Below are 60948 nucleotides of genomic sequence, written 5' to 3'. Positions count from 1 at the left end.
CTCCGCAGTCCGGACACACAGGACCTTCAGCAAGTTAGTGGCTTTTTGATTACTTTGCATTCTGTAGCGTAGGAATAATTCTTACTTAGGGGAAGAAGCAGGATTTGCAAGATCAGCCAAACCTATAAGAAAAAATAATTATGTAGAAACAGATTTTTTTCATAGCCAGCACAGAATTGCAGTGGTAAAAGAGGAGCACGTGCTGCAGTGTTGGGTGGGTTCTTTCTCTTTATTCATCTCAGTAGTTCCTATAGGACATGAGTAACGTAACAAATGCTCATTACATGAGTAATGTAACATGTCCTATAGGACATGAGTAATGCACAAAGACATGTAACAAGGCTGGCTGTCTACTGAAGATGATGTAACTACATGAAACTGCAGTTTTCACACTGTCAAATGTGAAAGCTTAATGAAATTGTACAGCCATACCAAAGGCTCAGGACTGGGCCCCGCAAAAAAGGTAAACCCAGTTCAGTGGAATGAGAATTCCTGTGTTTGGTGCTGCAGGTCAGACACTCGCCCTCCCCGCCTGCGATGTTTCGGTGGGTTAGGACAGATCTCAGGGAAGACAGTCTGTTCTACATGCACATGGGGTAACTTTATCTTTTGTATGCCTGGAATACCTGTTTTCCCACTGAAAGCCTAGTGGAGTTAATGGAAAATATCCTGTTGGCAGTCTTGGGCCAAGACCCAAATTTCTGCCTTTTGTTCATCTCCCTCCTCCCTCCCTGGTCTCTGGATGAAGGATTCCACCAAAGGGAGAAAACATTACCCAGAGTAATCCCAGCCCTTCCTGTAGTCTATTATCTAAACTTACACCAGAAATACTTCTAGTTTAATACATGCAAGCATTTGCAGAAATAGCCCACGCTAAGACAAAGGCAGTACCTCTCAGCAGCTAAGGAAGTGTAAACCTTCAGCTGTTCTACACACTGTCTTAAAACACCGCAAGGGGAATGAAAATACTCATGAACTGAGAAACTGAAAATCAAAATGCAGTTTGAAGGATAAGCATGCTTGGCTTGCTCCTCTCTCACTGGGCAATGCCCCTAGACTTCTCACTGACAATAGTTGCTATAATTCACTGGAAAACTAACGACCACACCGGCACAAAGGAAGCTCGATCTTCAGAGGTGTGAACCGAGACAGATATTAAATATCTCCGTTCGCTTCCTTTGCATGGCAACCTGTAATTCGTGTTTCTGAGATTTCAGCAGTGGCTCTTCCATGGATGGCAGCGTATGCCCCATGACCTGTGTGAGTCCGTGAGTCCGACTAACAAGAACCGGGTTTGCAGCATGCCAACGCCACCCAACCACGCCGACCGTGAAGCACTCGCGTGCCACTGCAGCCTGGTCACATCCCCGCAGAGCCCGGAAAACTGCAGGGAACAACCTGAACAAGAAAAAAAGGTGTAGCCTCGTCAAACGACTGATGTGTCAGAAGCAACAGCCCTGTCCTGGGGGATACCCCAGCGCCAGACACAGCGTCAGGAAGGATGAGAGCAACTTGCACGCAATTCCTGACACTCTCCTCTCCCGCTGCTTTATCTGGGAGAGGTGGGAGGGGAGGAGATAGTGAAAAGAAATCCTTGTGCATCTGTAGGTTTTCCCCCATCTAGTCTGTGTCTTGGTGGTGTCTTGCTGCCAGGGTCAGCAAAACCAGCACATAGCATAGTTCAGGTCTTCAGGTAAAACAGGTCTTAGACCTCTTGGCCAAAAAGCAGACTATTAACTGGTATGCTGTGTTTTGAAAAGGAAGAAGGGAAATAAAATGAATAAATCCAGCCTCTGAAGCGCTATCAATACCATTAGCCACAGCGGAGAAACTGCCGTTAATTCCCTATTATAGGGAATATAGGAAGGAAGCAGTCTGTGCCTTGAACTAGAACAAACTAGAAAAAAAAAAGAAAAAAAACCCTAGAAAAACTAAACTAATTAACTAGGAAAAAAAAAAGTGTGCTATGAACAATTAGCTGAAGCTTAAACCTTTATGGTCATTAAAACCGAGCAGGAGCATATATATGGTTTTATTTTCTGTAATGTTTATTTTTTACAATAAGCATTTAGCATTTTTAAAAGGAATGAATACCGCCCACTAACACACTGGAAAGGTTCAACCAGAACATACCTTCCTATCTTTTAAAAATTGATAACCTGTGAGAATACCAGGCTTATTTTGGAATAAGAAAATATTCAAATGCACCAAAGGTCCCTATAGCTTAATTAGCTTTACTGCTTTCCATGCAAACAGAGTAAGTGAACATTTAGAGAGCGAACAATTAGTGCCTCTGGGTTAGGAGGGGAAGATGAAAAGCAAGAAAGTAACCAGAACACTCACCTTTAATGAAGTACGGCTTCTCCCAAAAGGTCACCCCATGTACCTTGCATATTCTTGCCCTTTCCACTTACCTTCTTCTCAGTTTCTCCTCCGTCCCTCTCTCTCTCCAGACTCAATTCCAGATGTTTCAAGGCTCCTCTGCTCTACCCATGTCAGTAGAAAAGAAATGCCACGCAGTCACCTGAATCAGTTTGGGACCCTCCCACCCCATAAGGCACAAACCCAACTTTGTGCTATCACTGAAGAGCCAGTGGAGGTGGGGTATGAAGGAACAGTAACTAGGAGTCTGGCCAGTGATTTTGTATTCAATTATATTAAAATAGCTGTAGTTATTTTACTGCAAGTTGTAGAAAAACAAATTTTATCCTACCTGGCTTAGGACCACAGGACACAAGCTCAACTCACATCTTCGTCTTTGAGCGAGAGATGCTGTTTTCCATATACTCTCTCTGGACAAGACACCAGGCTCTCCATTAATTTTGGCACAGTTTCCCTACAGATAGATATCGCAATACTTACATGCCTGGTTAGCAGACATTATTTAAGAGCTTAAAAACTCCAATTTGGAACCATGTAACAACTGTACTCAAAACACAACATTAGGTAGATGAAATGCAGCAAGCAAAGGCCCTAGAATGATTTTACGATTGAGGACCAAGTAGGTAATTTTCATTCCAATCATGATAGTTGGATCTATAAACCTAATTATTTAATTGGCATGGATGTTACCTAACCAACTGCTGCCACTGGAAAAGGTTCCTTCCTGGGCCTGAATTCCCACAAATACTCTTAAGAATAATTCTACACGCCCTGCTTTCTGGATGGCACTCTCAAATTATGTTTGCTCTCTCTGTGCACATGAAGCCTGTGTTACCCGCACCATCTAGTGGCAAGACTGCAAATGTGATGGTGGGAATTAACAGCTCACCCGTGAGACAGAACCAAAAAGAAATCATTGCTGAAGTCTGGAATGGACTCATCACTCTGTTGGGGCCTTACAGCTGCTTCAAGACAGCAAATTTTAAAACTACAAGCAAGCTGAACGCTCTGGGGCTTGTATTCATGGAAGCAGTGAACTAGACCATTTATTTCAAAGTAAAGCAGTGCCAACATACTAAACGTGAGTTCTGAAGAGAGGCAGGGGTGCCAGTGCGATGTCTTGTGTGCTTCAGTGCTTTTACACAGCAAGAGTGCTCAAACGTTTTGTTTTCTGCTGCTAGTGCGGGGAACATCATACAAAACATAAGACTCTGCATTGTTACGCGTACACTCTGATACAGAACCCCCCCAAGAAAGAAGGTGGTATTAAAATGAACTAAGTATAAGAGTTAGCTGAATCTCATTTCTGAAGGGGAAAAAAAAAAAAAAAGATGCAAGAAATCTTCACTTTGTTCCCTTTCTACGATAAATTAATGGCATCTTTGAATCCCTTCCCACTGCCAGACTCTAAGCCTACTTTGGGCTTTTTCGGGTGGGAAGAGGAAGGAAGGAGAGGGGTCTACTGGACACAGAGAGAACCTGTGGACCCTACACTGCACAACTGACCTCAGTGACCAACTTGGGGAGGTCAGAAGATGGCCAGGTAGGAAGACATGGGGTTGAGATCTGAGTAGGTTTGGACACAGGTTTTCCACAAACTCTGGAGGCATTACTAACCAGGTCTTCACTTCGCAATCCAAACCCAAGTAGCTTTCCGGTCTGCAGTTCTAGAAAGTTACAGAAAGTACAGGAAAGTCTTTCCAGGATTATGAAGTTTCTTACATGCTTCCATTTTACCCTTAACACGCTTCACTCACTCTGGCTGTATGTGCAACTCTTCAGGAAAAGCTTTAGGAATTAAGTTAAAATATGAATTAGACTTCAAGAAGGTTTGAAACAGATATTGGATTTATTGGTCAGCTATGAGTAGGAAAATACATTGGTAAAGAAAAAGAAGACCCTGTATATAAATATAATACTACCTAGTTAAAATTTGACCAAGAAGAAAGTTCCACTGAAGAGAACAGTAAAAGCCCTTGTTTACCATCAGACCATATTCAGTTTCCCATTTATCTTATTGAAGAGCTGCCTATAGACAAATGCAACATTCTTTGAGCTTAGTGCAGATAATGTGCTGGTTTTTGTTACATGAATGGTAAACAAGAGTTAGTCCAGTGCATTACACATTATACAGAAGTACTGTGAATAAAGACTAAGATATTCTATTTTAGACACTACTTAAACATACCAAGACACTTAAGTATTACAAATTTATGCAACCAAAAGAAAAGAATAGCAGTTAACATACTAAAAAATACTGTGTCTGGCTGGATGAAAAAGGCTTGCTACTTAAGCGGTTAACTGAATTTTTAAGTTTTACAGTGTAATTAGGTTTTTTTTTTTCCCCCCAATGGTGGTGTAATTACTTTGTCTTTCATACAGGTTTTGTGTGGTTGAAAAAGCAAACCATAAGCTATTTTCTAAGTCTGCTCCAAAAAAAAAAGCTTGAGAGATTTGCTGAAGTCACATCAAAGATGCATAGATACAATATTTTAAAGTCAGTTTTGTCAAATGCTAGCCAAATTTACCTTTTTTTTTTTCTTTTTAGAGCTGTTAAAAGGACAAAATAATTACAACACACACCAACTTATATGCTCTTTTCCCCCCTACTTGTGTTATGTTAAAAGCAGTAACTTGTGGTATTAGTCTTGTACTCTAATCAATTCTTTCAGTTAAAGGTGTATTTCAATTTACACTTTGACACCCAGAATTCTTGGTAAATGTAAATGAAACTAGACAAGATATGGCTGACTGTACTGGAAGTGGAAAAAAGCCTGGTCTAACCTAAATAAATCCTTTCAACCCCAAGGATGTTCTGTGACTTTTGCTATATGTGCTTTTACAACAAGAACACTGAAGGTACGTTATGGCAACACCCAAAACCACCTTGAATAAAAGTATTGCAAATAACCATTTTTATGTTAAAAACTGTGAAGCAAACATTCTGATTTTGTGAAGACACGGTTTATTGCCTTATTCTATGTTATAGCTGGAAATTGAGCCTTTTGAGTTAGATTTGTTTGACACACGAATATATTTTCTTCGAAAGATTGTTTGACAAAGTTTCTCTCAGTTCTGTTTTGGTACCATCTGGCCTTTCCCTATATTCAAAGTATTTCTCCTTCCTTCAGCCCCCGAGTCACAGCTGCAGTCCAGTTAAAACCCAGTGAAGTCAAAGGAGTGTCTTCAAGGTCTTCAGTGGGTTTTCGATTGGGACCTGATGGATTAGTATAAAAGCTGGAGGAAACAGTTATTTCAATGGACCCTTAGACTGTAAGGTGACTAAGCAGTAACAGTTGTGTCTCCAAAAGCACAAGGGGCCGTATTTTAACATGCTGTCATAAATTCAAATGTTTTTTAAGACTAAGCAATACAGGAGAACACATATTGGATAAAGCTCAAACCTTTAGAATCTAACAAGTGCACTCAAGCTCCAGCATCTATTAAAGTAAATTATCCCCCCTCAAAGAAATACAAAATGAGTAAGTGCTTCCCTTCCCCTTCTGTAAAGCTTTCTGGACTCATTACACAATCCAGATAATCAGAAAAGAAAAATAGTTTGCTCAGTTTGACAAGCTAAATTGGCTCATCATCACTAGAAATTGTCATGATGTACATTACCAAGACATCATTAAGGAAACATGAGTAAAACACCTTTTATTCACACTTTACAAAAAAACCCAAAAAAACAAACAGAAAAAAAATAACACTACGCATTAAATCTACTACAGCAATACTACCAGCATTTCAATGTACTGATTATAAACTGGACATGTTTGGTGTTTTCACAACTAAAACCAAAACAAAATAACCCCAAGAGATCAGGTCCCAGACAAGGATTCAAGATCCAAATTTCTCCTATTGAAATTTTAAAAGGTACATTTTACATATCCGAACTGTTTGTAGTTTTTACTTTCAGCTTAAAACAGAACGGTTTGAGCACACTTATGTGCTGACTACTTTTCAATAAAATTTTGAATCATTATTACCAATCCACTCTCTTATATATAAAAATTCACAATATTTAGAAAGTTTTCTCTTAATGCTCAGTGTCCTTTTGCTTCCCTGCCCGCAGCTGAAACAAAAGCTGTTTAAGACCAAGCTCTCTATCTCCTTTTTTAAAATTTTTTTTTTAAACATTGATTATTCAAGTTGTATTAGTTTAAGGAGATGATAAATTGATAAATTCTCCCTTTTAGGATACAAATAGACAAGTTAAATTTGTAAGCTGTTATATACTTGGCTTCATGACACAAATGGCACTGAGGGTACACTATAACTTTAGTCTTGCTTGACACTTTAAAATAAGACTTGGTCACTTAAAAAAAAAAAAAAATGATCTGAAGAATTGTCTTTGGGACCTGTATTGAAAATGCGTTTATCTTACACTGCTTCAACAATAGGTAATGTAGGGTTGGGGTTTTTTCTTCAAGGAATTATACTTTCTGAAACTGAGGAACACACTTAAACGAAAGAGAATTCACATGAGAGTAATTCTTAGTGGGAAAAACGGCACTGTGCAATGACACTGAAAGAAGCAGTGCATGGGTATTAGAAGCTAGAAACTGTGTACCCATAACCTGAACATGTTCAAAAAGTGTGATATTCAATGCTTCACAAAGGAAAAAAGATGCCACAGCTTATACAAAAGTATCTTCATAAAATTTTCACAAGTGTTAACATTATTTAAAAAAATAAAAGAGGATGCACAGGATCTCTCTGCATGCACAGGCAGTGCTAGTTGAGAACAAATTTAAGCAGGCACAGTGGAGATAGGACAAGTATTTAAAACAGAAATGAAGAAGCTGTACACAAGTATCCCTAAATTTCACTTCAAAAGTTAGAGATGAGAAAAGTATCTGAGTGTATACACATCAGCAAAAACTTTCAATCCATACAGGTCTACTTATATTCACTGCTTAGCTTATCTGTTCTGTGAGAACTCTATGCTTTTCTCTCTTTTTTTTTTTAAATCAGAAATAGACAGAATGTATTTAGTTATCTCTGTAAGATATTAAGATTTTACAGGTTTGGATTTTAAAAGCAACGTTCTCAATTGAACATAAAAAGTAGTACAAAAGGGCTAACGAAACCCTAACAGTGCAAATCATTAGCAGAGAAAACCTGTGACAACCTCTTTTACAAGCTGGCCTTTATAACACATGAAAACAGATAAAAATTTAGCCTTAGTTTACAATACAATCATTTTCCAAATCTGATTTTTCTTTTTTTAAAGTACAAAATCTCATAAATCAGGTTTTCTGTTGTTCATATACAATCAATAAAGGCTAAATTCAAATTCTATATTTTACAAACAATTCTGAAAAAGGAGGGAGTGAAGTATGGAAGAATGTTCTGTGGATGTTCCTACTGGCCTCAAAAAGTAGTGCTACAGATAACTGTGCAAAGAGAATATACTGTATAACAATTCCCTATTTCAAGGCATGAAAATGTCACGTTGGATAAAAGAAACAGGAAGGTTAATTGTAACGTATTAAAGAAAGGTGCAAATGCACCAATCACTGTCTAACAGTATACAAAGTATATTGGGCTCAGAATTGTGTCTGTTGATAGCACCTGGCTTTTACTATGTCTTTAGCAAATAATTAGATTTAAGATTAAGATTATTAAGAAAAAAAATCCCTGTTGGCCATACCTCACTCCTCTATATTCAGATTTTACAATTGTACAAGTTAAGATTGAGGTTGCCCTCTAAAATGTACTTGACTACCTCCTGCCAGGGAGATGGATTCCATTTACAGGAGGCAGGAAAGGCAGCAAAAGCTCCAGTTGTGCAAAAAGTGAGAAGTGGTCAGAAGGGATGAGTGGATGTGGACAACCACTTATATTGTTCTCTATTAACCAATGATGATCCAAAGGTCCAAGAATGCCAAGTATGTTTAGCTGAGGTTTAGAGTAGAAGATGTAGTCAATAATACCCTAAAACAAGACAAGAAATACAATCGATTATTAGTACATATTCTTGACTCAAGGTATTGTTCCAAACAAAAGGGGAGCTCAGTATTACAAGTAACTGAAATGCTATTCCTTCTCCACAGCACATCACCGACTTAGGAGGCTTCTGCTTCCTATAACCCATGGGTTGCTCAATATAGATTAGGAAAACAAAAGAAGTATCTGCTCTGCTTCTGTGGGTTGTACTTTCCAACCTCCTACAAAGCTTCAAATCACATTCCTATGGGGAGGAAGAGAGCCATCTTTGCTTCCCCTGGGCAACGGAGCACTAAGAGTTTTCCAGTAGCAACATGCATTCTTCCTTGCAGCTGACAGCTTAAGTGCCCCTGTTGTACTATTTCATTTAGCTTGGAGTATTGAAATACAGAATCTTCCTATTTACAGGGAAGGTTAACAGCACCCAAACTCCTGTAAATCTATTACAAGTTACTAACAAGAAAAAGGAAAATTCAGTTTCTAGGAGACCGAAGTGTTGGGCGCTCTAGTTCGCTAACTTCTTTGTTAAACAATTTCATACAGCAAATCACATCAGTTAAACTTCAAAATGGAAAACTTTTCCAAAATATCAGCCTAGCCCTTACCTTGAAATCAAATGTGTAATTTGTGTAAGGCATTAGACCGTTCTCATAGGCACTCTTCAACTTGAAACCATGTGTAATTCTTCCATTTGTTGTTCCATTTTTCCCATTACAGCTGAAGTTAGTAAGACTTTCATTGTATCTCAGTTCCTTAAAATCTTTGTGGTTTGTTTCCACTCCACCAGTGCTCAAGTACTCAACAACACCTATTAGGAGAGACACATACACACAAGAAGGTATTAACAAGCATTCAGCAAATAAGCATGTGTAGATTACTTTAAGTCATACCTTACGCATTATAAAAGCAAAACCTTAATACAATACAGTCAGCAGTAGTTCTTATAAAATATGTCAAGAGCAGATGTCACCTAAACCAAAGAGACACATGCTTTGAGTAGAAAAAACTAGAAGGTTAATTAGGAACAGACTGACTTGGGAGGGGGGGGGGGGGGGGGGGAGGTGTCAAGATGAAAAAAAAAAAGTGCAAGTAATATTCTGTAGGTGCTAGGTAGGCAGCTTCCTCCTCTCCTCATCTCTATGCTCAAGTCTTGGCTTTCATTGTTCTTCAGCTAAAATGTTGCAAAAAAAACAACTTTGTAACACTACTTCAGATAAAGTTAACTTTAAAGAGACTGCAAAGCCAAACCGCCAAGTTATTTTTGAAAGATATTTTCTTCCTTTCCATGCCTGTATTGTAAGATACTAATGGAAATGCTTCTGAAAGACCAGATATAGCTATAACACTGCATAGGCAATAAGGTCACTCACAGAAGAAGCAGTTCTATCTTTTCTCTCTTCCTTCTATTTTCTTAGTACCTTTAGAGCTTATGTTACCAAACAAAATATTCGGTAAGTTGAAAACTGCTTTAAAAAAGTGAGACCTTAAATTGTTACATACTTGAAACAGTCAAAAAAAAAAAAAAAAAAAAGAACTCTTACCAGAGTCTGGTAGAGAATTGAGATCTGCACACAGTACAAGTGGAATGGTTCCAAGTTCTCCCGAAACACCAGGTTTGAGACTACGAGAAGCTTTATCAATAATGTTCTTTACCTCGGACAGGAACATCATAGTCTGAACCAGCTTCACATCAGAATAATCTGGGTCCCAATGCATATGTGCATTAGCTACAAGAACTAGCTGCTTTTCCATCCCAAGATGTGGCTTTCCAGCTAAAATTTAAAATCAATTATTTACCTTACATGGTCAGCAACAAAAAACAGTGTGATTGAATTTTAAACAAGATGGTTGAGGGGAGGAAAAAATAGAATAAAATACCAGTATAACTTGAAGAGGGTTAATATACTATTTAGTTTAAAAGGGTCATACAACTCCTCTTACATCTACTAAGTGTTTTAGTTGATATAAAGCATTAGGAATAATTGTGTTTCACATTCAAGACCATTAACAGACAGACCTTATCCTATTCCAGGTAACGCTTACATATTTAAGAATACTGTGAATTACCATAAATAACAGATAATCCTAACGACAGGCAAATAGTGTAGCTCTAAAAAATTAGAACAGTTTTCCTCAGGTTGTGATGGTAAACACGCATTGCTCCTATCTTCTTGGGCAATGAGCTCTGAATTTTAAGTTATCCACTTTGTAAGTTACCCCTCTTGCTAGAAGTGCTTCTTAAAAGGCTTGTTTGTTAGAATCTGAATTAATAAAAATATCATTTGAATAAACATAACACAGGTTGAGTAGGTACCCACTGTGATACTTATAAAGCCAATTTACATTTCCTAAATTAAGAATGACAGGGCAGAACAAGCAGGTTGTGTAAGCATGACAGTGAAGAAAATAACAAGCTAAAATGATGCAGATACACAACCCAGAAACACGCGACTAACACCAACTAACTCTTTGATACCTGTCCATAACTCCAAGAAAAAAAAAACCAAACCCACACACCACTCAAACTCAAGTTTTTGTATTTTTTAAGCAAAAAGGTATAAGCAGGGAAAAAACCCCAAACCATCATTTAAGCAACATGACTTTTCCCCAAATCTTCTTTGGAAATGAATTTGTCTGAGCATACAATGTGTAAAGTTATACTCATCTGTAGAACCTAGTTTCTCTGGTTTACTATAACAAAAGTCAATTTTTTCCACTTACAAAATACAATCTATTACAAAATTAAACTAAATAGGACTTACATGACATTTCTATCAATTCCTTTCGCAGTTCTAATAATACAGCAACTCCAATGTTATCTTTTGTCATAACTCTGTTCAGCATAGCTTCCGAACCTTCCGAGTTTGCCATAGCTAGTTGATTGAACTCAACAGTATGTTTTTGAACCAAAGTAAATCTGAAAGAGAAACATTATATATGTTTTTTTCAGCAGCCAGATACAAAAGTAAATGTTATAGCTAACTCTCCTTTTAATTAAAGCTCAAACACATTCATGATGTGAAAATCTCAGCCAATCACATAATTTCATAAAATCCTAAGCTGAACTCAAAGGATAATTTTCCTAGCAATTTTTAGATATTTTATACTAACTTAGTTTCAGTTAAAAAGAGAAGGGGGAAGAGGAGAGGGAGAAACACACGCTATAGAAAAGGAGTGTTTGTTTCTAATTCTGTACCAGTTTCTAGTTCCAAGATGCAGGTTTAATAGAGAGAAACTAAAGTTTTCCCAAGGCAAATGGTATCAAACCTGGCATCTACCTTTACTTGTGGACACAAAGGAATGGAAGCAGGAAGAGGAAGGGAAATTATTACCCTCATATCCAAACAGTTGTACAATATGACACAATCAGTAAGTGCTGCAGCTCTTAAATAATGGCTTTTTTCCAGAAGCGAACAGTGCTATTAAGTGCCTTGTCTTTTGCTTTACCAGAAGGCTAATGTATCAAAAAGTCAATGCCACCTGAGGTCTTATTTCAGCAATTTTGGGGATTATCAATTCCTTTACTCAAAAAAGCAAGAAAATAAGACATTTCCTTCATTTTTCATTATTAACAACTAATGGTTGGGCACACACACTCAACAATTGAAGTATAATTTAGTGAACTCCTAACCTGCATTGCTCTAACAGAATGAAATTTCAACTTAAACAAGACTTCAGGGTAAAATTTTCTATTGCTAGTTACGCACAGAATGATTTATCTTGTACGGACCACTCTTTCTAATGATAGGAATGCTCTCTAAGAAACACTGAACGGCTACAAAGAGGGCGACTAATACCAAACTGTTCGAGCTCGAGACTGACCTGAGAAATTATGTGAAAGAGAGCAAGACACAACAGAAGGCTTTGCAAAACACATCACTTACTTTTCTGTTTTGAAAAATATTGCACAACCATCAACATGTTTTCTTTCCTGTTCTGACATTGTCCTAGCTCTAGATTTTGGACTGAAGAATCCATTGTAGCCACGTTCTTTCAATTCTACCAGGAAAAAACTGTAGTACTGTTCCGTTTCAACCTCCTATAAAGTTATAAAACAGCACAGCATGAATGTATTATTATCAAAATACAGAAGACTGATATTATTTAGACTCTTCAGAAGTGTAAATCACTTTCAAATTAGATTTAAGGGAAAAAAATTCTAAGAATTAAGTACATCAGAGAATGCAAATTTGAGAGCAATATCCCTATTTTAAGAAAATATAAATGAATTTCTATAATCCCCAGAGTTATGATTATCTCAAGCCTTTTATTTCAAAATGTGTCAATTATGGCCCCACATACACACGCAGGCACAAAGACACCCCCACGTACATTTCTTTGATCAGCAGCTGCTGGTTCACATTCCAACTGCGTGGGCTGAAAAGCATTCTTTTGATGTCAAGCAACAAATAATGTTCTAAACACCACTTCTTTTTTTTCTTTTGTTTTCAGACAGTTTTGAAAACAGACCGTTTACTGTAAATACATTTAATATAGAGAAACCAGCACACGGGACTAGAAAAGGAAAAGAAATAATAGTATATCTTTTACCTGAAGACTTATGATGTCAGCATTGCAGCTCAGGATTTCCTGCATAATGGCTTTTTTTCTGTATTCCCAGTTCAATGCCCAAGAAGGACAATAGCCATAGAGCTGCCGGGTAGCATATTTATCACAGAGTACGTTGTAACACATGACAGAAAACAAGGCTGCAGAACAATAATTTTACTTACACACCGATATATTTAACAATAAAACAAATACGTATATACAATTATGTTCTTCGCTTCTGTCTTGGGCAAATTTATCAATTCATGCTTCACTTGCTTCAACCAAAACACAGCACATCTATCTATAGTAAAAAAAAATTGTCAGTCCGTCTAAGAAGATAAATTAAGTTTGGACTTATGGCAGCTGTCTTCTAGCATTTACTAGAAAACAAAACCCAAACCCCCTCTTTCTATGGTTAATGCAGTAAATAGCAGACAAATGTACTTTATGCTAAGTGGTGCTCTACTGTGACAAGCCTAAAACAAGGTTAGTGTATTTGAACACTTACATTTGCTAGCTATACAAAGATTTGCAATCTTCAAATAGATTATTTAAAATCTACCTTAATTATTACCATCACAAACTGTAACAGATCCATAGGCAGGGTAAGGATCCCTTTGCACAATGAAAAAGTATAGGCAAAATAAAACCCCAAATGTTTCCACCTCAAAAAGCTTACAATTCCAGTGTAAAGACAAGAAACATCTGCTCTCTGTATTCATTTGGAACAGGAGTGATAGTGAGACAGTTTGGGGCAACATGGCAGGTAATCCAGCAGCATGGATTTCTGGTTTTGTTTTGTAGGGGTTTTTTGTTTGTTTTTAAAAAGCACTAAGGAATTTGCAGTACAATAATGAGATACTTGGAAGCTTATTGGGGGCTCCTCTCAAATGTGGAGTACAACTCAGGAAAAAAACCCCCAAGAGAGCTGTTTGAAGATCAGCAAATTGAGGCAACAATCTCGGGCTGATTGGGGGTCAAAGCCCAGCATTCGGAAAATAAATAGGGGACAGCAAAAGACAAGCTGCATTAACATAATGATCTTTGAAGCAACTGCCTTAATAAAATAGGGGAAAGTAATGTCCATCAGTCCTGAAAGAGAGGACACCACAATAATTGAGAAATACACTAAGATTTTTGGTGCACAGGTAAACAGAAAAGGCTATATTTTAGACAATTCATGCAGAAAAAAATTAGTAATGACTTGAATCCCAACAGCAAGAAAAGTGCTCAAAGATGATACATTGGTTACTTAAAAGAAAAAAATTCTACATTTTTGAGAAATCGTGCTCATGTTCTTCCATTTTATTATTCTTCAGCAAATGTTGTATTAAGCCTGTAATAATTCAACTATTTAACCAATTTTGGACAACAGTTTCAATTCCTGTGAGGAAGATGTTAATTAAAAAGAAATTACTTTATAGTAAAAGATGGGCAAATCTGGAACATGTGTTCCAATTGAGATAGAACTACTTCAGCTGGCTGGCCAGCACTGCACAGATGATCGGTTAATTTAAGCACCAAAAAATTTTAAACAGATAGTAAAGATCCACAGCTTTCATAACTGGGGGGGGGGGTGGGGTGGGGTGGTGTTGGGAAAAGGAGAAGTGTTACAGTACCTGTTGGTCTAGTACGGTCTGGTTCTTGCAACATGATCCAAGATCTTGGAGGTGGTTGTTCTGTTGAAACTATGGGAACATTTTAGAAATACAACAAGTGATAATCCCATTTATTTTACACAGCAGAAAGAAATGTTTTAAGAATGATCACTTACTTCTTTTTGCAGTACCTGCCAAATTATCAAGCAAATAGTTCAGTAGCCTTCGCGTCCCATCTGGTTCCTGATAAAGGTTCAGAATATCCTGTGTAAGTGGATTTCCTGCAAACACATTTACAGAAATACTGAATAAAATAAAACCATTATGGACTTATGTATCAGTGTTGAAAGCTGGCACCTCTGAGAAAAGATACTGCATCTACTACGAACTACTCAGAGGTTTCAAGTCTCAGGTCTTCAGTCCCACCAAACACTAGATGTGCGAATAGCTCCAGTGAAGCCAACCACATTCCCCCCTGCGTCCGCCTTCCGACTGACCACCCCAGGGGCGGCTGTCAGATGGGACAGCAGTGAAGAACTGGCGTGGTACAACATGCAGGCAGAGCTGATGAGGCCAAACACAGGAGCCACCTCTGCTCGCTTCGCTCGACGTGAGCGAAACATCCACCATCAGTTTATTTGCCAGTCATGTCTCAGTAGAGAGTCTACCATCTGCCAAACGCATAAGCGGATTGTAAAAGTTTTCACGGACAATGCACACTGCAATTATCCAGGTTTAAGGGGGAGAAAACCAGACTTCTGAGACTTAATAGTGTTTAGAGGTATTGCATCACTCGGTGCTCCTGATTTTGTGATACAAGTTCCCCCGAGGTCAGCAATTTTACAGCTAGAATCCATACAGTTCAGAAAAAAAAAAGTTGGAAAAAGGTTTAAATTGCTGCTTGCATAAACAGTACAGTACCCTACAGCAGTACAAAGCATGTTCCCTTTTTGGTCGGAGTTGAACACCTACAGTTAACTGCAGACTATTTCTTAGTTAAAGCAGCACTGTATTCAACCCCTATGCAAGCAACAGAAAGCTTCCACTCACTCTGCAGAAAGAGAAGCAAACCTCTTTATATGTGGAGTGCTTTGCCAAACTTGTTCTTTTCCTTTTTTAAAATAATCCCTAAATAACAATATTATAAATGTGGAGTAAGTAACTACATCTGGGATTGCTATTCAGTAACACTTTATGAACTAGCAGTCTACAGCCATTACATCTCAGAAGCGATATCATTAAACAAAGCACGGATACCAAGAAAAAGTAGTAATACCTTTCAGACCCAAAGTCTGTAACTGGAACAGTTTTCCCAGCTCAAAAGGTAAAACTCGTAACAGGTTGTTATTTAAATGTAGTTCCCTGTAGACAGAGCAAGAATCATATAGGGCCGAAAACAGACCAACATTTGTCTTCAGCAGTATAGTACAAGAAGTTTAACTAAAAGAGAAACCATATACCAGCAAACCACAATACTGAAAAACTCCAAGACTTAAACAGCAATAGTTAGGGAAATCCTGCCGTACTCAAATACACACACATAGACAAAATACGTATTATGCTGAAGTACAGAGGAAAGTAGCTGTTTGGTGAGTTCATCTTAACAAGTCAGAGATTTTGTAAACATTAACAATAATTAAATACTTTAATAACTACAAAGTGATGAAGCAGTAACAGCTCTGACAAACCAGACCATGAAACAGTTTGGCTATGATTAAAGGCCAAATAAAGGGAAATTATATCCCAGAAAACAAATAAGCAAAAAATCTATGATCATGGCAGTACAATTAGAGCTATGACATTACCGTGTAATAGTAATTTACAATAGTAATTTTCTGCTGGTTTGAGTTTTTTTCCCATAATTTCAGTGTTAAGGCAAAATACATGCTTTTTAACTTACAAAAGCAATATGCAGACAGGAACAGAACTCATGTCCCGAATTCTGATATCCCAACAAACTGGGCAGTGAATAGGGACTTTTTAAAAGCTTTTCACTTTCTTAAATGCATTCCCATCTAAGCAGTGAAGACTTTCCTCTCCATATTCAATATAAAGTGGCTACTTCAAAGTATTTACAACTTGGTGCCTAGAGACTTGAAAAGTATTTTGGGGCAACAAAAAAGGGAAAAAGAAAAAAAGGGAAAAAAAGGAAGGAAACCTAACTCTGGATGCCAAGAGTTACCTTAGCTCTTCTAGATTTCTACAAGACAGCAGTTGAAGCAAAGGGACACAACTCTTCTTTTAGCCTTGCATTTCAAGAGTAAACTCTGCCTGGTCCTTCCCTAACAAAGACTTCTGAGAAATTCTCTCCATTTCACTGCGTATTTAGAAACCTTGGTAAAAACGAAGTGGCTTGTTTTAGAGACACTCGGGGGTGTGGAGTAGTGGAAGTAGATACGGGAGGGGACTTTCTTTTTATTTCACTAGAAATATCTAGAAATTTATCTAGAAATGTCAAGTCATTACTCAACTGATTCCCAGACAGTAACACACCTAGCCAACTGTTTTGTTTTTTCAATATAAAATCCCATAAACAAAAGCACATATTTTAGAGAGAAACTCGGAAGCCCACTGTGTCATTCTAGGGTTTCTAAGTATGAACGAACTAAATAAGTTCTACATGGCAGGTAGAAAAGAGGATGGGGGGAGGTTAAAAAAAAAACAAAACAAACCAAACCAACAACATCTCCACTGGTTCTCAGCACTTCCATAGACATTTGAGATGTAAATGGCTATTATTTTTAGGGATGATATTCCATATGACATTACAAAGCTTCTAGTTTATTCTCTAGGAAGCTACTTTCCCTCTAAGAGTTTTTCAAAGCACTGCTGAAGTCTAAAAAAAGTTATGTATGAATTACAAAAGATGTACTACATTCTTCTAGAGGAAAAGCACCGAGCTGGAAGAATGGCACAGTAGTAGGTATCATTACACTTTCTCTCTTGAATTTTTCTCTAATGATCCTTGCCTCCGCAGAACCCGCCCCCTCTACACAGCAAAGAGGATCATAGCAATCCCACTAGTTCTTTCAAGCATATCAAGAGAATCTGTTTTACAGCTGAGCTTTCCAAGATAACATCTTACAGTGTTTATTTTTTCTCCTCTTTCCGCAAAGATCAGAAATCTTACTGCTCTCTCTGACACCTCTTTCTTCACGAACCTGCAGCAAAAAGGGAGATGCAAGGAGCCTTAGGAGAGCTTTGCCATACAGACCAAACCCAGAGCTCTAGATGCGGGAGCTGGAAGACCTGGTATCAATTCTCAAGTGTGAGAGCACAAATGATTCCTGTGGCTCAGGATATCAGCAATGCCCAGTGTCGAACTGCCGTTAGTTTGAACGACTTCCCAGAAGCTATGGGAAGTGTCTGCTGCAAGAGCCAGCCTGAAACATGAAATTCCAGCACAGCCGAGACCTGCAGAGTGCCATCGTGTAGGATGCACTTCTAGGTTTTTCTTCACTTTCACCCCAGTGAAAAGAAATCACGGATCAGCTGCAGTTACTGAGGACAGAGAGCGCAGTGGATTAATGCACTAGCTTTTCACGTCTAGAGATCTGGATTCAAGTGTTATGTTTAGGTCACAAATAGAAAACTAGTGTGATCCTAGACCTCAGCTACACATTTCACATTCACAAGATTTAGCCTTGTCTACTCGGAAGAGACTTAGGGCTTGGAAGAGCTGAAGCTTCATAGAATCAGCCAGAATAAATTGGGAAAAGTGTTGGCAAGAAGGCATAATATCTTTTGACACTACTGATAACTACAGTGCTAAGCTAACTCCATGTCACGAGTATTATGTATACAGCAATGTTTTTAAAAGGAAAAGGACTGATGAAAATAAAAGGATGCTAATGAAGTACAAAGACGAATTTGAGAATACTCCAGTCAATTTAGGATTGCTAGATCATAATACCTGAGGAGGGGATAAAGGAGGGAAGAACCCTGTTAATAATAACAACTGCTTTTAATTGAAATAGTAATGCAAAGCTTTCTTTAGAACAGACTGCTTCACAGCTGAAAACAACTATACAACAACTACGAAACAGAGCTGCCAATTATGCTCTAAAAAGCAATGCCGCTTTGCTCAGCCTCCAAGGTTGAGACTTTAACTGCTTTGGAATTTGAGCTTTTAGTACCAATTTAATCAGCTAGTTTAATCCTCCCCAACAGCGTGGACTTTTCTAATGCAGAAGAAAACGCAATGACTGATATTTCTATGCGCAAACTTGCTTTGCTTCCAGTTTCATTAAAGCTGTGCTGGCAGTCCATTTCTCTATTGTCTCCTTCTTTACTTCTAATAACATTCTCATTACTTTTAGACTCAGCGTTGAGATTCTCGATTTGAGAAAGCTGTCCATAAATGTCTTCAAAATTAAAAGCAATGAAGGCAATTACTGGTGAATGTCTAATAAACCTATGATAAGGCTCTTCCTTTGGGTCAAGGGCAAAAGAACACTGCCTGTAAATAGTTACTCTTACATAAATCATTTATATATTTACATAACAGTGTTTTTACAACATGACATGCTGCAGCCTTAATCATAATCTGAATAGGCATCACTATTCACGTTTCACTTCCAAAAGGAGATATCATGCCATGCAAACTTTGCACAGCTTGGCACTGCAAAATTGAGGGGTGGGGAGGTGGGGGAGGAAGGTGTGTTTAGAACATTTTTCTTCTCCTCCCCAGTTTGCACAGGAATGAAATTACAAAGAAGCGAGGAAGGGGGAATTTATGTATGCTTTTCACTTACTAGAATGTAAAAATTATGCTGAAATGTAAACTGTTGCTACAAAGATAAGAAGAGAACAATTTTAACTCCTGTTAAAATTTACATACCTGAGTGACACCATGTTTCCGAGCTCTGCTGGTAAACTGCGAATTTTATTAGAGGACAGGTCCAGATATACCAGATTGTGAAGCTTGGCAATGTCTGAAGGAATACGGGATAAGGAATTGTCACTGAGATGCAAAGCTGTCAAATGGGTCAGCGTCCACAATGACGAACTTAAGCTTCTCACTTTCCCTGCGGAAGGAAGGTACAAAAGAAAATAGAATATATAAAATATATACGTTTAGCAATAATTACACCTTTTGCAAGTATGTATGGGGCGGGGGGGGGGGGGGAAGATGAGGGGGAGTTTTGTTTGGGGTTTTGTTGTGGTTTTTGTTATTATTACTTTATTTTATTCAATGAAAATTCCATTAATCGCTGCTTCTATAGATCAATAAAACTAAGCAATGCATAACAGAATGTAAGGTGTTGCCAGGGATACTTAGATTGTTTTTCTCTAATCCATATGTAAGGCTTAAATACCTGTCTTTCTCAAGTTCCATACAAAACAAGACATATTTACTAACTGACCATGAATTCAATAATTAACATAGGTGTAAGAAACAGATTTTTTTCAATTACAGTTTGTATTTGGGATGGAAGAAGCTTCTTCAGTTTGCCTCTTATTTCTGAGCAACATCTTTCAAACCAAAAATCTATATTCTGTGGCATTAATCCAGCCAAGAACAGATAGAAGCACTATATTTAGGGTGACTAAAATGCTTAGTTGAGAACATGGATTTCCATCTGGCATTGCACTAAAAGCTACATAAAGTATTGCCAGATATTTAAAAAAACGGTATGATTTTTTGTATAAACTGAAGGGTGGAAACATAGATTTGTGTGACAGAATCAAGATTTTTATATTGCCGCATGCGAAGAATGCGAGATATCATCAGAATTTCTTCTCTCCAAGTTTTTTTTTCCCCCCAGGATCAGATCCTTTTTCATTTACAGAAGTCATCTCACTGCACCAAAAGCATTAGAAGAAGAGTACCAGCACCAGCTTGTCCAAGGCAAAAAGGTACTTGTGACAGCCTTTAAAAACCCCACCATGACTCACCAATATTAAGAACGGTCTGATTAATATTATACCAATTATACCAATACACACATTGCAATTCCTTTCCTTAAATGATTTTCTTCAAAATAAAAGAAGTCATATTTAGTGCCTGGGGAAAGCTACACTGATACATGTCTACCTGGAACTCAGTCCCTGATAACAAAATGTTTAATACAGGTATCATTTCCAGTGAACTGTAAGAAAGTGAGTGGCATAAAAAAGCCTGCAGTGAAAAAGCTCAGTGATTTAAATGAGAGCAGTTAAAACATCTGTGGCTTTCTGTATTAGATGACCAATTATTTCACAAGAAAAAGACACTGTGAATAGTAATAAAAGAAAAACATTGTCACATTTTGTTTTGCAAGGGAAATGCATACAGTTCTGAAAGGATTCATGCTACTGTAATGCTCATTAAGAAATCTTTTGAAAGGTTTTAAACACAAATCAATAGTTCTTTGCATTTTTAAAACTGAACTAACACCTCTTCCTCCGCCCCCCAATGCAAACAGGTGACTGTGATCAAAGAAACCCTTGTAGCTGAAAGGATTTCTGATCAACATCACTGATCCATCCTCTTCACTACCTGCGCCTCTCTTGGCTGGAATCAGTCTATAGTGAGATTACCAGGCATGAAAGGGAAGAGCCATCACTTAATGCGTTTCCTTACACAGAGGCAGCAGATGTCCAAGTGGAGAGCCAAGCCTAATGCTGATATATAATGCCAATTCCTGAAGCAGCATTTAACTAGGTTTCTGCATCTGTAACCTTCAAGTAAAGAATGCTATTCACATGTTAAGGCATGTGGCACTTGAAGCAAGACACAGATTCAATGATCTGGATGGAAAGACTCCACAATTCAAATAACTCAATTTGTATTCCTCCTTCCATAAATTTCTCTACTGGACAGTCATTTAGAAATGCCACGTGACAATTTTTGCAGTCTCCTGAAGGACCTCCATATTTAAGCAAAATTTCAGCCTAAATTTACAACATCACAAAAATACTTTTTAAATTCTTAAAATACTTGATTGAATTTCCTTGCAAACACACTTTGTGTAGCAAAAGCAGAATTTATTCTACAAATCAAGAGAGACTGGTGTCCCACACGAGCTGGAGTTCACGTTTATGAATTCTGAGCATTATCTTATTTTCAAGAAAAAATCCAAAAGTGAAACAGTATCTCAAAGCTAGCACAGTTCTTGGAGGATTTTTTTTTTTTTTTTTTAAATCTCAAGAACAGAGCAAAGATTTACAACTGCTTTTAGACTGAAAACTTCTGCTTCAATAGAAACTACACTATCATGGACTAATACAACATTGTTGTTACATTACTTAAAGCAAAAGCATATGTCTATACATCATCCCCAACTTCACCCTCTTCTCTTTGACAAATCAGATCTCAAATCCATGCTCTCACCAACCCCATCTTCTTCAAACACAAACAACTCACATGCCTATCCTCATCTTCCCAACTTTCCTACACATTACGAATCGGCACCTGCCTCAGCTTACCTCTCCTACAGCTCTCTACGTTACCCCAACCCAACCTCTCCCCTTGACACCCCAAAGGCTGGCAGCTGCTACGTTGGTGTGCTGGCTTACTTCAAGGCAGGTAACTCCACTCCAGACTTCTTGTCCAAGCCCATACTACATAGGCTACTCTTAACTTGCAACAAGTTCATAACTCAGGACCATTCCTCAGTTTCTTACCACTTATTTCCAACTCTGCCCAGTGTGATTTCTTTCCGTTGGCTGCTTCCTCTGAGGACATAATTGTGTACATCCTCCGTGGATCAGGTGGATCGTACTTTTCCTTGGGCATTCCTGTTGAGACAAAAAGACAAATAATTAATTAAGATATTATATACTGAGAATTCTTTAAAAGGTAATTTCCGTTTCAGTTAAATTTCAGATTGGACGTTCGCTCCAAATACTTCTCAAAACTTCTGATAAAGATAACCTGTGTCCATTTACAAACTTCACTGAGTGGTGAAGACTGCCATAAAATAGAACACAGATTCCTGGTGCTCCTAGAATAGCAGACAACAGCCTAACCTCCCACTCAGTAATTCAACAAAATCTGTAAACCAACATAAACATTGTGTCCTGCCACCTTTCATGGGTATGTCACACTGTGTTCTTCAAAATCAATCCATCCTACTGCAGGCTCTTGATTCTTCAGCAATGAAACTTCAAAAAGTGATGATCACCACCACTGGATTCTCCCTCATACAAACTATAAAGAAAACATTTGCTAATAACCTTGACTATCTATCCGTTCCAGGTTTACTGCAATTTGCAACTTTTCACACAATTCATCATCCAAGAAAAGAATTAAGGTTTCAAAAAGATCCTCAACTTTTGTAGGTCTGCAAAATGATAGCTTTTAATCCAACCCTCATCCTACTCTTTTCAATCTGAAAATATTGTACCAGAGGTAGACATTTCTACCACTTTCTTCAGCCAGGTGTTTAATCCTGAAATTTAACTCCATTACTCTCACTCTTTCACATCATTCCCGATAACTTTACAAGAAACATTTTTAAGTTTCTTATCTCTTTTTACCATACCCAATCATGGACTGTGAGAGAGAAGTGGCAAGAATTCTTCTCCAAAAAACCTCCTTCCTCTCAAAAAACCCCTCCTTCCAGCTTTCCTGTACCTCAACATACTTCTACTGTTTCACTGCAAAGAGGAGGGGCGGAATAAAAAGCAATCCTGGCTCCATACTAAAGCCCTGTGCCATAACTCCGCCTGTACCATAAGCTAGCTCCTCTGTCCCAGGAGAAATACATCGGGGGTTTAGTCAGTTTAAGAGGGAAACCAGCTTACACAGATTTTAAATAAAGAAATCAATACTATATTAATTTACACATTAGCTCCATGTTTTCAAGTTACATAGGACTTCCAATATAAATTGCATTTATCACAAATAAGAATAAGGCTTTTGCATTGCCTCACATATATCCAAGAGCTTTTATGGCAAAGATGTCACCATCTTAAGCTACCACATCCAATACATACAGAAAGGCACAAAAAAACAAATGAAAAATTACTTATACGAAATAGAGAAATTAATGCTGCTCAAATCACATTTACAAATACATTACAAGCAATATTATTCAATTATTAAGCAAAATAGATTACAGCAATACTATAATACTGCCCAAAACCACTCAATAAAGAAGAAGCTGTACTGGTCAAAATCATGAGCGCACCTACCTACCAGGTCTTTTAAGGCTTTCTAATTTTTTCATATCCCTGGACAAAGTGAATACATCTGAAAAGTATTGTAATTATATAGAGAATAAAGAAGGAATAACTTAGTAAATTAGACTATCAACCAGACTTATTATCTCTTTATTGAATTTAGTGGAAAATGCTTATTCCACACATTAAATAAACAACAGAAACCCCCCTAAAACCTCCAGCTAATTATGAATTTTAATTAAAATAATGCTTTTAGGCACTACACGCTTACTTTAATACAACAGCTCTTCTACTAATTCACACTCCTCCTACCCTTTCCCACTCCCACTACTGGTCAAAACCAGATTTCTGCAGTGAGAAGAAATTCCCCTATACAAAGTGAATTGTGGGTAAAAGGATGAGATTATAAATAGCAGCTGGGTGGAGCTCCTTAAAGAATGAAGACACTTGAGTACCCAGGGTACTGGAATCACCAAGTGTAACACTTTCTTCTTCAAACTGAGCTAATTAAAGGAGATAAGGCTGGATTATAACCACCAGAAAGGTAAAAGAGTAACTTCTCCCTGCAGTAACTACACAACTAGAGCAATCATATATGGCAAAGTAACATATAGAGCATCTCTTCTGAAATTGCTATATATAATTCTATAAAATTCACAAAGACCAATACCACACAGGAACACACCAGTTTGTCAGGAAACATTTACCTTCCTCGGTCATTTGATGCTTTCTCTTCCTGCAGCTCCCTGAATTAATAAATAGGTTCTAATTTTTCAAGAAATTAAGCAGGTATACTAGAGACAGAAATCTCATTCAGTACAGAAACACGAGCATTCCCCAGAGCACGTTCAATCACACGCACTAATTAACAGCCTTGCTGGTACCAGCAGCGTATCGCTCCTCGCTACCACACGAGGATGACATACTTTTTCCGTGGGTTGTGTTAATGTCTGCTAAAACAATTAGCGATTAAGAATTTGAGGTTTTAACACTGGATCCTGGTCACCCTGCGCTCCTGGTCCGGCCACGGCACTACTCTCCCTCTCATTAAAGTTCCTGCTCTTGATGGTTTTCCCTTCTCACTGCTGTATGTCACAGAGGACGATTCTCTGCTCTTTAGGATTACCAGGAGCAAAAAAAGCAGCAAAGACAAGACTGAGACTCCTGGCTGAAGGAGCTGCTGCTGACCGACAGCATCGCAGAACACCACGGCCACTGCCACACCGAGCGCGGGCGCGTCTTCAGCCATCGCGAAGGGTTCGAGACTTCTCGGGACCTGACAGCAACTCTACATTTGGGTCGCAGCCATCGTAAAACACAAGCGCAACACCTTGGATTGCATTTCACAACTTGACAGCACGGAGTAGTTCAAGAAAATCAGTCTCTCTTACAAATCGCTGTCTCTCCTCCTTTCCCCACCTCCCCAAATCCAAATTTAGAGCCTGCTGAGCTGCTACAGTTAAACGGAATAGCCGAGCTAAACATCAGATTAAGTGATACAGTTTTGTCGGACTAAAGCCATTTTTAGTAAGACCCATAAAACGGTGTTGAACAACCTCGGAGCCATTGATAACTGCGGCTTTAAACCATCATGACAATCTTTTTGAAAAGAGCTTACACCGCCTGTAATTTTCAGTTGCGCCACCACAGACGGTGGAAAGCACCACTGAACATGAGGTTGTTATCGCATACAGCAAGGTAGTTCATAAAGGAGAAAATCTTTACAAACGAAGGTATGGCTTGGATGGCCGGAACACACCCCAGACTACATAAATTTAATGAAGAGGAAATTTAAATACGTTTGAATGCAAATGGAGTTGTTTACTATCTTGTACCAGGTTATTAAAACTGTTATTTAAATAGCTGTAAAAACAGAAGAGCTTGAGAGTTCAAGAGGAGCGCAGCTGCCCATTCCCGCCCCAGGTCGCTCGGTCCCAGCACAGAATTAACAACCCTGACCCCAAAGAAACTGAGCTAAATGAGGCCGATGAGGTCAACAGCGCAAAGGCTCTGACACAGGGAATCAGACCTCGAGTCCTCAGTGCCGACGCAGTTTTAAGCCCTGTTTGCGCAGAGGCTCCAAGAGAAAGGCAGTAGGACAGGGCAAGGAGAGCAGCGCCAGACAAGACCCTTCAGGGAAAGGTTCGGGGCAAGGATGATGAGGGTCAGAAGAAGAGAAAACCCGAAGGTTGTAAAGTCAAGGGAGGGCAGCCTGTCAGAAGAAGAGCTGACAAAGTTGGCCAATACAACAAATGGATGATGGAGCGCTGGCTTGACTCGGGAAGGGACCACTGGAGACGAAGCCAAATGTTCACAGGTTGAGGTGCACCTGTAGCGATTGCTGCCTGTCTCTCCAGATCAAGGCAATGAGTGCAGTCAGGTGATGAACAGCCAGGCTAGGCGTTGTTTTAGAGACCTGTCCTGGGCAAGAGACGGCATGATTACCGGCAGCCATGCGAGTGGGTGTGCTACGCTACGAAACAGCTGCTGCTCCACTCCTGAGGAGCACTTATAGCCGCAGCACCAGTGCCATTAAGGGTATGGTGTCAGGAGGAGCTAGAGGCTTCAAAAAGGAGGAGCTGCCTAAAGGCCAAGCCATCTTAGCTACACTGCTAGCTGTGGAAGAATGAAGAGAGTTCGGACCATGTCCCAACAAGACTTTTGAAATGGTAAGTCTCCTAGGCTTATAGGCATGTAGAAGCTGGACTGAAGTAGTTAATGCTCTAGATGACTACGTAAGCTACCTCTAAATATGCCTCTAAAATAGAGATGATTGTCTGGAGAAACTGCTTTGAATGACAGGGCAGGAAAGCTGGTGACTTCTTTCCTGTCCTTCCATTCTGCCACTTTTTATGAAATTGGAAGATGGTGGGGAGAAGGATTTAACCAAAATAGGTAGGTGAGCAGGTTTTTGAGAGTAAGCAATAAGGGCTTTAAAAAAAAAAAAACCAAACCAACAGAAAATACTACAGTAGTTCTTCATTTCCTGAAATGCTTTCTGTAATACCACAGATGAACTAACTCTATTTCAAAACTAAATGTATTAGACAACCCCTGTAGGCCAAGTACCGTCAATCCTTTATAGTATTAGCTTTACTATAAATGTAGCTATCAAGGTGGCTACAAAAACTCTCCTAGAGAATCAGCTTCTTCCATATCAAAACTTAAATTACGCAAAGAATACTTGAACTCTAAAAATTCATAGAAAACAAGGAACAAGTGAGAGCAGCATAGGTTAATGTTCAGGTACAACTTTATCTGATCTCATCAGCTATTCTGAAATAACCATTTCAATACTTCCTAAGCAGCACCTACAAATTCCATTTACAAATATGTGAGTACCTTTAGAAATACCTCAAGATCACTATGCTGAAGCCTTACAACTCTGCTTCTGAAACTTCTTGATGCATGTTGATGACTTCTTTTGACTCCTCCTCCCCCCACACTTGATAATACTTATCACTAATAAGCTGACGTAGATCAGAAGACAGCCAGGAGGGGGAGGTAAACAAAGCAGCACCACATCTGATCATGTGCAGAATTACTCAAAATTCTTGCTACTTTAATTAAAAACAGGGAATAAACTATACAAATCTAAATCTAACAAGGTCAGAAGTACCACTTCAGTAATTTTTCATGTATTGATGCAGTACAGTATTAATTACCAAATAAATTATTTTTGCACTGCTGAAAAATAGCAGGATAGAATGCAATCTACAGTACTTCCTCTTAATTATAAACTATTAAGTTGCTCAAAGATTTCATAAGAAAGTCAGAGGACATATGGGAGACTTTTCTTTCTTTCTCCAAACCCTAATGCGGGAAGCTCATCCCAGACCATTCATTTGTAACCTTGTGCCTTTAACCTTGAAACTCTCTTCCATGCAATCCAAAGTTTCATTTGAAAATGGGTTCCAATGACTTTCACTGTAAATATAAGTGTTTCTTAAATTGACTGCTATGTCTCGCATTCAAAGTTAATTTAGGATCCCCCTCACACCAGCCACTTGCACTGTGGTTTTACAACATGTGAAGCAGAACTAAGCTGGTCCTGCTGCAGCTCCTTCCTCCCCAGGACTGTGTATTTCCACTTCATCCTTGCATCAGCACTGACTTTTGTCTGCTAACAAAAGGAGCTGGTTAAGAGAATTAAACTGCCCAAAAGCTGGGGGGGGGGGGAATTGAGGAAGCCTAGCTTCCTGTATTATTCTTCCTGTATAGCAGTAATGCATATGTGGATTTGCAGTACAGCTGTTTACAGGACTGAAATCAGGACAACATCATAACTGTTTTTCTGGCCATACCTACCTGAAATACCTTCTCACACAGCAGGAAGCGTAATCTTGCTTCTAACTACCCTCACCCATGCATCAGTTAAATAGTAACGCTGAACAAAGTCTGAAATCCTAACTGAAGGCAAAGTACACTGCTTTTTAGATAACTTAAGGTTGTAGGAGTTTTAGCAATGTACAGGCTAATAAGAAATGTTAACCTGTATTTAAAGGGTTAATCTACTGCTGAGTAGAATGAACAGAAATTACTGCTTTAAACCCCAAACAGTGACCCTCTTCAAAGAGAACAGAAGCACATCTAAAAGATAACTAGTACGCTTTGGAAAAAATTCTTTAAGGTAATTCCATAGTGTTGTATTTCAGTTTTTACCATAAAACTTAAGATTTGCTCATTCCCACTCAAAGACCCCCTACCCATTCTTTAAACAAGTGCTTTTCCAAAATGAATCAAGCTTACTGGTTTCACTTTCCTGTCACTGGTGGTATTTTACTCGGCAAATTACGAATTTCTATGGGAACTTAAATTACATTTCAGCTTAAAGTACAGGCAAATGAAGCAACAATGCTGTGTAAACAGGCACTGTCCCTACCTGGGATGACAAGGTGCAACATCCGTCTTCTCACAGAAAAGCCACAGAAGCTTGCACAGGCTTACGATAAAGGTCAGTCCCTACAGAATTTACACACTTGAACTGATGAGTCAATGACTGTTACTTATCCTCAGTCTATACCGTGCATGGGCAACAAACTAGGCAGTGATCTTAATACTGAAAAATGATGGAAAAAAATATTCATAGGCGAGATACTATGACGAGGAAAGGAAGCAAGCAAGTACACAACGCATCCCCGCTAAACCTCAAGTGTCACGTGAAGTAAATTTAATGTACTCCAGCTAAATTCTTATTTTAAATTTTTTGGGACCACCCTCCCCAGAGACATAAAACTTAAACTAGAGAATTAAATGTTTTTTTCTGTATGCCTGATACTGTTCCTACAAAGCCTTCTAAATTTCATGTCAGTCTTATTTCTATCAATGTCTTATTTAGAACATACTAAATTGAAACTTTGGGGTTTTTTAAAACAAATCTTAACATGTACCTACAGTTGTGGATTTCCCAACTACTAGCAGGTATACACCATAATATGGAAGAATACTTGCATCCTGCTATGAAACATAGCTTCTGGTTATATTTGCTACAATAAACAAGCGTGCAAGTAGATAAACCAAAGTTCAGAAATGCAGGTGGAAGCCACCACCTAAAAGAAAAAAAATTGAAAGAATTAAAGCTTCCTCAAATTAGGGGAATCCATACTAAAGCATGCTAGAACCAAAATTACGAATATTTTGGTGCTGAATAAACAGAAATGTGAGGACTTGCCTATCTACTGAAATACAACCCTACATTTAACTTCATAGGAGTGAACAAGATTGCTCTATTGAAATATACAAAAAAAAAATCGGTGTTGCAAGAAAACAGATTTTTTTTTTTTTTTCTACTAGTATGCTATTTTTAGGTAAATATCAAGTCTGCTGTGTAAACACCTATTATTTGTTGACTAGTGCAAACACTCTTGGGATTTAATTTAAAAAAGGCTGTTCAAGTAATTTTTTTTTTTACAGTAAATATATAGTATTGAAAAAATAAGACTAGGAAGAATCCAATTGGGAAATTAGCTAAAGGGTAACACCTGAATTTTTCAGCATACATGCTGTGAATTAAAAATTTCCTTTTAGCAAGTGTGGGGAGGGATGGCATGTAACAGCCGTGTGCACAGGCAGAACTGGAGCAGCACAAGAATGACTTCTGAAACACACCCCACCCCAGGAGGCTCAGCTGTAACGTGTGGGAAAGTGTCAAGATCCTTTTAGCTCAATTTATAGCTTAATGTTGGAATAATCTAAATTAAAAAAATAAAAATGCTGTTGAGTCAATGCAAAGTCAATTGATTAATTCCAAGTGCTTTTTCACTTGGTAAGATTACATTTTAGTGGCCACTAGCATATTAAGATTTAACGGCTTCATCAGGGAAGTAATGCTTCTTCATCATATTTTGAGGACTTCTAAAAGTAGAATTTTACATGACTGCCAATACATAACCACAAGCTACCCTTCCTTTTTTTCAGACTTAGATAATGCAGTGGGATATGAACATGCATTACAACTATGTAATAATAAATACTAGATACTGATTAAGTCAGTACACTCACGTGAACTAATGTGTATCTGGAACATGACTAATCAGATGAGTTATTTGATTTTGCATATATAAGTTCTACGACAGAAAACTCCAGAAGTTGACAAATGCTTTAATATTCTTTAAAAAAAAAAAAAAATCTATAAAGCTGCAAAAGATCTGCAAAACCCTTAATCTAGCTGAAGTGGACTAAAATGAGGCATAACCCTTCTGAAACTTAAGCAAAGCATCCCGGTTCAGATCAACTGGGCATTAAATGTCAAAGGATATCTCTGCTGTTTTCAAATCAGGGAGACTTGATTAGACTACAGAGCTATGTAGCACCAACTAGATCAGGCTTTAAATTTTAAGTCCAAAAATCAGTCAATTCATATTTTTAAGAAGACCATATTATTAAGTTTTGACCTGAAGGTATTTCAGATTTAATTAAGGTTTCTTTGTCCTTCTTAACTACTTGTTTATAGAAATGCAAACTGGCTGGTTACAAAGCGTGTGGCAGGGGCAGGCCAGTTTCCAAACCTCTATTTCTCCTCCTGCCACCCTGCCACTCCACTTGCAATCACAGCTTCCTATCAGACGAGCAACCTGCAGCCCAGTATTTTAATGGTGTACATGTCACCCCCTAAACCTTGGAAGGCATGAAAAACTCTTTTACCATAGTTTCACGAGTGCAAAGAAGCAATTTTCACTTCCATGTTCAGTTGCTGTAAAGACCAGTTTGGGTTCAAAAGAGAACTCTAAAATGGTCAGAATACAAAAGGCACAGTTCAGCGCAGAGGCCCTTGACTGCTCCATCTTCTAGACAGACCTACAAGATAGATCTATTTTATCTGACTCAGGATAAAGAACTCAAATTCCCACCCCTTACCCTGCACAACATCTAATGATTAGAAATACTATGTCCAAGTGTTCTCAGTGTAGCATAGGCATAGTCCAGATGATTAGAATAGTTCTTAATTATCAGCAATTATATGTAATTATGCCTATAGTAAAAGGCTGCTGTATACAAAACAAACATTAATGCAAAAGCAAATTGCAAAGCAAAGGCTGACCTTTAACTGGTATCCCTAGAAACACTTTGGCTAGCTAATGAGTACTATACAACATTCACATTTTTGCATTTTCTATTTTAGTGTATTCTGAAATGCCAATACATTAAAAGATCAGTCAGGTTCACTAATTACTTTAAGAATTTACTTGCATTATGTAATTATATACTGTACAAATAAGACGGAACTTAAAAGATCAATTTTAAAAGGAAGAGTTCCATCGTAAAACATTTAACTTCAAGTTTTAGAAATGCAGATAGGCAGTAAGACCAAGGCTTAAGAGCTTCACCTACAAACATCTTCAGAAAGCTAATGAGAATGGTCTTACACTCCAAAACATTAATACAATACCAACTCTCACTCCACCGGTTGTGTCCAGACAATCATATTTGACAATTCAGTTATGATTCTTCACAATACATGGAACATTAATTCTTGTTTAGAGTTAACTACTGCACAATTTCTTATCTCGGTCCAACTCATAAGCTATTCTAAATACTGGCATGTATACCACAACGTTCCTTACCACATTTTCCTTTATGCAGAATACTTAGCACTTTTCTGTTGTTTTGTGGGTGAAAACATGAAGTCACCACACAAAACATTCTTGTCTTTCTTAGCCTAAAGCTTAGGAGTAAGAGATAAGCTAGCTATTTTAAATGAAGTTTGGACATGAGCTCACTTTCAGCATTCCCTGCTATGGATCTGAATGAGAGCTTGACAAGAGATGTCAGTATCTAAATCCAAAAGTCTTTGCCTTCCTAAAAAACAATTTCTAGATGTTTAAATGCTTCCTAATATTACAGTTGCTAAACTAACTGAAGTTCGGGACATTACAGAACTCGTTCACGCAGCTCATGCTCTACCCATCTAGCCACATCCTGATAGAAGCAACCAGACTATTCATAGATTGTTTTTACTTTGAATTAAACCAACAAGCCTGAGAATGTTGTTCCACAACCACATTCTTGCACAGCAAAGCCAACTCGAGATTTCTTTCCTGTCCCCACGTTCCACTTCATCACCTCCGTCTGTTGTGTTGACAAAGCTGTTTGTGAGACAATGCTGAAAACCAATAATGACATCCAGCTAAGAAAGTGGGGTTTATTGTTAGTGGGGTTAGAAAAAAAAAAAGTAACACCACTCCAACGATGGTTGTACTGATGCAGATTACGTGGAGTTAATGAGCAACCAAAGTAGCAGCTTTCCAAGTTCTGCCACTGGAAAAAAGTCAGGACATACTATACCAGAAGAAACCATGGGGTGATCTAGCCCGTTGCTCCCTACACAGAAAGCATCGATGCTGTGACTGACAATTACTGTACGATCAGTTCTCAAATCTCCAGAGGTGGATCTTTCACGATGTTCCTCAGCAAAGCAAAGATTCCTTCTTAGTTTTAATTATTCTTCACACAGATCACTTGTTCCTAAAATCTCCTGAAAGTACTCTACAGATGAATTGTGATTGAGGCAGCACTGAAACTCCTCTATCTTAGTCCACAGGACCTTTGCTTTGGCAGACAAAGCTCTTCTGGTTGGTGGACAACTGTTAAAACTTCTTTAAAAGAATATGAAAAAGTGTTAACGGTCAGAGTTTGGCATAAAATATCTTAATACTTTTTCTTATTTAGCCATTACAATGCTGTCTCCTTGTTCTGATAGGCGATATATATCAGATGGTGCACACTCAAACCTAGTTGTGTTTTAGTTTAGTTTCAAGCCTATCTGTCTTTGTAGGTGTGGGTTCAATGGGGGTTTTGTTCCAAAAAGTACATGAGAGGATCTGTCTCTGAAGCACAGTCAGTGCCTGAAGTTTTTTTTCGGATCCCTGACTCTGCAAAGAGAGATACTTTTTGTGGCGCACCATTTAAGTCAGATCAACTTGCAGGATCCACGCCTCACTCATCAGTATACTCCAAAACAGCTCAAGCAGTAAGATTATTTGTAATATGCAGTATACTAAATTATGGTATACTTCATGGTCTCCTAACTATGGCAAGATGCTGTACCCTAATGACATTAGCTATCACTCGGGTTGCTTCAGCATGTTCTAGAAACCCTCCGTCTTCAGACTGAAACCGCTGCCTTGCTAAGGAACGGGGGGTTTCAAAGCACTGAAGGAGGCCTTGGAGATACTGGTATTATAAAATGGTACAACATCTTTGAGAGGCTTAATGTAGGAAACCGCTTAACTTGCAAAATAAAGGTTGCATATCAGGAACATGATCTAAGATACATGAGAGAGTCATCAAAACATCCAGGCTGTGATCACAACATCTAGATTGCTGCCTCCATAACGCACCTAATGGCTTTCCCAGTCAAAAAAAAAAAAAACCAAAACCAAACTCTTCCTGCAGAGCTCCATTATAGCATAAATCGGAATACTAACAGCAAGTATTTTAGTTCTAAAGTAAACAACTATGTATATATTTTCTGCTCCTAGTCCCTCCTTGATTAAAAAAAGCCCTCTGAGGCATTAACAAAAGGATTCATGTCGAGTCTTACAAAAGAGAAAATTGAGTTGTTGCCAATTTTATTTATTTTTTTTAAATAAGCACCATCTTAGAAGTGTAATTAGTTGCTCAAAAGTACACGTTAAGCATTTAAACAGCTTTTTCTAGGGGACCTGCCTAAGCATTTGTAAACTCTCTAAAGCTGCAGAAATCACTCAATGTAGAAGTCATGAGTGCAGGTCCCCAAGCTTCCCTGTTGAGTGGACTTCTACAACTCAATTTCAGTGTAGGAACATAAATTATGTCACTTAATACAATGCTAATAATCTTGCAGGAAATTGTACAATAATCACACTTCCAAATGTGAAGCACCAACACTGAAGAGGGAATACAAAACAGATGAAACCCTGCAGTGACTCAGTTTGAGCAATTCATGTACAAAGCTTTCAGAATTACACCATGAAGAAGTCTAAATTTAGACTGGATTCAGTAATGTCAGTAAAGCATTTTGACACTGAAACCAGTGTGTAAAATCTCAACATATGGATTAAAAAAACCCAGACACATTGTATGCAACAGGGCAAGGGCCAACCTCTGCCTCACTCAACCCAGACTAAAATCTAGAGGTAGGGTCTGTTGAGATTGTTCTTGTGGGGTTTTAAGGTCAGCGGTAGTTTTTCAAGCTCATCATACACAAATGTAACCTCTGAATACCATACATTTCTCCTAGGAAAAAAAAAAACCAAACAAACAAAAAAAACCCCTATGGGAATAAGTGACAATTCTAGTATAGTCTTTCAATTCTGAAGATTGAAAGGCATCTTCATTCATAAAGATACCATCTGTGTCTAATTTTCACTTAATGTGGCTCCACTTGGGCCAGGGATGTAGTGTTACTAACTGCACACAGGCACGTGTGCAGCCAAAATTACATGACAAAACCAGAGAATATTTAAACCTCACTATTCTGTTAGCAAACAGAACCAGGGCCTCTGCAGCAGGGACTGCCTGCTGTAGCAGGTGCTGCACAACTGGAAGGAGGAATTCTGGTTCACCACCCGGCTTCCTAGGCATAGTGGTAATCCAAATCATAAGACACACGGCACTACAAAAATAAATACTTAGCTTTTTGGCAATAGATTAACAGGACCATTTTTATTTACACTGCCATGCTTTAAAAAAAAAAAATAGATGCTTTCATTCATCTGTTGGGAAAGAATTTTTAGTTTGCTCAATCTTGGGAGCATTCGACCCCATTTTAGAGAGTGGTTTCCATCATGAACGTTGCACTTGCTTAGAAGAATGTCTTCCTGACATCTAGTACAGCCTAATCTTAATGATTTTTACCTTGAAAGGTATGATGCTCATTCAATTTGTGACCCTTTGTAACATGTTTTCAAGTCTTCATATATAAAATGTCAAAAGTATTTACCTGCCCATGCAGTATTACAGTGTCATCTATCTTTATATTTCAGTTCTTCCTCTAAAATTCAAGCAAAGTAAACAGCCTGAACACATCAAGACTGTACTCAGAGTTCAACTTCAAATGCAAACAGAAAAGAGATGCATGGTAGTATCCTTTTTATAAATGGACTGATCCAAGTGATTCAGGTGAAAAGTGAATAAAGAGTTAATCCAAATGCGAAGGGCTCCATTTGAGTAATAGCATGAATAAACCCCCACAGAAGGCTTCATTGCTAGCAGCAAACTCCACAGAGTCCAGATGAACCAGCAGGAAGAACAGAGGGCGGATAATCCTGTAAAATTACCCCAGTGGAAATGTTGATAAATTCCCAATTACGAGACCTGCTCTAGAATGAAAAAAAATGCGAGATACAATACAATTACCAGCCAACACTTGCACATCTTTGTATTTAAGCCAGACAAATACCACAGGTATTTCTTAATCCCTTGAATTTTGAACTAGTTACCCATTGTGGCGAAATCTAGATTAAAGAAGTAAGCTTCAGAAATCAAACGAAAAGCCAGATCTGCAACTCTAGTTACAAAGCAAATACCCGTCTGTGAAGCGATATTTTCAGTAATACAATTTGCTATGCATATGTGGAAGTACAGGTATCGGTATTAAAAAAAAACCCAAACAAACCAACCCCCTGTTTTACTGTATTTGTTCTGAATATATTTCTTGCGTCACAGAAAGTAGGTTTCTCAGGAATTTTTGATTTTTGCAGGAAAACTGCTGGTAAAATACGTGTTCGTGATATGTACGTATATGAAGGTAGAGGCAGGTGCATAGATACGTACTCTTCTAAAGCCCTGCCTGATCTCAGGCTTAAAATTCCCTGCAAACCGAGCGGAGGGGAGCCGCCGGGCAGGCATGATGGCAGATGAGGGCCGCAGGCGCTCCTGCCCCACGCCGCCACGCAGAGGGCTGCCACGGCGCCGGCCTTTCGCACCCAGCCCCGGTTTTCACTCCCCGTACACCTGCCCGAGTCGAACAAACGCACCAAAAATCCCCTAATGAGCTCAATTAAAGAGTAATTGCCGCTCAGGCGCCCGAACACGCCGAGCCCCCCCGGCCGCCCCCCCCGCGGCGCGGCCCCAATTCCCCTCTGTTTATCCCTGCATGCGCCCGTCCCGCCGCCTCACGTGCCAGCCCTCGGCCCGCCTCCCGCGCTCCCCCATTGGCCGGCGGGGCTGGCAATCACGCCCCGCGCCTGCCTGGCCGTTTCCCTCCGCCGGAACGAGCAGGGGCCGCTGCGGGCCCCGGCCAGGCCTCGGCCCCCGCTGCCGGCGGCTGCCGGCAGCTCCCTCCGGAGCGGGGAGAGGCTGCTCCGCTGACAGCGCGGCGCCGCCGCCGGTCCTCGCTGTGCTCTCGGTGAGGCAGCTCGGCCCCCGGGGAGGCAGAGGCGCGGGGAAGCCGTGCGCTGAGGGTGGACGGGCAATTACCAGATTGATGTCATTTCCCTCTGCCTTTGTTTAATTATTTTAAACTCAATTGCACCGTCAGGGAAAAAAAACAAACAAACAAACAAGAAAAACTTCAGGCTTCCAGATGCCATTATAATAATTTCTCTTAATTGCCTTCCCGATGCGAGTTAAGCCCGGGCTCCCTGCGAGGCGCCGCCCGGCCCGGCTCCCTCCCGCACGCCGCCCGGGTGTCCCCGGGCCCGGGCTGCGCGGCGGCCGGGCCGCTTCCCGGCGGCGGAGCCCCCCGCTCCCCGCCGCTCCCCGCTTCGACACCAGGCACTTCCCACCCGCTTCCCGGGGCGCGGAGCCTGCCCCGGGCGGCCCCGCAGCACCGACGGCCCGGGGCCCAGCGCTTCCTCCAGCGCCGCCCCCGCCCCCTCCCCGGGCCCCCTCACGCCCAGGGGGGCCTCGCCCCCCCCCGTGACACCCCCAAACGGCGCAGCGCGGGGGGAGCCCCCCCTCGCCAAACTCTGAGGGAGGCCCCCCCCGCCGCGATAACGCCGCTCCCCTCCCCCACAGCAGCACCACCCCCCCGCGAAGTCCTGCCCCCCCCCCCCCCCCAGCGACCCCTCCACCCCCCCGCGGCGGGGCCGCCCCTACCTGTGGCTGCAGCATCCCCGTCCCCCCGCCGCCCTCGCTCCGCCGCCTGCCTGGCTCTTTGTTTCCTGCCGCGGGCCGGACGGGAGAGCCGCTCCCCCCCGCCTCCTCCTCACACTCATTGAAAGCAAACAAGCATCATGGCGGCGCTGGCGGCGGCGGCTGCGGGCGGGCCGGCCCTCCTCCTCCTCCTCCTCCTCCTCCTCCTCCTCCTCCTCCTCCTCCTCCTCGCCCTCCGCCCCGCCTGCCCAGGCCGCCCGCACTCCGCGCACGCTCCGCGGCCGCGGGGGCAACGCGGGGCGGGGGGGGGAGGCCGGGGCGAGCTGGGGGGGTACCGCGGGTGGGGGGGCGGAGGGGGCTGCGGCGGAGCTGGGGAAGGGGCAGGGCGGGCCGTGGGGCTGGTGAAAGGTGGGGGAAGGCGGTCGGAGGGAAGTTTTGGGGGACCTCCGTAGGAATCGGGGGGGGGTCGGCGGGCGAGGAGGGAAGGGGGAGGCAGAAGAGTGGGTGAAGGTAACGTGTCGGCTGTATCGTAAACGGCGAAACCGGTGTACGTGGTATATCGCAGGGAAACGCTTTCTGGCAGGACTCAAGGAAGCCTAATGAAAATACCCACTTGTTTGAAAAAGAACTTTTAAATTCTCCTGCAAAAGTCCGAATCCGCGACTCAAACTTGCAGTAGATGTGCTCAGACAAAATGCGGATGGCGTGCTGAACGCTTTTTAGGAAAGAGGAGATCCGTGATACGTTTGTGTCTTTAACAGCACAGTAGTGCCCCACATCCTTTGCTGTGACATCTGCACGAACAGTGTTTACCATGAAATGGCCACCAGAATTGCCATCAGCACCTTTGTGAAACTCGGGTTGCAGCTTGCATCATTTTCTCCCTTGAACCAATTAATGGATGTGTACCAATAAAGGACGTTAAGTGTTGTCACTATTGCTCCTGTGCAACAAGACTTTACAGTAGGATGAGAGATGCTAGGTGAAGTGATGGTGGGGAAGCGCTATCCGTGGTGTAGTACTGGCCAAAATGGTAAATAATGCCTTCCAAATGAAGGATTTCCTCAGATTTTCATAAAGTTAAAATGTTCAAGCATTGGTGATGCAGCAGCAAATGTGTGCTTGGTATGCACCACCTCATCAACAGGAATAGTAAAGAAGAAAACATTATCCCAGATACACAACCCGATGTCTGAACTGGGAAAGCTAAAAAAGAATTGAAGCCTCATCTGTTTAGGTATAGCTAGATATGTAGCTGTAAATAACTAGCACTCACGCTGTTGTGCAACAAGGCATTCTCTTTTAACGTAACTTAAAGGAGGACGGTATCTGGTCATGCTTCTGAGGAACACCACCAACGACTGTGAAGAGCAGTGCTTTGAAAAAGATGACTCTGGCACGCTGCGTACCAAACCTGATGGCAGAACGTCCTCCGTTGAAAGGCTGAGCCCTTAGGTACTTTGTTGGAAATAATCCTGCTATACTTCAGATTTCTGTTCAGCCTTATCGTCTCACGTATCTGAAATGCTCTCGGATGATAAACTGTCTCCGCGCCGCATGGCACAGTCCTGTGCTAGAGACATCTGAGCTAGCTCCGTTAAGGGATGCGGGACAGGCTCTGGCAGAAGTGCCATATCTGCTTCCCGGGCTCGGCTGGCTCTGGAGAGGTGACAGTCGTTCAGAACTAACTCGAGTAGCTCTACATGTCGTTCTCTTGTGCTGCATTGCCTTTTCTTTCCGATAACCAGCTGTCCCGCACATTCTTCAGTTAATACTTACTAGGTCAGATATGGCCTCAATAGACTATATCATTTTGCCCAGAGCTAATTCTCCAAAAGCAGTAGGAAAGTCTTTGAATACGTTGCAGGATTTTCCAGGAATTGCTACTCAGCAAAGAAAATTCAGCTGATCGTAAGTCTCTTGAAAAATGCTTGCAGGGAAACTTCATTCCTCAGGGATGGATGCTGGGGTAATATTACAGTGGACTTGGAAAGGTCTACTGGCAAGGGCCTTCATCACTACAAGCGGAGAACAAATGGCAGAAAATACTAGTAATTCTCAAATAGCTGAGATAAACAAAAAGAGCGTTAGAGGGAATAAGTTAAAAGCAATTAAAAATAATTCAGTATTATTGTCCATTATATAAACTAACTGGAGATCCCAGCAATTTGGCAGATTTCAAGTTAATTAACTTTCTGATAGCTTTATGGGCTATTTATAAAAAAAAACCCAATATTTGAGGAGTCCAAAGTTATGGCCTTTTATGTCAACAGTGTGCCTTTGAACTGCCAGCTTGCCTGTGTGGTTTGAAATGACAGAATGGAGTAAAAACAGGTATGTGGTGGTTTTTTTAGAAACTGTTATGCTCCACTGAATTTCCTGTGCAGAAGCACTGTTGCTTATCTGTACGTATGATTAACTTTTGCTCCCTGTAAGTGTTATCAGACCTGTAACCAGGCAAATGCTGGAGCAGATGGCCAGTGCCAGTATCGGTGTTTCTGGTCTGGGTGCTTAATGAGATCTGAGAGTGTAATACGAGCCTCTTTCATTTTGTCTGTCTCGCATGGCAGATACACTTCGTGCAAGTGCATTTGTTGCTCAAGGTCACAGATTCATCAATCAAAGAGCCCTTCCCATTAATTTTTTGCCCGCCCATGAGAGTTTCCATGCATCTCCGGAGCTGGTGTGTCACATGGAGTGTCGTCGTCCTGAGTTCGGGACAGTACTGCTGTTAAAGACAATCAGAGGAGAAATTAGTCCCCTTTTTAACACAATGTTAAATTTACCATACTCTGAGCTTAAGTTTTCATTCATTAGCCCTAAAGCAAAAATGCCTTTTTTGTGCTGTGGAATAAGGCTTCAGTTGGGCCAAACCTTGCTTGTGACACACAACCACATGTCCCGCAAAACGAAGGTGAATGTCCTACAACCTTTCTGACCTTATACCCAGAGCCAGAAATATTTGCTGTGAGTAGTTTAAAAACTCTTAGCAGCCCTGTCATCTCCCCTCTTCATGCACGCATCCAAGGCAGGAGCTGGGGAGTGTGGGAGGACTTGGGGAGTGTTACTTGGTCCATCTTACCAACACTTGCAGCTGTTTTGAGGTCTTGTTGCCTCCATGCACTGACAGAGGGATGTGAAACTTGTGGTAGAGAGTTGTCTTTGTGGTTGAGCTATGGTACTTTTTGCTTTGTTTAAATCGCCAAATTTGGTGAAGCTATGCTCTTTTGAAATATCTATATACTTGTACAGTAGAGGCTTGTTTGACTTCTAAATTCTTTGTAGTACATCCTTCAGCCTGCATGGCTCATACATGATGGGTGAGCTGAAGAGACATCACCCCATCCTGAGAGAGCAGGTACAGAGCTGTCATGGCTTGTGAAAGCTCTTGTGTCTGGGGTTACAGAAGAGGTGAGCAAGGAAAGGCTCAGGGCTCTTTGCTCCCCCGCTTTCTGTGCCCAGGAAATGTGAAAAGAAACCCAATGTAACTGGAGGCAAGAAAAGAAGCAGGGGAGGAGAGCAGACTTATGGCAAAGCAGGGGAGATAATGAGGAGGAAAGAAGGGAGTAACTGGGAGGAAGAGAGGGATTCCAAATAGGAGGGCAGAGCTTAATTATGGTCTACATTTTCAATATATCCAGGTAGGGAGACAGGAATCTGAACTGCAGGATAGCTTCCATGGCTACTGAGATCAGTGGGATCACTTCTCTGAACATGGGACATTCCTAAAATGACAGGTACTCTGAAAAATGAGGACTTGGAGCACTCATATCGTACATGTAAAATCATTGCATGCTTAATGATTTCAGCCTGAAGTTTTATGGCCTGTTCTCCATCTACCGAGTGAATGTAAGAGCATCTTCTGTCACAGTTGGGTAGTAAAGATAAATCTTTGATGTTCATTGAGCATTAAAACTACAGTGAAAGCCCCATACAAAAAGCATTGAGGCAATTAATATTCCTGCTTTCCTCTGCATGGAATGGAGTTCCAGTTCCTTCTGGTTTCCAGAAGACTTGTATACAAAAAGATAATTGAAAACTCCCCTTATGCATGTCCACAACAGAGCTGAATTAAGGAATTTTAATCCTGGGGTGGCACAATTTGTAGGTAAGGGCTTTGCAGCCTTAGCATTACTTTAATATGCATTGTTACACAAAAATGGTCTAAGTACTTAAAAAGAAGTTGAGTATGATCTTTCTTTCTAGACATATCTGCATTTACTATGAAGACTTCCACAGTGAGAGAAGAATTTTTAACTCCTTCTTGCCAGTTACGGATACTAATACTTAGCTCTGCCACCCCCTGAGATGCTTATGCCATGTTTAGATGACTGTTATAAATACTTCGATATTTGATCTCTTATCAGGAGTGTAACAGTTTAAAATGCGTGCTGAACCTTGTCCTCTACCTTAAGCTTGCAGGTCTATGGAGCATTTAGACAGTATTATTTTCTAGTGTGTGCATTTGTGCTATGCTCTAGTAGTAAAGTAACATCTAAGAATACCATAATTCTTACTTGTCCTAATCAAATATTAAGATCTGGAGACTGTTAAGAAGCTGGAATTATGAACCATGATGTTGTTTTTCTCATTGTCGTTTTTTAGGTACAGGCTAATTCTTACAAATTTTTGTCTCTAGAATCACCTCTCCAACTCTTGTTTACCTTTCTCCAAGAAGATGACCATCTTTTTGTATGAAAACTAAGTTAATGATATGAAAGAAAAAGTAAAAGGTATGACCTGCATGCATTCATTACACGGGCAGAGCTCCTGGTTGCATTCAAAACACCGCAAAAGGAGCACAAGGCTTTGCCTTTCACGGAAAGAGCTTTTACGTATATAAGCGAATAGTGACAATTGCTATGAAATACTTGAATGCCCAGTTATGGAGTCATGACTGAGAGGTTAAATGCCACATAATGGCGTTATTGATGTAAGATGGAAGGATTCTTGTTAGTGGAAAGCCAGCCACTCAAACTACCTGTCCAGCTTTTTGGTCCTTTCTACCATATCCTCTTCTCTTTGTACCCCTTTTGGCGGGATTTTTCCCTTCTTCTGTCAGCATCTTATTTTTCATCTTTATTCATTGTTGCTTTCTACGCTTTTCTCTAGCAACAGCAACATATTTACTTGCAAGCTGATCCCATCTGTGCTCTTGCACTGTAAAGCTTCCCCCTGCCGTGGCACTGCACGTCTGATTTAGTTTCGTATGACTGCTAGGAAGCCTCAGTCTTCAGGAGCGCCAGGATTTCACACCGCGGATCAGACAGGAAGGATACTGCCACTTGGGCATGGTTTTAAAAAAAAAGAGGGTGTGCAGTTTTTCTTGTGTAAGAAAATGCAATAATACTACAATCATTTGACGCCTGATAGTTCACTGAAATGGAAGACTGCTGAACTTTTAACTTAATTGGGTCTCTTACGCTTGCATGGTTTCCTACTCATGAACCAGAATATATGGGGACTATAACTCAAATATACACTAAGCTGTCCCTGCTGCAGTCTCATGCCTTGCAAATGAAGTCGGATCAGGGCTCAAAAGAGATAACTAAGGAGACCTACGTCCTGGAGGAAGTTACCATGAATTAAAAAATTATGGTTTCTCTCTTAATAAAAAATGAACTAATGCTCCAGTGTGACACTATGGAACTCTTCAGCTTATAAAGGTACTGTCTTTCAGGAAATATATATGTTAATCCAGCTGTCATACATAAATTCTCATTTGGGGCCTGATCTAATTCCCCCTGAAGTAGAGATGGACTCAATCTACTTAAATTTCTCCATGCAGTTTCACGGCTTTCCACTATCTTCATCTGTTGTATCACATTACTGTGTGTGGGTAGAGTTGCCACATTCCACCCATGACACAACTGTTTCAGTGGCAAGTGAAGTGATATGTGCATATGGTATATGCAGTCTTTACACAAACCGTATGCTTTCAGACAGCTATCTGTGTAATTGAGGGAAGTTATGGAGGCTTCTTGAACATAAAGTTCATTTGCTACATTATTAGAAGACTGCAAACTTTGTTATCATTACCGTGACCTTACTTTTGATATTTGAGAGACGAAATGAGTGATTTATTGTTTACTTTTTGTAAATTAGTAACTCAGTTTAATTACTTTGAATAACAATAAAATGGTTGCAGAAGCTTTTAGGATCAATCTCTATATATAATTTTCTTATTTCTTTCATCAAACCTTAGGCACAAATTGTACTTACATAACAGTAAGTGACTTCATACAATTTCCAATTACAGTTACGCATAGTCTTACTTTTGCTACCTGTTACACATTTCTAAGATGTTAAATGTCCTCATTGCTGAATCTTTTGTATAGGAGATCATTATTTATCTGAAGAGTTTTGGCTAAGGACAGTGTCTAGTGGGGAAAAAAACCCTCCGCTGAATTTATAAAGTACACTTTAATCATAAGGCTATTATAGATGCTAATATTCTCTTTTTTTCATTGGTAGTTACAAAAAAAATACAAAATGACTGAATAAATTTAGCTAGTAAGTGCAGATATTTCTATATTATCTGAATAGCCAAATACTTTCCTTAGGATACCAGGTTTGCAGAGAGGGGGGACAACATACTATTGGGCAAAACACCAACACAGCCAAAATAATTAAATACTAAAACTCGGCAGCTTCTCATGGAGCTACACATTAGATCGCTTCTCCGCTGCAGAGCTGGGTCCATTGCTCTGGGACACCCTGGGGTAGGACTCACCTAAATAAGGTGGACATATATTCCCCATGTCTGTGAGCTCACCGTAGGCTGCCCCTATAGTCAGTGGAGGCTACAGTACGCATCCTTGTCTCTGTACTTTCTTTTTGAAGGCTTTGAAGGCAGGCATTGATGCTGAGATTATAAACTGGAAGAGGTTTTTCTCCACGTGCTGGGAGACCTCAGTAAGCTGAGCGAGCGCAGGGTATTCATTGCTGCAAAGGGGAGGGGGCTGAATCAGTGCCTGTAGCCATGCTGGCTAAAAGGCTGCACAACAAAACAGCATTTACTCAGAAAAAGATGAAAATCATTGCTTGCTTCTCAGGTGATCACTGCAGGTGACAGGAAGAAAATTTGTCCAATATTTACAGCTGGTGATTGGTGTGGTGCATTAAGGGTTTTTCCACTCCTTCCAAAATATTAGGCGCTTTGAATAAAACCCTTCAGTCAGGGTGAAATGCCAGGTTGAGTGAGCCACCGATCTGACCTCCCGTTGTTTCCTCTGCGTCCAGAAATGTTGGGCTGCAAGATTAAAAACAGGACAAAAATTGTATGATAAAAATCAAAATGTTTGAGCCTAATGCAACAGCCTCAGGCTAAATCATGTTTCCAAAAGTGTGCCTTTCAATATCAAGCCTACTCCTGAGGAACTGGCAAATGCTCAACGAGCACAACACGCAGACAACTGGCAGCTTGAGTCATTTTTGCATGTGATTGTTGAATATGACAGATTGAGAATAGCAAGGAGTATGAGTTCACGCTATGAGAGTGAAGTAACCCAGCATCCGCTCGCTGGCTCAAGCCTATGGATAGATGTGGAGTGCTGTGGAAGAGAAATGCCGTCAAGGTTTTGAAAAAAAGGGGTTTAGCACACGTTATTTTCTTCCTTTGCTCATTTTTATTTCACCGTAGATTGTTTCTTTCTTCTCTTTATGGCAGATGGAAAGTAAGAGAAGAGCCCTTGAAACTTAAAGCCTGGATTGCCACTAACTTATTCCCCTTTTTGCTTTTTCTCTGAATACCTTTTACCTTTCTACTTTACACCAATGCTGGATGGGCCTTTTTATTCCTTGGTAGTTACTGCTCCAACACATTGGCTGAACAGAAACGGTTTCAGATAAAACTGGGATAAATGTGCTCATAGAAATGACCGCTTCCAAACCAACCTAGTGGAGGTTTGCTTTCAGAGCAAACTGCAAGAGGCTTGCGAAGGCCAGGGAAATTACTGACGAAGTCTCTGCTGCGCTCAAGCCTTCTGTTGCAGTTGATCAAAATATTATATCCAATTAATTTATTAATTAAATTTAGCTATACTTTCTTTTCATACATGTGCTTGGAAAAGGTAACATCCTTCCCAATTTCTTGCTTTTAAATGTTCAGCGTGTGATCTCTGCCAGCACAGCTGAGCGCACTGGCTATTCGAGACAAATCCGTAACGTGTTCTGCACTGTTTGAAGTTTGCTGCTCAGCTATGTAACGTTGTATGTGAGGGATCAGTTCATTTAACCTTTGTAGAACAGTGTGCTTGATTAATTAGTTGTGGAGGTGTTTTGAGGGTGTTGGATGAGAGGCACTGTGGACCAGAGGCACCAGTGACATGTTGCAAAAGAAGCAGATGTAAAGACTTTGAGATGTGGAACTTTTATGCCTGGGGCCCTCGCAAACACAAAAGCCTCTGCACAGACTGAGAAGGATAAAGGTGGATTTTTGATGTGTCCAGAAGTTTTTTCCATTCTTTTCCTCCTGTAACATCTTATATGTAACTATGGGTTAAGGACATATGCGGTTCTGGTTACAACAACTGGAACCAGATCTTTTTTTCTCCTTTAATTCCCTATTTGTCAAGACTTTGGGAGGGTAACGATTCCTGGGAGTCCGTTGGCTGCAGTGAATGGTAAGTTCCTAGACTGAATCCACTGGTCTCCATTTTATTTTACAAATAATTATGGGTAATATGGTAACACAAGAAGAGCCTGGACCTTTGCTGCCTAATGTGCTGGGCACGCTCCGTTTGCTCACCACAGCAGCAGAAAAAGATTAAATACATTCTTTGTATTTTTGAGCTCTGGGCTGTAATTCTTGCCAGCCTTAGGTCATTTATTGCTTCAGATCTGCATTGCTAGTTCGGAGTCAATGACCTGGTGGGGGTGTGTGGAAGCGAAGTGTCCTGTACAGCAATTTATTTATTTAAACTTGTATTTATTCAGTGAATCTTTCGCCGCTGTTTGCCGTAATGGCTGGCTGTAACAGCAGCAGCCCCTCGGTGATGTGCCAGTGGGTGATGACGGGCCCCAGGAGAGCGCCCAGGACGTAGGTGTGAGGAGCTGCCCTTGCTGTTTCCTCCATCTCCGTACCTCCACGTGCATCTGCGGATCTGACATTGGTATGAAACTGCTCCAGCCTTCCCTTTAACCTCATCTCCTAATTCTGTCCTCGATGCTGCTCTTCATCAAACATAGTCACTAATTCAACAAAATCTCAAAGCTTTTCTCTTGAGCGTGGCTGTTTCCTGCCCTCTGAGGCTGTCCCTGCACCGACTGAAGCTGCTCCTGATGTGCTGGGGCAGGAGTGGGACACCTGGCCTCCACGCTGCCCGACCTGCGGAGAGACCGTCCGGCGCCAGACCGTGCTGAGGAGCCTGCTCTTGCAAATAATGGACAGCAGGTGGTAGCACATGTTCATTTCATTACCTTTTTTTTTTTTTTTTTTTAAAGAAATAGGCTTTGCAAAGCTTCATCTTATTTTATAAAAAGGGGTAGGGGGCAGGAAGATTGCTTCCAGAGAGGATGAGCACCTGGCTTGCTTCCAAGTTTTTCGGTTTTTCCACGAAAGCTAAAGCCCCTCCCTTCCACTCTGCCATTTCTAGAGATGCTTTTCCTCCGTGAGCTCCTTCGCTGTGTTACCGAAAGAGCTTGTCTTGGCTTGACTCTGTAATACCGCGCAGGATAATTTTGCTGCGGAAGCACGCAGGTAGTGCTGAGCAAGCAGAGCAGCCGGGCTGGGAAAAGCAGTGAGCGCAGACAGACTGTGTGTACCTGCATGGGAATGCTGAATTAAACTGGTTGCATCAGCTAGCAGTGCTGCTGAAAGGAATCGGTCTCTTCCAGCCCAAAACGCTCCCAAGAGGTGTGTCGATAGCCAGGGCAGCGCTTCAAACAGACGGGGTCTGGCCACTTGGTTGAGTCTGCCCTCCAGCTGGCAGCTAAAATGTACAAAGCCCTCTTCCCTATGAGCTGTACATCAACAGGAGCAATGTAGATTATTTTGGACAAATACTCCTGTAAGTTTCGTGATAAGCTGGTGCTTTGTATTGGCCTGGTGAGAGTGTCTGCATGGGACTGGACAAAGATGCAGACATGGTTTTGAAGCATTCAGCCCAGTTAATTCATATGTCAATAACACATTCATCCCGTGACTTATTTAGTACAGACACTTTGTTTACTGCTTGCTTTGGAAATATTTCAGCTCCAATAAAGGTGAAAACTTGGGGGTTTTTGTTTAATAACTGGACTTTAATAATTAACTTACATGTTATGACAGTCTGCTGTGGCCTGAAAAGCAGAGCTTCAATGAAATGTTCTTAAATGAAATTAAGGCGACCAAACCTCAAGTTTCTCAGCTGACTGGGTTTATAATTGCTTTCAGACTGCCCTTAAAAGCGCCCACATCTGGACAACAACATCTGCAGTTTGGCCACCGGGATAATGACTGAGTTCTTTCCTCATCAGACTTGGGCCAGAGCACAGCTGACATGTACCAGGAGGCTTAACCCTCCTACATGGCATGTATTTTCAGGTGGGGCTGGTCATGTAAAAAATATTATACATCTAATCTATTACATTTGTATATATCTATTTATAGTTGTGAGAGCAGAAATGCCAGCATTTTGTGCTATAGGAAATGGATGCTGTCACAAGAATATGTGATCCAACTTGGCTCTGCTTATTCTGAACTGTTTAGGTTTTTTCAGGATTGAACTATGAGCCTGCTGTAATTAAATTGTGTTTGAGGTTTTATGTCCTGATTCTGACAAGCCAGAACTTTTCTTCTGCAGCAGCAGGCTGGGATCCTGTTCCCAACTTCAGTGTAGAAAGAGTAAAACAACTTACACGTAGAAAAAGTAACAATTCTCCAAGGAACTGGCCAGACTTCCAAATCTTCCAGAGGTTTGTTCTGTGTAGTTTAAATTAGTTGTTGATACACTGACGTCACTGTGTCATGTGTTTTTCAGTGCAAACCTGTCTCAGGCAGGTGCTTATTACAATATGTGGCAATATTACCTTTTCTTTCATTAAACTTTTACCAGTAAACCGTCATTAATTCTCATCTGGGTAATCTAGAAGATGAATTATCCCTGCAGTTCTCCTGTTTTCCAGAGTACTAGTTGAGCCAAACCCCAGCTTTTCCAAAAGAGTGGATAATAATTTTGTGTCCCAGTCAGCTGGTAAATCACATGGTAAATGTTAATAGCAGGAATGGTTCCTCAATGAGGTTGCATGTTTCTAAGTTATTTTTTATAAAGTTTACAGAAAAATCCCCAACCAGCTAGTAAACCATCCTATAAAAGACACATTTTAAGTGGAGGAGAAGGGGGGTTGCTAGTGATGACTGACTTGTTCTTAAGAAAGTGAATGTAGAAGTAGCAACTGATATGAAGTTACCGGTCAAACTTAGCCAGATTCTGATGTGTAATTGCAACATGCTGCTTCTGAAGGGTGGTGCTTGCAGAAATATCAGTGCTTGTAAATAAAATTCCCTTCAGGACAGGATGATAGCAAAGCTCTGGGAACAAGTCCTAACGTAGGCTGGGTGTCCTCCCAGTAACCTTCACTGCGGTGACGTGGGAAGAACCACCCGTTGTAGGAGTGCAGATGGCTCACGCTATTAGAGATGTCCCCGACAGGCTGGCCAGCTCTTTCTTATTTAATTTCAGTACAATAGGAGGCATGCTGTTAATTGTAGAAGGGACGTGGATGTGCAGGATGGTGCCCAGCTCTGTAAACAGGACCTGAAACCTGAATCTCCCCTCCATCTTCTCGTACTTGGGACTGATGGCATTGGGAGCTGGACCAGGGTCTACTAAAGAAATTCCTTCCCCTGTAAGGTGTCTTTTATGGCTCACAGAAGCAGAACCTGAGTTGTGAATAAACACTAGCATGAAGGCGGGACTGGGACAATCTTTCTGGTTTTGCTTAGTGGTGTAAATGATTTTAACTTTGTTTCTAAGCTGCGTGTTTTTTAAAAAAAAGAATAGAATTGCTCAGAGACAAGTCACAGAGCCTCATTCAGGAACAGAGGCACTTCAGTCTGAAAGTCCAACTGAGCTCATATATGTTTTCCTCTGATTTGGGAAGCTCTGCCATTCGACCCCCCTTGGTGGTGGTTCACGTGATGCAATACTTAAACGTGTCCCTTGACTGCCGTTTGATGTTGTTTTCTAGCCAAAGTGAAAAAGTGTGCATGCCTAGAGACTAAAGGGATGCTTCACTTAATTTTGGCACATAACACGGTGCTCATATCATTACTGATGGGTGAGCAGGTTAAAGGCTGTCTCCTTCGCTAGCTTAGCAAAGCTGTACATCAGCTCTGCCTTCTGCGGCTCCAGCTTTTTGCTGGGGATGTCACGGGTTGAGTTCTCTGGCTGTCAGCCAAGGCAGCCGGTATCTCACATACAGTGTCCTGCTATTAGATATAGATGGGGGCTAAGGAGAACATTAGTAATCAGAGCAACTCCACCCTATATGGTGGAGATACAGTACCCTGCTGGGAGATTCCCACGGAAAACTCCAGTAAACCCGATAAGAATCCATCAACTGACCTTTGATGTCTGCAGATTTCAGCTAAAAAACATTTAACCTAAGGAAACGGTAAGTCTGATGTGTTCCCAAGCGGATCTGAACAAGGGCAAGCTGAAAATGTATTTAGAGCTTTTCCTATAGATTTGTGGGGTTAGTATGGTCCAGCCAGAAGGAAAAGGTTTTCCTTTCTATGAGAGGATCCTGTTGCCAGTTACCCTACAGAGGCCAGATCCTGTAAGTCTTGTTTTGTTAGAAAAAAAGCTTCTCAGCCAGAGCTTTGCTCAAAGAGATTCAGGCCATGCCTGTTTTTTTCTCATACTAAACAGCTTTCATTCATGCGCTTGTGGTGCTTAGGTGATGCTTGTGGAGGTCAGAATGGTTCAGGGGATTTTATTCTGTGCATTTTTCTAGTGTACATCCCTGGAGGCTTGTACAGCCCTAAGGAACACCCTAGCCCTGCTGCAAACTGTATCTCACCAGTGCAGAACTGAATGAAGAAAATCATAATAGAGTGCAGCAGGTGAAGTAACCTTCTGGCTCAACACTGTGAAAGAGTTGGAAGCGAAGGAGGAGCAGCCCAGGCTGCGGATGTCAAGGGGGAGCGGAGGCAATTAGCATGCAGGAATGCAGAGGGGAGATCTGCTCCAGACCCCAGCAGTAATAAAGTCAAGCTGCAAAAATACCCTTTTTTTGATGGGAGATTTCAGGAATTCTGTCAGTTATCGCTGAAAACCAGACTGCAGCCTCAATTCTGCTTTCTCCAAGTGTGAGGATGTGTAGGTTCAGATCAAAGGATCTGGTTCATACTTCCTTTGTAGCTGCTCGTCAGGGCCCTACAAAGCATTTCAGCGCTTATGCCATGAATGTGAATAATTCCATTGATCGCATTGAAACTGCTGGTGTATTTAAAATTAGGTGTTGGTGTGAGAGACTGAAAGAGTTAATGTCTCAAACATTGTGGCGAGACAAGTTAAGGTCTACATAGAGATAAGTTAAGGTATGCATAGTGACAAATTAGGGTCCGCATAACACCACAGGTGAGAAGCTGAGTGGCATAGAGCCGGGAAGGCGTGGTGGAGGATGCGCAGTCCTGCCTTCCGCTGTGCCTTGCGACTCGCCCCATATGGCCGGAGCTCCTGCGGGGTTCATTTGAGGAAGGGGCTCACGACCACCCAAAAGATCCCTCGCCACCACCCCCCACGATGGTGCCTGTGCAGAATATGAAGAACATTCTGGAACAAGAAGCATAGAAGTCCTCAAGGAGGCAAGAATAGAGTGAGGACTAGCCTATACAAGACACAACTTCGAGGACTCCACGCTGCTACTGCTGCTCCAGACCTGCCTCTCCCACCCAGTACCGGCGCTGCCGGCGCAGCCGGGGACCCTGCGCTCCAAGAGCAGCGCGCCCGCCACCGAAGGATTGCCATGTTTACCATCGACATCGTGGGATCCAAGGGTGGTGATATCTCCCTCTCCTTTTCTTCTTTTTCCTTACCTCTTATAAGTGTTTCAATTAGAACTCATGGTGCCTGTTGTTGTGCTTTCCTGGTTCAGGTTGCCTACCGTTACGCTTTCCAAGTTCAGGTTGTTTTTTTACCATCAATAAAGTGTTTAATCGATCGTTTGGTGTTGTTTCACCTTAATTTAGTCCAAGGGAATCACAGAACGGCCACGATCCTCCCTGGGCAGCCCAGTTTGGATCGTGACAGTTGGAGTGCTTTGTGTGGTTATAAAGGCCTCTAGGAAAGAAAAAAGCGATTTAATGGAAACATTCAAGCGTTTCTAAAAAAGAAACTCCTCCTTAGTGCTGGACTGGCTGAATGCAAATGAGACTTATCAGACCACCTCTTCAGGTCAGATTAAAAAAGCAGATAGTGCAGGGTAAAAGAGCATATTTTTTAAAGAAATTACTTCTTTAAGCATCAGTTCCAGTAACTTTGTTCATGATGCAGTATTACTTGATGCATCACAGGGTGTGTTGGGTGTATTACACTATATTCTGTGGTGTAAAATTGTTCTAATTTGGCAGGAGAAATGTTTGACAGTGTTTTGAAGGGCCTGTAGCTTGTCCATAGAAGACCTTTGTTTTTCAACTGCTATACTGCTATGCACAGGAAAAGTGATGTTCCAATTAAAGGGAGTGCTTCATATGTTTAAATGCACTAAAATGTAAAAGAGGTTGTATAAGGTATGACCTAATCCTCAGATTTTTAACACAAGTTCTGCCCATTCCGTAGTGTCTGATCTACACTATTGCTCATGGAGGTGACTGAATTGATGCAGACATTTTCCTTCCTACATCACTAGTAACAGCTGAACACACAAATCCCAGACTTTCCCAGTCAGAACTGATCGGTTGCCTCATATGTAGCTTAGTAATATACAGAAAGTTGATTTGAAAATGTTACAGGGAACTAAGCAATTGTCATTTTTGCCTGCTTTGTAACCCAAACCACAGAATTCATCAGGTTTCTGCATCAGCCCAGATGCTTTGGTCCGGCTACCAGCTGTGGGGTAAAGATCTCTGAGCTTCAGTAGGCATAACTGCACCCAGAAAATAGGAGGGTTGGGTGCTCCCAGATGTGGTAGTGGTCTAGTTTGAACAAAGACCCACACTGAATGCCAGCTCAAAGTCATCACTGGTTTCGCCTTTGCTCATTTAAACCTGTTTCTTCCCTCTAATCGATTGCTGCCCTGATAGCATCATTTCAATTGATTGAAATGGTGATAACTCTGTTACAGGTGGTCCTTGTGCACTTAACAATATTAGAAAGGGCACTATAACATGCTGTCTCTCTTTGGCACCACTCCCTGAGATAGCTATAGTAACTCCAAGGGATTACTCCTCGCTTCCAAGCACCTACGAGAAAATATCCCAGACGCTCATCTCGAAGACAGCAGAGAAGCTGAATTAGAGAACAAGCAATTTAAAAAGAAATGGTAGAAAACTATTTGCACCGTTCGCCTTTTAGAAATCAGGTTGCCTGTGACTTTTGCAAAGTGGCACAGGATAGATGCCCGGCGTGATATTCCATGCAGCGTCGTGAAGATATTGGAGTCTCATTTCCAATAACTGGCAGCAGCAGGAAGAAGGCTGGCGTGCCCTGCGGTTTGGCTCTGCTCACAGTGAGGCACTGCAGAGCTTCCCCACAGAGGACATTACGCTCCTTAAAAAGTTCAGCTCGACTGTGCCAACCACGAAGCAGAGCATTACACAGAACAGTTGATTTTCTACAGTCGTTCACTTGCTTGTAAGAAATGGAAAAGAAAAGCAACTCTTTTATCAGAGCTGTCTTTGTAGGGAACTGGGTGACTTTTATGAGCCTATTACAAGCATTTTGTTACTTAAGAGCATTTCCTAAAATCTTCTTTTGTTTCCATCTCTTTTGAAAGTAAGATGATTTGGGGGTAAATACCTACTTTTCAACCAACAATCTTTCCTTGGGTTCTTAATAAATCTTTGGATGTGTTTTGATTCATGCACATGCCTACCCATCTGCCAGGGCTTTTGTAAACCAGCACCTCCCTCTTCTGTTGCTGTCCTCTTGTACCTCCTCCCACCCTGCACCGTGCCTGCTCCGAAAGCGATATGGCCCTTTCCCGTCGACGTGGCAGCTCCTTCCCCTGCCTCTCTCCTGACTTTAGTATCTTGATCCTCTGCTGTGACCTCACTCAGAAGACCAGGACTCCCTACCCTCAGATTCTATTTTGATTGTTATTTTCACTGCGATGTCACTTAACTGACTAGCTAGTGGTTGTCTAGCAAAAAGCCAAAGATGAGAGTTAGTATTAATTTGGGATAAAACACACCCCACAAATTCTAGATGTTTTAAAAACATTATTATGTTGTATGCTATCCATCCTCCCAGCTCTCATAATTTATAAATTTACAGGTCTCCAGAAGAACACACTCCTTAGCACAGCGGGATCCTGATTTGATCCTAATTGTGACTGCTGGGCCTGAATATGCTGTTTATAAGCGGACCAAACACGTGCACGCAGCGGCAAGCGTAAGAGAGCCTAAGACGAGTAACCGGATTATCTGGCAGCCGTCAACTCCCTGCCCCACGTCATGCGAGACCCTGTCTTACCCGTGAAGGGAGGGCAGGGACGCCCAGCACCAAACCTGCTTGTGTACAAAACTTTGAGAGCTGAGAAGGCCAAATTTTGCTGGATTCAACTCGGGACTAAGCCGAGCAAAGTTCTTCAGGGACCGCTGCCAGGCAGCTCCTGTCACCTGCAAATCCATTTCTGTACGAGGCAAAGTCTCACCCAGGTCCCTGCGGACACGAGTGGACGAGGGCCCTTGGTGGCCCTGGAGACGTCCCAGGGTGGCCAGCTCCTGCACCACCAGCAGCCCGGCCAGAGCGGTGCGGGGCTTGGCAAGGCTGAGCTGCCCCTTCACGCCACCCCTGAGGGCCCGTCTTCTTTCTGCTGCTTCTTGGGAATCTTGGAAAGCAAAGCCAAGGCACGAAAATCATCCACACATTTGTCTTGAAGGCAAATTACTTGATGGTCTTCTGCAGTCTCTGCCAGAATGTTACAAGAAAAAAGGCTCAACTATCATAGAATGATAGAATGATAGAATCACAGAATGGTTTGTGTTGGAAGGGACCTTCAGAGCCCACCCAGCCCAGCCCCTGCAGTGCCAGGGACAGCTTTAACCAGCCCAGGGTGCTCAGAGCCCCGTCCAACCTGGCCTGGGATGTTTCCAGGGATGCGGCCTCCACTACCTCTCTGGGCAACCTGTGCCAGTGCCTCACCACCCTCAGTGTAAACAATTTCTTCCTTATATCCAGTCTAAATCTATTCTCCTTTAGTTTAAATCCATTATTCCTTGTCCTGTCACAACAGGCCTTGCTAAAAAGCTTGTCCCCACCCTTCCTATAGGCCCCCTTTAAGCACTGAAGGCCGCCATAGGGTCTCCCCGCAGCCTTCTCCTCTCCAGGCTGAACACCCCCAGCTCCCTCAGCCTGGCCTCGTAGGAGAGGGGCTCCAGCCCTCGGATCATTTCTGTGGCCTCCTCTGGACCCACTCCAACAGGTCCATGTCCTTCCTGTGCTGAGGGCTCCAGAGCTGGGCGCAGGGCTCCAGGTGAGGTTACACAACTATGTTGTAAATAGCTTGAAACCTTGTGTGTGAAGCTAGTTCTGGGGTAATCAGGGTATTTCCCTACTTTAAGAATCCTGTTGGCATTGACCTTAACGCTCCCTCTTGCACAGATCCCTCAGTTGACTGCAGTCATCTTTTCATGGCAGGTTACTTGGCATAGCTGCAGACAGGGGCTAAAACCCACGTGCTCCTTTATACGCTGTGGTGGTAACCTGCAGTTAAGGCACAGATGGATGGGTTTCAACCCTTTTTAACTTAGCGATTCCTTAAAAGTTTTCTAGTGGAAATACAACTTATACAAATTTTGCGTATGTAGGTTGCAAAGGAGAATACGGACATTTACAACTCTGTCTTCCAGACCATTTAATAGTCTATATAACGTCAAAAATTTGTGAGCCACTGATTGAAGTCCACTAGAAAATATTACATTGCATGTTGGAAGTCCTCTAAAACCTTCCTGCTCTCGCTCACAGAAGAATAGACAGTTATCTCATAGACTTATGCAATTCTTCTGCATCGCCACTGAGGCCCTACGGAGCTCGGCTGGCAATGCCCGCGGCCGAGCCTGCCAGAGGAAGAGCTAATCCTGTGCAAACCCCACTGTGTCTCATCGCGGTTCCCCCGGTGGGAATTGCAGCGAGATAAGTCAGCGTCATTTCATATCAGCTGGAATTCCTGCAATGTGTGGTTTTATTCTGATAATATTAGCCAGTCATTTGAGATTTTAACAGTTGCTTTCCCAATGGTGTGAAGATGTAAGAGAGTGGAGTTCCCTCTCACTCATCATGTACAAGAAGGCAGCGCAGCACAAGCAGGTCAATGCTTGCTAAGATCCTGCAGAAGAATAACCTGAAAGAGATTTGAAGTTATTTATTAAAATACTTTTAGAATGCTTGTAGTCTTCTTCCATTAAACAAGTCACATGTCTATAGGATGATCCTTTTTGTGTCCCATAGTACTACAGAAGTCAGCAGTGCCAGTGCTTATGGAAGATGTGCTAAACAGTGGATGCACAGAAAACTAAACATCACCTCCTCCAGAGCCATAAGCAACAGCTTCCATTCTCTATCAAGCTGGCTGGATTTAAACAAGTGATAAAATGAGGGATTTTTCTCCAGTCTCTGAGCAACCTTCCATTTTTTACGTTTGTATTTGTATCTGCAGGTGGCATCTGATCCATAAGACGAGTTAATTGAAAGCCTACTTTAATCATAAAATGTGGGAAACAGCTGGAGGGTGAAATATCAGGCTGGGATTATGAGACTAAAGCTATGTTTTATAAAGGAAAACCTTGTGCCTGGCAATTGTCCTTGTAATGTTGCAAGAGCTGGAGGCATTGAAGTAATTCCCAATACGGCTGAGTTCTAATTATACAAATAGATCAGGGGACCCAGCAGCGATACATCCCCCACTAAAGCTCGCAGAGCCACTTCAAAGCAGTATGTTGGTGCTCCCTGAGATGCTGCTGTGTGTGCAGCCACCACTGGTGGTACCTCAGTCAACATAATCTCATACCTCAATGACATACTAAGTGATGCTTGGTTCTGTTGTTTTTAAATGAAGATGGGACACCCACTTAGATAATGCAAGTAGGAGGACATAACTCAAGCTGAGATAATGGAGAGTGGGGTACCAAAGGAAACCAGAAAAATCAGGTTTCTGCAGAGGAGCTTGCAATCTCTAGCCAATTTTCCAGGTATTTTGAGGGAGCTACATTCCCAGAAGGACAAAGCCAATAGTTTATGATCTGAAGATTTATCTGTCACCTGCTGATGGTGTCTCAGTTTTCCTTCTTTCACTTCTCATGCTCCTGTGAGTAGCAGTCCAGGGGAGAAGGTGGAGCATACCTGCCAGCAGCGTTTCCAGGCTTATTGGCATTGGATGCACACACAGGTGTCAGAGGAACTAATATGCCTGCCAGCAGGGCAGAGGGAAAATGCAGAGAGGGGTTGCTGGTAGGGAGATGGAAAAGGAAAGGGAAACCACAGGACGGCAGTGCATGAGCAGGTCTGCGCTGGGCTTGCTCACTGAATGCACTTTGGGGCTTAAAATCCCAGGGCCTCTGGTATTGAACATGACATTATTGCTAAAATAATCAGTCAGTGACAGACTTGAAAGATTTAATGCAGGGTAGGGCCTAGAGACTGGCTCATATAACCACATGTATTTTGTTCCATTAGCAGCTTTCTGCTTGGAGAGCAATCGTAATGGTCTTCTTCCTTAAAACGCATTAACTGTCTCCCAGACAGGTTGTCCAAGGAGAGTCACGGTCTGGTGGGTCGCTCTGGCGTATTCACCGCGAAGAGTCGATATCTGAAATTGAGGCAGAGAAATGCTTTCTGCCAGGATGAGCATTGCTCCTGCAGCCAGGCTGCCCGTGCAAATCCTTTCATCACCCAGAGAAAGGCTGTGGCAGCAACAGAGGTCTGAAGGCAAGCTGCCCTGCTGACGTTCCCAGTGCAGGACACGTCCAATTGAGCTTAAGGTTATCACAGGCATTTATTTTAAATTGACAGAATAGGGTGTGGTATTTTGGGCCATGGGTGGAACGTGGATTTTTGGGTGTTTTCCTGATTTATGATTGGAAACACTTAAAAAGCAATTTCTGTTTTGCAGAAGAATAGCTATGTCATCTTCCTGTGAATAACACAGGGTGTTCACTTCTCCATGGCGATTGGACATGATAAAATAAACAGATGTTCTGCTACAAGAAAAGTCCTGTAAAGGTTTGAGGTTTAGTGCTCCTAATGCACACATATCCCTTTGCCTTCGCATTTCTCAAAAATAACAAGGTCCGCCATGGGGCATGCTGCAAGTCATGGGAGAAGCAAATACAGATCTGAAGAGAATTATGGCTGGAAAAATTTTAATTAACTTTGTTTTAAAAATATTGGAGAATATTTTAGGAATAAGGCACTCGATTCAACATGCCTACCCTTTATTTCTATCTGTCCTAATCCTGTCTTCAGCTTTCATTTAGAATCCTAATTCCCTTCCTCTTTCAGAAATGAATAGGCATATCTCTTAAATTCCTCTGTCTCAATCCCTTGCTCTCTGCAGGCTGCAGTACAGCAGCCCCTCGAGGAAGAATACGTACGCTAAATACCCCTTCTGCCCAGCGCAAGCCTGTTACATGGCTTTTTACCGGTGTGTTTTCGTGGACGCGCACGCACGCATATATACGTACCCTGCCCCCCCTGCAATTTCGGGAAGCCATAAGAGACCACAGCAGCCAAATGAATTTGAGCCTTTATTTGAACAAATGTCAGAATTTGTTGACCTTCCTGGCGCAGCTGCAGAGCCCTTCTGCCTGAGCCAGCTCCCGTGGGGCTCAGCACGGCTCAGGGGACTTTTGGGTCTGGGAAGGTGCTGCGGAGATTTTAGGTTGCATTTGCTACATGGCTAGCGGCGATGAAGAGGAGGGGAGGGTTGCTGTCTAAGCCGATTTATTCTTGTTGATATTTCACGGGTGCCTAAAAGCTTGATATGAGAGTGTAGCTGCTTAGTGCTCCGTACTGCGTACGGCCTCGCAGACACGCTGCTTTCCCAAAAGGGTTCATGCTCTTAAACAGATGAAGCAAAGAGTGGAAGGGGAGCGTGGGGCAGCGGGGAGCGCTTCCTCACCCTGCCTGGCAGGGCTCTGGCTGCGCTGGAGCAGCACCAAAGCCTCCCGACTCCCAGCCCAGCATCTCATCCGCAGCTTTTCTTATCTTTTTTTTGCATTCTTAAATGCATTTGATGGACTGCAGTTGCTGGAATGCCCCAGACCTTGTGAGAGGCTCTCTGATGTGCAGTTGAGGATTGAAGTGTAAATAGAAAATTTTTTGGAGAGCTAGCCCAGCTCCAGCGATAAGCCTGGGGGGAAGAACGGTTCAGAGTCTGTTCTGCACATCCCAGCCAAAGTGATTGCTGACACATGGGGTGTCCAGTAGTTGTGGGAGTTGTCAGATTTGCTCTCACTTCATATAAATTGTAGAGAAGAGAGAATTTCATCCTCGAAGAACAATAGAAAGAGGTATTGAAAGTACATTCACCACACTTTCCATCTTTTGGGTGCCCTTTAGTTTCAGATGCATTGTTGCAAGTTGGTTTTGCTGAAATAATTATAAGGTGTTGGAGTTTATCGTCTTCCTGGATGACAGCCGTACCTGGAAAAAAGCAATGAATAAAAGCCACGTTAGCAGTTAGCCCTGGGCTGGTTCCCACTGTGAGCCAAGCCCTCTGCTCCGGAGCTCAGCTGTTTGCAGTTGGCAGACCACTTATTTGAAAGCTGTTAAAATACCCAAATATTTTTTCCCTAGGACTTCGATGAAATTGAATGTCATTCATTTCTGCATTTCTAGCAAGCAGCTAAATTATTTTTGTTCCACATTAACGAATAAAGCTCTCAAGATGGAAAACTGTTTTCCTGCCACAATGAAGCAAAAATAATATTTTGCTCTTAAAACATCAGCGTTCTTCTGAGGGTCACAAAACATTCTGCAAAGGTGGACGAATGTAAGGCTTGGTATGTATACATGCAGGGAGAGGGATATATATATGGGCCATCTGTCACGGGCATTTCTATCACAATCTGTTGCCTCTAACTGCAGTCACAGCTGGTTCCGGCTGGGGTGAAAGCTGACCCTCACCAAGGAAATGTGTTAACTTCCAGACCTCTGAATTCTTTAGAGGTGCTTTAAAAAGTTTGAAAACACCCGTTCAGTCTCTTTTCCCCTCTACCTCCATAAAAGAAAAAAGACTGGGAATTTTTTGATTATGCTTTTTGCTAAAAAAACCCAAGTGAGCAAGCAAAACCCCTCGGCTCAAGTTGGCTGGAGGATTTATTAGGGTGAGTTGGGGAGAGCTAATTTTCTTGAACAGTTTCAATTTCATTTCTAAGCTGAAAGAAAATAAATTTTGAAACCTCCATTTTTTTATTAAACGTAATGCTGTTTTCTAGCCAACCCTAAGTCTAAAAAAACCCAAACAAAAACTAACATGATCCAATCTTGGGTGCCAAGGAATCCTTTCTGACCTGGGTAAGAGACCAGTGTGCTCTGGGCCGGCGCAGGAGCATGGGGAAAGGGCAGGGCAGGATTTCTGGAGGGATTTTTTTTCCTCTCCAGGAAAACTTGATGGGAGGCCCATCAGCCCTGGATCTCTTCCCTTTATCCAGCCAATAATTCGGGGTCTCAGTCCCCAGCCAAGTGCCCGTCCCTTTGGCAAGCCCTTCGGGCCCCGTCCTCTGTGTCAAGGGACTGGTTCTCCCTGGGTTGTCTGAGCAGTTTACAGCCAAGCCTCTTCACACGAGCTTGGGACATTTATCTTCTCCTGCATTTACCCTCACACTCCTCACCGCTCTCTCCTCTCCCCCCGCACTGGCCGAGCCAGGCTCGGCCTCTTTTTTTTTTTTTTTTTTCCCAACTTCTGAGATGCTCCTTCTGCTCCAGCACATGGGAAACGTGACCACACACATTGAGAAACAGCCTGCCTTGACTCCTTCCCACGGAGGCAGACTTGCCGGGGAAGGGGGCACTGAATGGGCTCTTTCAGTCTGGAGCCAGAAAGCGTCGCTGAACGTGCCCAAAGCCAGGCTGGCTTCAGGGGTCTCTCCCCCTTTGCTGGCCCAGCAGTCCTGATGGTGAGTTTTACCCACGTTTACACTTCCTACCCACAGAGCCTGCTGCTTACGTCCCCTTTAGAAATACATACAAATGTGCCCCGTACAGAACTGAAATGCTGCATAAGCTCTTGCAGTATTTAATCTTCAGGGCACACCGGTCTCGTTTGCTGTATGACGTTTCGAAGGGAAAGTGGCACGATTCTGCCTGATGTCAAATGGCAAAGTGTAGCACTAACAGAAAATTGTTTCCAGTTGCTTTCCAGCAAGTGAAATGAATCCAACCCAAACCAGCCCGTATTACCCATATTCACCCATCCGTGAGCAGATGAGATTGCATAACGGAGCGTTCAACGCCGAGCGCCTTCTAGAGTGGGAAGATAAGGGGATATATTGTATTTAATTACGAAAGCAGCAGAGTCAGTTCCGAGATTTAGACTTCTGAGCAGCTGTGAGGGTGGAAATAAAACAGACCTCTTTCAAAACATACTTTAAGATCCTTTGCCAAACATCTATTCTTATTCACCTTTCAGTGAACACTACCCTTTTTAATTAAAAAGGGAGCAAATTCCATTATTATGAACTGCTGACTGTCAG

General features: G+C 41.6%; 1 protein-coding gene across 2 annotated transcripts; it reads right to left on the bottom strand.

Annotated features, from left to right (window-relative positions):
- Window positions 1-4287: 4287 nt before the first annotated feature.
- CNOT6 (CCR4-NOT transcription complex subunit 6) lies at window positions 4288-22203 on the bottom strand. Of its 2 annotated transcripts, none has more exons than XM_009482492.2 (11): window positions 22092-22203; window positions 19324-19510; window positions 15760-15845; window positions 14660-14764; window positions 14505-14573; window positions 12886-13043; window positions 12219-12373; window positions 11097-11251; window positions 9876-10106; window positions 8940-9142; window positions 4288-8322 (listed from the first exon to the last, which is right to left on the bottom strand). In XM_009482492.2, exons 1-11 carry the CDS (start codon window positions 22201-22203, stop codon window positions 8110-8112), a joined length of 1674 nt encoding a protein of 557 aa, XP_009480767.1. In that variant the 3' UTR covers window positions 4288-8109. The 2 variants fall into 2 exon arrangements, with proteins under 2 accessions (XP_009480767.1, XP_009480842.1); XM_009482567.2 differs by having other exon boundaries at window positions 14675-14764.
- Window positions 22204-60948: the final 38745 nt, after the last annotated feature.

The sequence above is a fragment of the Pelecanus crispus genome, chromosome 8 (assembly GCF_030463565.1).
Source record: "Pelecanus crispus isolate bPelCri1 chromosome 8, bPelCri1.pri, whole genome shotgun sequence".
Lineage (NCBI taxonomy): Eukaryota > Metazoa > Chordata > Aves > Pelecaniformes > Pelecanidae > Pelecanus > Pelecanus crispus.
This window is presented reverse-complemented; position numbering and strand designations above follow the sequence as displayed.

Excerpts from the sequence above, each read along its gene's own strand:
- CNOT6 (XM_009482492.2), bottom strand. The coding sequence starts at position 22,203 with ATGCCCAAGGAAAAGTACGATCCACCTGATCCACGGAGGATGTACACA. Across the intron at positions 12,374-12,885 it reads CTGACATCATAAGTCTTCAG|GAGGTTGAAACGGAACAGTA; the intron begins GTAAAAGATATA and ends ATAACTTTATAG. Across the intron at positions 8,323-8,939 it reads ATTACACATTTGATTTCAAG|GGTATTATTGACTACATCTT; the intron begins GTAAGGGCTAGG and ends GTCTTGTTTTAG.